This window comes from Thalassophryne amazonica, chromosome 16 (genome assembly GCF_902500255.1).
Source record: "Thalassophryne amazonica chromosome 16, fThaAma1.1, whole genome shotgun sequence".
In the NCBI taxonomy this organism is placed as follows: Eukaryota; Metazoa; Chordata; class Actinopteri; order Batrachoidiformes; family Batrachoididae; genus Thalassophryne; species Thalassophryne amazonica.
Window position 1 is genome coordinate 59,727,564 of NC_047118.1, and position 68,177 is coordinate 59,795,740.

Here is a 68,177-nt window from a genome sequence, read left to right on the forward strand (position 1 = left end):
GCCGAGATATCCTGTTGTGAAAGTGTAGTGACACGGACCCACAACAGGGGGCGCAAATGAACGGTCAATGGATGATCCAAAAAGTAACAATTTAATGTTGTGAAATGTGCACAACGAAATACAGACAATCTCAGAATATAATTACAGTCAAATCACAAAGGTGACGTGTGGGCAGGCTCGAGGATAGAAGACGTCTGTCCTGAGAAGAGCCGGAACCACACGATTTCCGCCACCACCGAACCTGGTGAATACTGGAGCCGCCAAGTCCCGAATTCCCAGGTGATCACCGTCCCCGACTGTCGGATCTGGTACTGCTGGCGAGAACAAAGACAGTCAAGTGTAGGTGTGTGCACACCCAGTAACAATAACGGTGGGAATGCCACCTCCACCTCTCACTCTATAACTTGCAGAGTACTGTAGATTCCTCAGGGGAAAAGAGTGCCTTCTAGCGCTCTCTCAGCTTCCACTGACAACGGTACCGGTACTCCTGCAAATACTCACAATATACAAACAATGTTGTAACACAAAAACGGCTGAGGATATTACCTCCAATGAAGTATGATATCTCGGCGATGAGGTGGAGATGACGTCTGGGTTTTATGGAGTGAGATGATGAAGAATGAGTGACAGCTGTCAAGAAGTAATGAGTAACAGCTGTCACTCCCGGCTGTGTCCGTGGCGGCAGCGCCCTCTCGTGCCTGAAGCCCGCACTTCAGGCAGGGCGCCCTTTGGTGGTGGGCCAGCAGTACCTCCTCTTCTGGCGGCCCACACAACATAAAACCCTGTTAACTCAACCAATAATTTGCATCAATATTTTCCAAAATTAGAGCAACTTTAACTTTTGACCCCCGTACAAACTGAAATTGACCTTTGTCACCATTCTTGCTGTTTTTACCCCATAACTCTATAACATTCAGTCATAGATGGTCCAAACTATACCTTTTTGAAATCTCTGTGATCACACAAATAATGTGGTATAGTTTTCAATATGATTGGGGCATCATTTAATTTTGACCCCTGTCTAATTCCCCAATTCTGGCTGCCTGTTGAAACTTAATGTCTAAGGTTATTTTGAACATTTGAAAGATTTTTTTAAGTTATGCGCTGCACTAATCAGGAGGTTTGATGGCAGAGACCTTGATATGGCTGGGAACTAGTGGCAATAGAAAACAATGCATGTACTACATGTGGGTGCACATCCACCATACTACAGTACTGCCTTGGGTCCTGATTAGCAACCACCCAGGCAGACCACCGGTCCATCCCCACCTCCTGAAAGTAGTTCTCAATCTGCTGCTGCCAGGAGAAACATTGGCATCCCTTTGGCCTTTTCCAGCCGGTGCAGGGATTGTCAGCACTGACACGGAGGCACTTTTTGCATTGGCTCATGCATAGAGAAGCGCGCCACTTGGCTGTTGTATTGCAGATGCTGTATAAGAAAAAATGTGTTCTCAGCTGCACTCTAAATTCGAGAGTCTGTGCAGGATTAGTGTTTTGGTGATGTGCAGAATTCATCAATGCTTTTGTGTGAATTGGCTAATAATGATCTAATATTTTTCTCTGAGTAGCCAGGACTTTGTTCACACTGTCTGAAAATGTTTTTCAGTCCCATTTTCCATGCCATGAGCTGTTTGCACAGCTGGGAGAGTCACCTCTTTTGAGACCGTGCTTTGCTCTGGTGTGTTTCTCTGCCCATATTGTGTCCATATGCACTTTTTCAGTCGGCCCCTGCATGTGTTCTTTCGCTCTCTCCAGCCACACACCTTGCCCATCATTTCACTTTCTTTCCTGCTCGTGCACATGACTCGCAAGAAATCCCACCTCCTGATTTTAAACCTTTGTGCCAGCTCATGCAGGAGCCAAGGGAGCCGGCTGAATGGAAGAAGCCTGTCATACAGTGTGTGGAAAGAATAGCTTCAGCTGTGACAGCAACCAGTCAGAGGTCAGCAATGGGAGTGACAGCTTTACATTCATGCAGCCACTCAAAGTACTGCATCACTTCTGCCATCGTCAGATTTCCTCCTCAAAAACTGAACACAAAGGTGAGGGAGAGAGGAAAAAAAAACAACAAAAAACACAGCATTTTCAAAGCTGTACCTGGTCACTTGAAAGCAAGCAGTAAAATCTTCTTCTGTCTGGTATCAGGACTGTGGCTCAATCCAAATCATGCTTGAAGAAGCCCAGATCCAAAATATACAGTTTGTAAACCATATTTGAAGAGAACCGCCCCCCCCCAAAAAAGACTGGTCTCTCTCTTCCGTGCTTCAATCACCTCCTCACCCCGTCATTTAATACATTTTTGTCCGTGTGATGAAAGTATCCTGGTGAAATGTTAATCACACATCCCAGTCACTGGTCATTTTCCTTTCCCTGCACTGGCAGAACAAAAGTTTGAGTCTTTAGGGTGCCGGTGGGTTCTCTCTTAGTGTACTATTTCACTGGGCAGCGACTGTCTTAGAGTAGTGGGAGACAAGAATTAGCGACCATACATGCAAATGAGCTACATATTCGCAGTTGGTATCTCAGTGAAGTGGTACAAATGACACGTCAGCGCATGTCGTCTGAAAGTCAGCCGTATTTTGCCATGAAGATGTCCACATACACATCACATGAGTGCCTTGCAAATGTCTAACACAGTCTTCGCAGATGCAAGGATCTGCTGATTTACGTGTGAATGCCATGCTGTACTTTCATAGATGCCACTCGAGGCTGAAATGATGACATGTTTGCACAAAAAGTGTTCAGCTGGTATTATCCTGCTAGTATGTAAATAGAGTCTATGGAAATTCCCCTGACTGTACCCAGTAAGGAACAGCTTTGTAAATAAGAATAAAATCTATTCTGATAAAATTAATACAGAAGTAATAATAAATAAGGTAAGTAAGTCCTTTCAGCTGCTCCCTTGTTTTTTTACTTGGGATCACCACTGTAAATCCAAAGTGGATCTGCATGTTGATTTGGCACAAGATTTACACTGGATGCCCTTCCTGACGCAATGCCACATTACATGGAGAAACCAAACCAGTGAGTTAAGGCGAAGAATGGATGTGTTTGGTATGAGGTTTCTTAGGAGCATATTTGGGTATGACTGGAACGTTTCCATCCCTGCTAATTAATAATAATAAATAAGAAGAACGAAGTCTAGCACAGCTACACAGAGAAGAAAAAAAATACTAAAAACTGTGAACAAGGCACTCACCCACTTAGAATGATTTCCCGCAGGATGAAATATGTAATGACCAGCAGTCCACGCCATCCTAGAGCTCTTGGCTGGAACGTCACACACAATCGCCAGTCGCAGGATGAAATATGTAATGTCCAGTGGGTAAGAGCTTCTGGCTGGCACCATCATGCACAGATCGGGCTCAACATCCTCTTGTGAACAGATGTCCTCCTCAGGTCTCCAGAATGACCAGTATTCATCCACTGCTGTGCTGAAGCTGACCTCTGTGCATGTGGCACATACACGCATGTGACCATGCGTGTATGTGCTCATGGCCACCACCATGATGCTTATTGCCCTTGCGGTCCTGATTTAGAAGGAAAAAATTAAATAGTCCTAGCTGCCACAGACAGGTGTGCCCATCCCGCTGATCATGCATCTCACATTGTATGAGTTGTGGGGACTACATTCAGAGGGCTTTCCGATGACTGCGACGTCTCTGGGAGTGTGTGGAACTGTGTAAATGTCACATAAATACATGCTGTCCATATTCTTGAGCTGCTTGGGAGGGTAGGGAGAGTTTCCATGGGATAAAAAGCTTTTCAACCTACCATCCCTGGTTCTCAAGACCAGGCACCTAAGTGGCTCTACTCTCTCTCTCTTTTTTTTTTAAAGATATTTAGCTGTACCTTAGTAAACACTAGTAGAGTTCCACCTTAGATTTGGAATGTATAATAGAAGATACACCTTACTGAATTTTCATATCAGTGTGATATACAATATGACTATGATTTGACAAAGTGCAGCAACAGTGATTACGTTTACATGCAGCCAATAACCCTTTCATAACCGGAATATTAGCAATAACCCGGTTGCGCACGGCCATGTAAACGCCCGCAAAAACCCGAATATGCTCATACTCCGGTTTTTAAAAACCCGAATAAGACCCCTGGGTTACTCCTTTTCTAACCCGAATATCAGGTCATATAAACGCGCATCGGGATATCCCCATAGAAAGGAACATTATTTTGTGTTCTGCACATGTCCTATCCACATGGAATCTTGGTCTTTTGAGTACGGCAACTACAGAAGCAGAGATAAACAGCGCATTGTGTTCTGCGTCCTTATCAGGCGGGCTGGTCTCGGCACCGGTTGGCATCACCGCGATTTCTCTGCCTATGATGTGCTTACTGAGTCTGCGGGCTCGGTAAACGCCGCAGCGGGCCACTCACACCGCCCCCCTCTTTGCTGTGTGGAGCTGCGCCAACTGTGGCAACAGGTCCAGAGACTACGCTCGCTGTTTTGATGCGGAGGCAACCCGCAGGAGAGAAAAGTGAGAAAAATGTTAATGCCTGTTTGAGAAAAGTGTGTAGTGAGGGGTTTTTACACGAAGCAGGATTACATGAAGTAGGATTTGCATGAACGCCAGACCAAATCAAGCACCGGTGGAAGACGTGCACCCCTGTTTAGATGGGGATATTCCAAATGATACCAATGACCATGTATACAGGAGTAACTGTCTGCTTATGCATGTAAACGGGTTATTCCTAATGATTCAGAAACCGGAATATTGACCTTAACCCGAATATTAAAGGCATGTAAACGTAGTCCGTGAAAATTAAACATTCTTAAACAAAACAGTAATAACACCACACTCCTTTTGCACTCATCATAAGGTTAGGATACTGTGCCCTCCAAAAATATTGGAACACTTGGAATTTCACACATTTTAAATACAAGAAATACAAAAAATAAAGAATAAAAATTTCTAAAATTATCTTCCTCAAACTCAAACTGAAAGCAAATCTCTAAAACTTGATAAAAACCTGTAAATAATCAGTTTTATTGCCAGTTTTCTTTAGATAAGTCAGGGGATGAAAACATGAACATTTCCAAGTCACTGAATATGTCTTGGACTTTATTTACATCAATTATGAAGAAATACAAAAGTTTCTTTCACCAAAACATCAAATCTAGGTTTTCATCTCAAATGTACTTTCTGTCAAATTGTAGCTGAACTTTCAGGTCTTCTTTTAAGAAAATCCTCCTCTACACCACTTCATCAGGAAGCTGTATTTTATATTTTTAATTAATTCATATCACGTTGTAGAGATTTGCTTTCAGTTTGAGTTAAGGAAGATAATTTTAGAAAAAAAATGTATTTGAAATGGAATAAACAAATTAAAATGTGTGAAATACCAAGTGTTCCAATACTTTTGAGGGCAACTGAGAAACACTGAGGAGCAGCATCTTACATCTCATATATACTGCAGCAGATAAGAGAATATTTAGAGTGGAATTCTGCAAATAGTGATACAAGCATCACATTCGGCACAATCCATAGACGGGGTCATTGTATGTCAATTCAATTCAGACTATTCAGAACAACAAATCATCAAATTTGTTGTTCTGAATAGTCTGGGAATATCTGATTAAAATTTAAAGAAAATCTGAGACAAACTGCATGAGGCCCCTCAAATATTCATTGAATTGACATGGAATGACCCAGACATGAACTCTTTAAAAAAAAAAACACTGATTGGCTACTTGAATTTTCAATAGGCAGCCAGGTAGGGGTCAATTGAAGAATTACACAGGGGTCAAAATTAAAAGATGCTCCAATCATATAGAAAACTACACCACATTATTTGCCTGATCATAAAGATTCCAAAACATGTATAGTTTGGACTATCTGTGACTGAATATTATGGAGTTATGAGGTAAAAGTAGCAAGAATGGTGGCAAAGGTCAGTTTCAGTTTGTACAGGGGTCAAAAGTTAAAGTTGCTCCATTAATTTTGCTCCAGCTGTATTTATGCTGAATTTGATGCTTGTATCACCATTTGAACAATTGTTTCCGTTATCTGCTGCACTAATAAGCCACATGAACCAGCTGCTGTCTGTTAGCTTAAATGTATATAAGGCAACCCGAATTAAAGGAGAAATGCTGCTTTTAACAACCTGGACCTCATTTCTGGCATAAAATAGCGTCCTTTACTCACCAATATAAGTTTGGTGTCATTAGAAGTCCATCGTTCAAACGACGTGTTCAGTTCAAATCTGGAGCAAACCTTTTTCTTTTTCTAAGGTGGATTAGAACTTTTTGTGGTACACAGCACAACCTACTGGACAGGAGGAAACTAGCAGTCAATGTGACTCAGTGTTTCCCCACATCTCAACACAATATGTCATGTATGGAGTTATCAAGGAGTGATATAAAGTGAGTAACCCTTTTTGTGAAGGTATGTCTTTAGTTTTATACAAAATGGGGATGGATTTTGACATTTTCGATTTGATGTCAATGACATGTCAATCATCTGTGTCCAATCAGATTTCAGGGGAGTCCAGTGAAACCCCGGACTCCACTCTAGCTCCACCCATGCCAGGAAGTGTTCAACATTTCCTGTTTCACTGACTGAGAATTTGGCACTTCTTGTTTGAGTGTGAGCTTGCCACTGAGTTCCCGTGAGATTCCATGGGATCTCGTCTGTCAATCCGGGAAGTGTTTGACATTTGAACATTTCCTGTTTTACTGTGGATTTGAATTTTGGCACTTCCTGTTTAGGACGCCCTGTACCATGAGTGAGCTTCGCGCCACTGTGCGATGCGTCGCTCATATTAGCTAACATGTTTCAAGCATCTTTGAATTCTAGTTTTACAGCCTATGGCTCCAAAACCTAGAAAATGTGTATCTCATTGTCATTAAAATAAATTAATAAATAATTTTTAAAAATGATATTCCCAAGCAATAACAAAGCGGCTAAATTAACAACCTGCTGTGATTTGAAGTGCATATGTTTTTCAGTTAAATTTGACCGATTAAATTCTAGCAGGCCTTAAGCCTTCATGCTTAATGGATTAAATGAGACCAAGGGTAAAATATCAATATGCACGCTCATGTTCTCTCGACAAACTAATTACATCTGAATGCAATCAAAAGCTTTTCCTTGACATTTTCCACAAGCCAAACATTACAAACCAAATAGCTTAAAGTGTTAAAGTTGCAACACTGTGTCAGCAAATGTAAGTGATTTTCATGAAATTTAATGAAAGAGTTCAGTCTGGTCTGGAATGTAGAACCTGGGTATTTGAAGAGTTTCCTTCTGGTTGAATTAGATTCTAAGCAGGTGCTGTTCTCATGACACTAAATGGTTCATTAATAAATGCTCACACTGGGTGACAAAGGTATTATGACTAGATAAGCAATCAAAGCTAGGTGGGAAGTCAGCACTCAGTGGAGACCGTAGGACTGACTTGAAATTTCTTTGCTTGAATGAAAAGTTCTGAGCCTTTACTGACACGGACGCTGGTCTCAGTGCATTTGTCACAATTGAGATAGAAAATAGGTCAAAATGAAGCGATATGAACGAAATGCATCTCGTTCCCTTATCATACAGCAGTGAACCAGCTTCAGTGTGCAAGCCCGTAGAATACAAATCAGAAATCCAACAAAGAATGAGTCACATGACTGAATCCTTTTAGTGTAGCCAAAAGAAACAGCTCTATAAAATCGAGGCAGCTTGCATTGCTAATGTAGAAAATGACATAATAAAATGCATTAATCATACAATACAGATGTTACAAGGTGTTTTCCATCCATCCATTTTCTATTCCTGCATATGCCAAGTAAGGGTCATGGGGGGTGCGTGGGCTGGAGAAACTCATACTGGAAATAAATCAAAATTTCATCTAAAAAGAATCAGCCCAGTCTCACTGTTATTTTTCATGTTTCTGTCACAAGATGAGTCACATTTTCGTGATGCGGATTTTTATTTTGCAATTTCCAACCCTACCCCTTCCCCTAACCCTAATCATAACCCCCACCCGACATCACCTCGCATTTGATGATATTGTCACAAAATGAATTTGGCTTCCTGTCACTAAAAGCAACACATTTTGTTACACTATCACAACCTAATAGATTCATTCAATAGATTTTGGTGATGCCATCACGAAATGGCATGAGATTGGGTTGAAAAGAAAACAAATATAAAATGCTAATATTACCATAATATTAACATATTATTACCATGCTGTAATGTAAAGTGCTACCAATAAGGGATATATCTGGAATATTGTTTGCAAGAAAAAAATCTATAAAAAAAAATGTAAAGGTTTTTGTGCATTAAACAGGAGTATTAAAGGATTATTTGCCAAGCATATATTGAGTGAAACAATTTTATTTTTCAGACGTTTTTCATTTGTGATGGGAGAAAATATGGAAATAACATATTACAAAAAACAATCAAATGTATTTTTTCAGGTATATGGTTTTCAAACAAAGTGTTTGCTGGACAAAGAATGACAAATAATTACTTACTCATGGACTTGAAATGTGGTTTCCTCTTGTATAGAATCATGATTTTTGGAGCTCTGTCACTGTTCAGTTCCAGAGCAGCAAAACACACATAAAATTACATACAACTTTAAAAAGCTGGAGGACAAACACTGCCATCAGAGTCCAGTCTGTTCTTGTTCTTATAATAGTAATTATTACTATGATTATTGTTACTGAAAAGGTCAATGTATTTTAAAAGCCTCCTTTGAGAATTCCAACTAACATTGTTTAAAAGACAGAAAAATGTCAACATATTATTGAAAAAGGCTGCAATTTAATAAAAAGTGCGTTTTGGCTTACCTGTTCAATATATTAGCTACAGTAACAAAACTCTATGACAGTATTGCAAATAAAAAATATTTACAGAGTTGTCACAACTGCCTTTCACGTCAATATTGTTTGAATGTAGGAGAAATGTTCTAGTGATTATTATAAACTTCATGTAAAAGCATATGTCATCACCTGTAACAAAATTTTCAAAGCTTTTCTAAATGTTTATGCATTTTTTTCTGTTATTCTTCAGCAATTTAATAAAAACAAATCACAAAAGCAGGTTATCTTTGCTAATACTTAAAGGACATCCTCATATTATGCATGAAATTATGGATTGGTACTCCTGGACTCCCGCGGATCTCAAACATTGACCTGAAATCGATAGCTGATGTCAACGGGGGAAGCACCAGGCAAATGGTCTCTGAAGACGATCAATGGCACAGGCTGATTTGTGAGTCCTAAGAGAAGAAAAGACAAGTTACTATTCTATGTTGAGCAAAGCTTTATACCCCCATCACACATCAATCAATCAATTTCAATCAATCAATTTTTTTATATAGCGCCAAATCACAACAAACAGTTGCCCCAAGGCGCTTTATATTGTAAGGCAAGGCCATACAATAATTATGTAAAACCCCAACGGTCAAAACGACCCCCTGTGAGCAAGCACTTGGCTACAGTGGGAAGGAAAAACTCCCTTTTAACAGGAAGAAACCTCCAGCAGAACCAGGCTCAGGGAGGGGCAGTCTTCTGCTGGGACTGGTTGGGGCTGAGGGAGAGAACCATGAGAAAGACATGCTGTGGAGGGGAGCAGAGATCGATCACTAATGATTAAATGCAGAGTGGTGCATACAGAGCAAAAAGAGAAAGAAACAGTGCATCATGGGAACCCCCCAGCAGTCTACGTCTATAGCAGCATAACTAAGGGATGGTTCAGGGTCACCTGATCCAGCCCTAACTATAAGCTTTAGCAAAAAGGAAAGTTTTAAGCCTAATCTTAAAAGTAGAGAGGGTGTCTGTCTCCCTGATCTGAATTGGGAGCTGGTTCCACAGGAGAGGAGCCTGAAAGCTGAAGGCTCTGCCTCCCATTCTACTCTTACAAACCCTAGGAACTACAAGTAAGCCTGCAGTCTGAGAGCGAAGCGCTCTATTGGGGTGATATGGTACTACGAGGTCCCTAAGATAAGATGGGACCTGATTATTCAAAACCTTATAAGTAAGAAGAAGAATTTTAAATTCTATTCTAGAATTAACAGGAAGCCAATGAAGAGAGGCCAATATGGGTGAGATATGCTCTCTCCTTCTAGTCCCCGTCAGTACTCTAGCTGCAGCATTTTGAATTAACTGAAGGCTTTTTAGGGAACTTTTAGGACAACCTGATAATAATGAATTACAATAGTCCAGCCTAGAGGAAATAAATGCATGAATTAGTTTTTCAGCATCACTCTGAGACAAGACCTTTCTGATTTTAGAGATATTGCGTAAATGCAAAAAAGCAGTCCTACATATTTGTTTAATATGCGCTTTGAATGACATATCCTGATCAAAAATGACTCCAAGATTTCTCACAGTATTACTAGAGGTCAGGGTAATGCCATCCAGAGTAAGGATCTGGTTAGACACCATGTTTCTAAGATTTGTGGGGCCAAGTACAATAACTTCAGTTTTATCTGAGTTTAAAAGCAGGAAATTAGAGGTCATCCATGTCTTTATGTCTGTAAGACAATCCTGCAGTTTAGCTAATTGGTGTGTGTCCTCTGGCTTCATGGATAGATAAAGCTGGGTATCATCTGCGTAACAATGAAAATTTAAGCAATACCGTCTAATAATACTGCCTAAGGGAAGCATGTATAAAGTGAATAAAATTGGTCCTAGCACAGAACCTTGTGGAACTCCATAATTAACTTTAGTCTGTGAAGAAGATTCCCCATTTACATGAACAAATTGTAATCTATTAGACAAATATGATTCAAACCACCGCAGCGCAGTGCCTTTAATACCTATGGCATGCTCTAATCTCTGTAATAAAATTTTATGGTCAACAGTATCAAAAGCAGCACTGAGGTCTAACAGAACAAGCACAGAGATGAGTCCACTGTCCGAGGCCATAAGAAGATCATTTGTAACCTTCACTAATGCTGTTTCTGTACTATGATGAATTCTAAAACCTGACTGAAACTCTTCAAATAGACCATTCCTCTGCAGATGATCAGTTAGCTGTTTTACAACTACCCTTTCAAGAATTTTTGAGAGAAAAGGAAGGTTGGAGATTGGCCTATAATTAGCTAAGATAGCTGGGTCAAGTGATGGCTTTTTAAGTAATGGTTTAATTACTGCCACCTTAAAAGCCTGTGGTACATAGCCAACTAACAAAGATAGATTGATCATATTTAAGATCGAAGCATTAAATAATGGTAGGGCTTCCTTGAGCAGCCTGGTAGGAATGGGGTCTAATAAACATGTTGATGGTTTGGATGAAGTAACTAATGAAAATAACTCAGAACAATCGGAGAGAAAGAGTCTAACCAAATACCGGCATCACTGAAAGCAGCCAAAGATAACGATACGTCTTTGGGATGGTTATGAGTAATTTTTTCTCTAATAGTTAAAATTTTGTTAGCAAAGAAAGTCATGAAGTCATTACTAGTTAAAGTTAATGGAATACTCAGCTCAATAGAGCTCTGACTCTTTGTCAGCCTGGCTACAGTGCTGAAAAGAAACCTGGGGTTGTTCTTATTTCCTTCAATTAGTGATGAGTAGAAAGATGTCCTAGCTTTACGGAGGGCTTTTTTATAGAGCAACAGACTCTTTTTCCAGGCTAAGTGAAGATCTTCTAAATTAGTGAGACGCCATTTCCTCTCCAACTTACGGGTTATCTGCTTTAAGCTACGAGTTTGTGAGTTATACCACGGAGTCAGACACTTCTGATTTAAAGCTCTCTTTTTCAGAGGAGCTACAGCATCCAAAGTTGTCTTCAATGAGGATGTAAAACTATTGACGAGATACTCTATCTCCCTTACAGAGTTTAGGTAGCTACTCTGCACTGTGTTGGTATATGGCATTAGAGAACATAAAGAAGGAATCATATCCTTAAACCTAGTTACAGCGCTTTCTGAAAGACTTCTAGTGTAATGAAACTTATTCCCCACTGCTGGGTAGTCCATCAGAGTAAATGTAAATGTTATTAAGAAATGATCAGACAGAAGGGAGTTTTCAGGGAATACTGTTAAGTCTTCTATTTCCATACCATAAGTCAGAACAAGATCTAAGATATGATTAAAGTGGTGGGTGGACTCATTTACTTTTTGAGCAAAGCCAGTAGAGTCTAATAATAGATTAAATGCAGTGTTGAGGCTGTCATTCTCAGCATCTGTGTGGATGTTAAAATCGCCCACTATAATTATCTTATCTGAGCTAAGCACTAAGTCAGACAAAAGGTCTGAAAATTCACAGAGAAACTCACAGTAACGACCAGGTGGACGATAGATAATAACAAATAAAACTGGTTTTTGGGACTTCCAGTTTGGATGGACAAGACTAAGAGACAAGCTTTCAAATGAATTAAAGCTCTGTCTGGGTTTTTGATTAATTAATAAGCTGGAATGGAAGATTGCTGCTAATCCTCCGCCAAGGCCCGTGCTACGAGCATTCTGACAGTTAGTGTGACTCGGGGGTGTTGACTCATTTAAACTAACATATTCATCCTGCTGTAACCAGGTTTCTGTAAGGCAGAATAAATCAATATGTTGATCAATTATTATATCATTTACTAACAGGGACTTAGAAGAGAGAGACCTAATGTTTAACAGACCACATTTAACTGTTTTAGTCTGTGGTGCAGTTGAAGGTGCTATATTATTTTTTCTTTTTGAATTTTTATGCTTAAATAGATTTTTGCTGGTTATTGGTAGTCTGGGAGCAGGCACCGTCTCTACGGGGATGGGGTAATGAGGGGATGGCAGGGGGAGAGAAGCTGCAGAGAGGTGTGTAAGCCAGAATAGCCAGAATCACGCAGATTTGTTGATAACGCGTTGCGGATCAACTGTTTTTAGTGAGGACACACAGCAGCAGAGAGTTTTAAATAAGGGATGTAACTGTTTTTCAACTTGAAGCTGCTGCACAGCGGATATGGCTCTGTGCTCGCAGCTCGTTAAAAATGGCTGAAGTGGGCAGTTCAACTGAACCCCAATCTCTCCCTGCCCACAGGCTGGTTTTAATGTTGCGATCGACCCACAATACAAAAATAATAGTAACACAATGATTTGGAGGAGTAACTTTAATCTGATTACTGATTTGGAAAGATTAACGTGTTAGATTACTTGTTACTGAAAAAAGCCTTCAGATTAGAGTAACACGTTACGGGCATCACTGATTACCTGTGACTACTCTAATGTGTCGGGCTCGGCATCCATGCAAGTCTCCCAGGGGTTGCGTGGCATGTGGGGCATGGAGATGAGGAGCAGGGCGACTCCACTCAAGATAAGTAGGGTGAAGGAGGCGCAGGCACACGTGAAGGACCAGGAGTAGTAATATTCAATCCAGATGGTTTCGTCGCTGTCAATCATACGCTTGACAGACTGACGCATTACCTCGACAGAGATGATGATGCAAAGGCCTGAGGGCCAGAACAAGAAGAACAGTTTGTAATGGGCTGAAAAAATTTGTGCCTTTTAATCAGTGATATGTACAATACCATGTTATGATGCCAACATTATAAGTTTTTATCCCTCATGACTGTCACATGAGCAAGATATGACCTCTTTCAAATCTGCAGTGCAAACCTGAGTTAGAAGAATTGGTGGTGTAAAGGTTAGAGAAGCGGACTTGTGACCAGAAGATCATAGGTTCAATTCTGCAAGGTCAGCTCAGGTTTGATATCATGCCCTGCATTACGGTATCCACATCATCCATGTAGTCACCGCACTATGGAGAGTAACCACCGATCTGCCACAGCCAGGTGAGATGTAAACATGTTCCTAGTCTTCTACATTTGGAGAACATCTGGAGTGCTCAGTACCGAGAGTCCTGGATGCTGTCATTTCCTCGCCAGACAAGTAATATTCCTCATCTGAATCTCACTAGGTATCTGTTCATTTGACATAAAGTCATTCCAGCGATACCCAAGGGTCCTCGAAGACACCTAGCACTAGAGATCTCATGACTTCATAAGCTCTTCTTGATCTCAAAGGCAGATGACCCAAAAACATGAATGTCACCACTGAGATAAGTGAATATCTCAACAGGTTCAAATTTTTTTGCCACATACAGATGGACTTGTCATGGCTTAGACCAGGAGGTCATTAAAAGCCTGATCCAGGGCAGTTGCAAACCCAGACACTCAGATTATTCCTCATTCAGGAAGACCTGAGTGAGGAATATTCACAAGACTCACAATACTCACAAGACCTGCAATCAGGATGTCTGTGGATTCCACAAAAATCACAGCATTGTCAGCAAAGTCAAGATCAGAAAATGTTTCCTTGCCAACAAGAGTACCAAAGCTGCTGGTTTCCACAACCCTTCCCAACACTCTAACACCCATTCAGTGTTTTCAATTCCTGTCTAGAGAAGAAAATCACCAAGGCGCCCTTTAGCAAGATACTTAATTCCTGATATACCTGATGAACATCCCCTTTTCTACTTTTTTTTTTTTTTACTAATAGCCCAATTTCATAGCCTTAAGATTGTGCATATCATGAATGCTTGGTCTTGTTGGATTTGTGAGAACTACTGAATCTACTGGTACCTTGTTTCCCATGTAACAATAAGAGATATACTCAAAACCTGGATTAATCTTTTTAGTCACATAGCACTACTATTATTCTGAACACTACTGTACCTTGTGTGGGAGTTTCTTTGTAAAGCACTTTGAGTGTCTGCATCAGACTGAAAAATGTAATAGAAATACCATCCATTTACCCAGACTTGCTACCTTGTCTGTCCTTGGGCAAAACACTTCATCTACATTGTATCAGTCCAACCAGCTGTAAAAGGGCACCAGCCTTGGCCGGGGAACTAACCTGCAATGGATTGACATTTTGTCCAGGGAGAGACTCACATCTGCTCCACATTCTGCAATCTGGGGACCTGCACCAGCAGCATTGGTGCCTATCTTGACATTATTATTATACTGGATGAATACAAACACCTGAGAGTGAAGGACTGTTCTGGCTGGCATTGTTCAAAGGGCGAGATAAAGATATTACCAAAGATGTGAACCGGTTCTTGCTTTGAGTCTTAACTGACCTGCAAAGGCAAAGAACATTCCAGCAGGACGGAGCAGATAGTCTCTTCCCTTCCCGAAGGAGAAGATGACACAGAGTGTGCCCAGGATCATGAAGAATAAGCTGAAGATGGCGATGGCTGCTGCTGAGATGTTGTATTCTGTGGATAGAGAAGTGAATAAAGGATGAGAGAAGGACATAGCAACAATGACAATAATCAATGATGAGAATAATCAGAAGAAACGGTAAGAAACCAGAGAAAGAGTGAATAAAGAAGAGAGATGGTATGGGTGAGAACAGAAGGAAACATTACACTAGTATCATTTACATAAAGACTGTTTCGTTATTGCACTCAGGCAAGTTATGATACCAATAATTAGCCTTTAAATTTGTCTCACTTATAAAACAACAGTCATTCATCCAAAGTGAGGATAATACCATTTGCATGCCTGATAAGATGCTGCGGGCTCATAACAAGAAGATTAGAACATGTCTGTGTTCCAGCCAGAATCCCCTCCTGCCTGTATGTGGGATAAAGATAATCTCATCATTCTTCCTCGCTAACTCTCCAGCTGTGATAGAAATGATCCTTGGAGTATCTTTTACCATTCCAGCAGCCCAACAGTGGAAAAACAACACATGCAAAATAACGTCACAACGTGTAATTTAGATGATGCCTGAGCGTGCCTGTGCTGCTCAGCCCTGAGCACTCTGGTCCTGTATCACAGCAACTCAACACATTTCTAGGTTCTTTAAATTCAATAAATAAATATTTTTTATTACGATTTCTTACCTTGTAGTCATTAAAGTTTCTCCTCATGTGTTTCCACATGTTTTTCCTATGTTTCCACATGTGATTTGTGTGTTTCCTGTATCCCTCATGTGTTTTGTTGTGTGTTTCCTGTGTATTTTCTCATGCATTTCCTGTATGCCTCCTGTGTGTTTCCTTTGTGTTTCTGTGTATTTTCTCATGCATTTTCTGCATGTCTCCTTATGTGTTTCTTGGCTATTTTCTGTATGTTTCCCCTGTTTCCTCTGTGTTACCTATATGATTTGAATGTACCTTCTCCTGTTTGTGTGTTTCCTGTGTATTTTCTCATGCATTTCCTGAAAGTCTCCTGTGTTTCATTTGTGTTTCCTGGATATTTTCTGTATGTTTCCACTCTGTTTCCTGTGTATTTCCTCGTGTGTTCCCTGTATGATTTGTATGTGCTTTCTCCTGTTTATTTGTGTGCTTCCCTTCTGTTTCCTGTGCATTTCCTTGTATATTTCCTGCATGTTTGCTTGTATATTTTCTCTATGCTTCTCCTGTTTCCTGTGTTTTTCCTTGTTTCCTGTGCCTGTCCCCTGTATCTTGTGTGTTCCCTTGTATATTTCCTGTGTATTTCCTTGTATATTTCCTGTGTAGTTCCCCTCCATTTCTTGTGTATTTCCTTGTATATTTTCTGTTTCCTGTGTAAGTCCTTATTTGTTTCTGCATGTGTTTCAACTTGAGTTTCCTTTATTTCATGCATGTATTCAGAAGATGTATGTCTTTCAGTGAGAACATCACATACTGAAGAAGATGAAAGAGTGAAAATAAAGACATTCTTCAAGATTTTCTGTTTGAATATAAATTTGTGATTAAATGATTATTAACCGACCGACTCCGTGTACCGACTGCTAATGCTCAGTCCATACTGACAACACGTTGGCCTAATATATGGCTATTACATATACGGGATCTATTAGAAAAGTATCCGACCTTATTTTTTTTTTTTAAAAAACCATATGGATTTGAATCACGTGCGATTACATCAGCCAAGCTTGAACCCTCGTGGGCATGCGAGAGTTTTTTCACGCCTGTCGGTGACGTCATTCGCCTGTGAGTACGCCTTGTGGGAGGAGTGGTCCAGCCCCCTTGTCGGAATTCCTTTGTCTGAGAAGTTGCTGAGAGACTGGCGCTGTGCTTCATCAAAATTTTTTCAAAAACTGTGAGGCACATCCGAGTGGACACCATTCGAGAAATTCAGCTGGTTTTCGGTGAAAATTTTAACGGCTGATGAGAGATTTTGGATTGTTTCTATCGCTGTAAGGACTTCCCACGGAGTGGGACGTCGCGCAGCGCTCCGAGGCGACGTCGTCATCCTGTTTCAAGCTGAAAACCTCCAAATTTAAGCCTTTGTTGACCCAGGACGTCGCGAGGGAACAGAGAACTTTCAGAAGAGGTCGGAATCAGCAGTTTATCCGGACAGTCCACTGTTAAAGGAGATTTTTTAAATGAAAGACGTGCGGACGGATTGGCGCGCCCGCCACAGGAAAAACACCTCCGTGTTGATAACCATTTGTAAAATCCAGGCGGCTTTTGGTGGCTTTCAGTTGAGTGAGTAACTGAGAAATTGTTTAACAGCAGGGCATGTTCCAACTTGTCCTTAAGGCTTCCAACAGAGGTGTTTTTCCTGTGGCGGGCGCGCCGCGCCGGCTGCGAGCCGACGCGCGGACCAGTCCGCACATCTTTCATTAAAAAAATCTCCTTTAACAGTGGAATGTCCAGATAAACTGCTGATTCTGACCTCTTCTGAAAGTTCTCTGTTCTCTCACGACGTCCTGGGTCAACAGAGGCTTAGATTTGGAGGTTTTCAGCTTGAAACAGGATGACGACGTCGCCTCGGAGCACTGAGCGATGTCCCGCTCCATGGGAAGTCCTTACAGCGATAGAAACAATCCAAAATCTCTCATCAGCTGTTAAAATTTTCACCGAAAACCAGCTGAATTTCTCGAATGGTGTCCACTCAGATGTGCCTCACAGTTTTTGAAAAAATTTTGATGAAGCACAGCGCCAGTCTCTCAGCAACTTCTCAGACAATGAAAATCCGACTCCTCCCACAAGGCGTGCTCACAAGCGAATGACGTCACCGACAGGCGTGGAAAAACTCACGCATGCGCACGAAGGTTCAAGCTTGGCTGACATAAAAACATATGAATCAAATCCATATAGTTTTTTAAAAAAATAAAACGGTCGGTTTCTTTTCTAATAGACCTCGTATATATATATATATATAAACACGCAAACGTACGGTATTGCTCAAATATGAAAGCTGCTGATGGCTCGTAGTCGGACGTCTTCACATCACGTCCATGAAGAACTTGCTAACAGATGGTCTAGTTGTTAGCTGGTAAGCTTTCAATCTGTGTATTTTTTCAGATGCTGTTTAGATATTTATGGAGTATGTTTATGTCCGACTTGGATTTTCTAATCGTAATTTTTTGCTTTCTGGTTAGTAAAGAAAATACACGTTGTGGACCCATTGTCATGGAAACCGGTCCGGATATGGGAAAATATCTGACCGGTAGTCAGCCAATCAGCGCGCGCATAGCGTTGCAGCCACAGAACACTTCTATCAGTTTGAAACTTTTTTACAATCCTCTATATTGTCTTTCTGTCTGGAGCTTTTCTAACTGCAAAATGGCATTGATATTGTCGTTGGACTTGCACGATTGACTTGGTCTCAAAGTAGAATTCCACCAGGTTCCCTTTTTGCTCCATTGTAAGTGGCATCCTCATTGGATTAGTCTGAAACTACATCAGAAGAAATTCCCTACATATATATTGATGTCTGAAAAAAAAAGAAAGAATTCAGATAAGCCGCTGCAGAACTACAGTCAAATGATTTTGTGGCACTTTTTGAGGACACCCTGTATAACACACAGCTGGGCAAAACAGTTTAGGCACTTGCGTATAGAGTAAGAACAATTTCAAATATACATTGTATATTTCTAACATTTACAATGTGACAAAAATGACATAAAAACCCAGTTGAAACAGTTCTACAAACATACATGCACAGTTGACAGTGCATGTCAAAGTACAAACCAAGTATTCATGCTTGGTTTGTACTCTGACATGCACTGTCAATGGAATTGTCTGTAGACCTCTGAGACAGGGTTGTCTCGAGGCACAAATCTGAGGAAGGGTACAGAAACATTTCTGTTGCTTTGAAGGTCTCAATGAGCACAGTGGCCTCCATCATCCGTAAATGTAAGAAGTTCAGATCCACCAGGACTCTTCCTGGAGCTTGCCACCTGTCTAAACTGAGCAGTCGGGGGAGAAGGGCCTTAGTCAGGGAGGAGACCAAGAACCCAGTGGTCACTCAGTCAGAGCTCCAACATTCCTCTGTGGAGAGAGGAGAACCTCCCAGAAAGGCAACCATCTCTGCAGCAAACCACCAATCAGGTCTGTATGGTAGAGTGGCCAGACGGAAGCCACTCGCAAAAGGCACATGGCAGCCCACCTGGAGTTTGCCAAAAGGCACCTGAAGGACTCTCAGGCCACGAGAAACAAAATTCTCTGATCTGATGAGACAAAGATTGAACTCTTTGGTGTGAACATCAGGCTTGCACCAGCTTGTGGCATCATATTAAGGAAGACTTGAGGCTGTAATTGCTGCCAAAGATGCATCAACAAAGTATTAAGCAAAGGGTGTGAATACTTTTATACACAAACTTCTTAGTTTTTATTTTTAATAAATTTGCAAAAAAAACAAAAAAAAACTTTTTTCATGTTGTCATTATGGGGTGTTGTGAATAGAATTTTCAGGAAAAAAATAATTTATCCATTTTGGAATAAGCCTGTAACATAACAAAATGTGGAAAAAGTGGAGCACTGTGAACACTTTCCAGATGTGCTGTACTGAACTGAGTTTCATTAAACAACAGTGTGATCTCTTTTACAGCAAACACCTGAGTGGATAAGGAAAGGGCCTGCTAGTATGTACAGCTGGTATGAATCCTGCTGATGTCTGTTTGATGCCAGTCTGTGTCCTTGGACAAAACAATCTGCCCACAGTCCAGACTATACCCTAATGGTTTATGACCTAGGCTAGATTATACCCTGGGTATTTTATGGCCTAGGCCAATTCATAACCTGTGGCCAGGGAAGTAACCTGCATCAGATTGGTGTCTGTCCACCTGAAGTCACTCTCATCTGCTTCACACTAAGGACTCTGGAGACTCAAGTCCTATAAAGGACTTACTTTTGAAAGGAAAAGTCAAATATTGATTCCCCCCCCCCACACACACACCTTTGAGCATCAGTATATATCCATTTGTATCTGTCATGCTGTTAGTTTTGTGAATCAGTGGGTTGAAGGTTTTCCTTTTTTTTTTTTTTTTTTTACATTTTCTGCCTGCAGGGTGCGAATTGTGACTTATTTTATATCCTTGCCAAATTGCTCAAAAATTAATAAGTAAAGTTTCATGAAACTTGGTGGGAATGTTGTTTCTTATGAGACAAAGCACCTAATAAAAAGTGTTTAACGATCCCAATCTGGATCCAGCAATTATTTTTCTCATTTTATCATTAACTCTGTAATTACAGCACATATTTCATTCACTTCGGGCAACATGTGGCATAACCGATTGTTTGCACATGCCAGCTGATCTGGAGCCTGAGCTCCACATGTGAACAGACCTGAGCACTCTATTGGAGCTGCTCTAGTTTCTTTTAATTTCCCTGATCTACTGAAGAATGTTTCAGCAGCACAAACCTTTCTGGGTCTTGACTTCAAATACTTCTGCCTCTTCCCCCGACGTAAAGTGTTTGAAGTAGGAACAGTTTTTTGCTGCAGAGTAGCACAGAGAGGGAAGAAAGATCAGAGAGGGAAATTAAAACAGACTGCAGAAGAAACAGGTGGCACAGTTTATATGTGTGCACGTACATCTGCATTATTAATGACTGTGCAAGTCAAACGTCTGTATGGTTCTCATTCGGAAGCCAAGAAGAATGAACCACAAACAACACGGAGAGCTGCAACACAAGTCTGGGAAATAACCTACTTTACAACATCCAAAAAATATCTTACAACATGAAAGGTGCTTTGAAAATATCACAATCTACCCCAAAACAAGAACAGCGACGAACCACGTAGTTTAATTCTCTGTTATTCAGTGATAGTGTAACTTATGATTCTGTGTGACTTTGACATTGACTCAACTCTGTCCACAGCTGAACCACTTTATCCTTCACAAACACACAACCTTTCCACTATGTTTAGCTCTTATTGGCTCCAAACAGTTTGATGAAATGGTTTGGTTTCAAGATCACCCAAGGTTAAAGGTCATGTGACTAATATACAGATGATATATGATTAGTGTTTAACAGTAACCATACAGATGTTACCCAGCTTTACCCAACTCAGACAACTGCAGTCATTCTATTATTAAATAATCTGACCTTAGCCTGGCTGTGATCTTGACTTTTAACAGATTTTTCTCAAAATCAAATCACTTTATCCAAATATGGTCCAAATCAGATTAGAACTCTTTGGGTTATTTTGTCCAGACACTAACAGACACACAGGGCTGAAAACAATACTCCTGCACACTTTACCTCAATTAATAGAATCTATTCCAAAATAAGCCCAGGTTGTTTATCAAATATCAGAAACGCTAGCTGTTTTAATATGAATTATTGTGAAATTTTTTAAAAAGTGATTTTCTATTCCAGTTTAAAGTATCCAGCACATTTTGAAAAAGCATGTCATCGTTCATGGGGAGGCTGGGCACAGCAGGACGTATAGCACTATACAGACTCACAAGCAGGTGATTTGACAAAAAAAGGCTTTATCGTTGATCAGGCATGGGTTCAGTACACAGAAAGGCAGTCAACATGGCAAAAGTACAGACTGAAGGTAAGAAGAGGCATCGTCAAAAACAGCCTGGGTTCAGGAGCACGGCAAACAGTAATACAGAGGCTGAGACAAAAGGCAAGGTCAAGGAAAAACAAGCACAATCGGCAGCAAGGAACAATGGCAAGATAACAAGGAACTAAAGCAAGAGATTTGGAATGGAGATAGCAACATCAACAAACTAGCAACAGCAAAAAGAACTCACAAGGCTGAAATACATGGCGGATAATTAGGCAGTAATGGGAAACAGGTGTGGTGAGCTGGCAGGCGGAGGATGTGGACAAACAAAGATGAGAGACAAGGCAAGAGAGTGAAGTGACAAGTGGGCGAGGAGAATACAAACAAAATGGGGTGCAGCCAACAGGAATTAGGAAGTACTGGTGAGGGGCAATGGAGTGTAGTGATCAGAGGGTGTGACAGTGATACAAATGAAACTGGGCGTGAAACATGAGAACAAAGATTAGGAGGGACAGACAAGGGAGTGCAGTGACAGCAGAGACATAACCAGAAACCAGAAACTAACAATACTAAAATATCCAGGCCGAGAAGAACAAAAAACTCAAAGCAGAATGGAATCTAAACATGAAAAGTTTAATACTAGACAATAAATAGAAAAGACAGAAAAGAAAGCAACAAGAAAATCAAAGGCTGAAACTAGAATGAAACTGATATGTGTCAAGGCTGTAAAACACAAAAAATTCAACCAAAGGCTGCAGTGATAAACGTGCCAAATAAAACCTGTGACAAAAAGCAATCATGAAACAAAAATAAAAGACAGTGGATCAAAGACTAAGCTAAACAAGAATGGCACTAAACATGTGGCTGTGTGAAGAACAGAAACAACAAGCTGTGACAAAAGTAAAATAAACAGATGATCAAAAAAGCAGACAAAAGAAAGGGGCAAATCCTGACAAAGTAGTTAAGACTCAGGAGACTAGAAATGGTGAAATGTTTAATCCTTAGAGATATGAACAAAATGCTAGGACAGCCTTTGCGGCAGATCCTTGTCTCAGTTGTTAAGAGATGAGTTAATTTTGAATCCTGCGCTGGAAGAAGGCAGGGGCAGAGCCTACTCCAGCCAACTGACCAACTGTCAATGGTGTGGTGAAGGACACAGAGTCTTGAAAAAACAATGTCAGTTCAGCATGCTTGAGGTGGAGTCGAGCTGCCACCTGTGGACATGTGCTGATGCTCTGTGGTGGTTCCTGTGCTTCTAGACTCCTCCACGTGTACAGTTGAGGATCAGGAAAGAATCTCAGATTTCCTGCCCAATATACACCCTTGGTAGGTGACCTGGGTGACTCAGGAGTACCTGAGAACATCCTGTTTGCTGCTTGGGGTCTTTGAATACTTCTTGGACTAATATATGGACTGTGGTCCTTGAGCATACAATCTCTGGGTATACCTGGAACTTTGTGGTTTCTCCTTGGCTGAGGGGCTCCTTCTAGGAAGTGGGGCCTCTCGTCTCCTTTGGAGACACGGTGGCACCATCCTGACAAATTGGTTTTCGCCTCTGTTGTGGTGACCCAGTGGTGGTTGGATTAAAAACCCCTCCACCCCAGTTTCTCTTAAGATATTTTTCTTTCTTTTGTAGGTTGGCATCATTTTCTGTCTGTATATTTGTTTTGTGTCCCTATGTGTGTCCCTTGTGCTGATCTTACTCTTATCTGACACTGTAAACCAGAACTCCAAAAGGGGGATCCCAACACAAAATTATGCACACACGCAAGCATGCATGCACACACCCTTCCAAAAAGAAAGAAAGAAAAAAAAGCTACTTGTCTGTTGCAACATGAAAAATGTGCACATAATGGTAGTAACAACAGTAATGATAATAAACAGTTCACATAATTTTATAATTTTCTAGTGACACTTGTCTGTGCCCTCTGGAATGACACACATTATTGTATTTAGCTTGCTTTTCTTCTTGTCCTTTTCAATTTTCAATACAGCAAAACAAGTGTTCAGTGCTTTTTCACATATCGCTCAGTCTCTGGGGGTGGCTGAGCGGGCGGGATGGCGTGGAGAGGATGTTAAGGCCAAGTGAAGGCCCCCTTCGTCCGTCTCACCGAGATTAAACCCATAAAGCAGACAGGTGCTCGCTCTGTCCACACAGAGATGAGCAGCGTTTGATTGTCGATGCGTGTGCACGTGTGCCAGGCAACACAGGAGCTGTTTGTTACACGGGATGAGAAAGAAATAAGTAACCTAGCAACAGGCTGCTGCAGGGCCTGAATAGTCTGATCTATTTACCCATGTAAAGGCATATCGTGTGTGTGCAGATACATGCATGTGCGGGGAGGCTGGTGGCAAAAAGAAATGGAGGCGGGGGTCACAGTGCAGCTTGGATGTGCAAATATGTTATTTTCATTAGTCTGCTCTCATTAGGTGTCTTCACCTCTGAGGGTAACGTAATCTAAAATCTCCTCCAGTGTCTATGTAGAGCAGAGACAAACACAAAAAGCACGAGGAAACTAACATTACTTTGCTTAATTCTGTTTAGTATGTAACAATATATATAGTGGAGCAGAATACAAGATACGATGGAATTTATATGATTCATGATGCAAGGCTCATCCAGGTGCCTCTTCTATATCCACTAATCCTTATGTAGATATTGATATGTCTTTGGTGCCGTATCTTTGTGATTGTAGACGATGGGTAGATTCTTCAAGAGTATATCTGAGCAGTTTTTAAATTGTTTATACTACGTGTGAATATAACCAAGGGGATACAATCAAGTATGTTTTTCCAAGTGTCTGTTGTCCTGACTGAAAACAGTATGGGAAATGTGTCCATTTAATTTAATAAAATCAGACACTTCACAATTTTCTAGAAAGGAATTTTGTACATTTCAATCATATCGACAAGGAGTTTCAGAATTCCACAGTAGGAAGTTTTAATTTAATGCTAATGAATTATACCTTAGGTGTAGTTTTTCCGTGTGACTGATTCTGCTCTTTTTCTCTCTGTCCAAGGCATGGATAGTGCTTTGGACAGCAGAACTAGCATAGAAGTAAAGAGATGGAATGCCAACTCAAGCTCTCGTTCCACTGAGTTCTGTTTGTGAGCTTGCGACCCCGAGATTTCAGCCACTCAGCTGTGAGAGTTGGGGTAATTCACTTCCAGTCGTCTGCCAGCAATAACACCAGATGTGCTTGTAAAGGACAGTGTCTGCGTGCATCATAGTAAAACTCATAAATACAACCATATAAAACTCATAAATAACACAGTAAAAGTTATCAAACACCATAATAAAATCATCAATCAATAAAAATCAAACACTGAAAAAATAATCACAGTATTCCTTTGAAGTAATAACACTTGGAGCATTTACCACATGATGAGGGAGGCTGTTCCACAAAGTTACCACTAAATATAAAATATTTTCTTGAGTCATATCTGCATTTGCACCTCAAGTATGCGAGAGTGACCTCTCAAACATAAATAAACTCAATTTTGGGGGAAAAAAATTTACGCCCTGAAATTTTTTTTAATATAAATATAACCTAGAAATATTAATATTATATATATATATATATATATATATATATATATATATATATATATATATATATATATATATATATATATATATATATATATATATACACACGAGGTCTGTCAATAAAGTATAGGTCCTTTTTATTTTTTTCAAAAACTATATGGATTTCATTCATATGTTTTTACGTCAGACATGCTTGAACCCTCGTGCGCATGCGTGAGTTTTTCCACGCCTGTTGGTGATGTCATTCGCCTGTGAGCACTCCTTGTGGGAGGAGTCGTCCAACCCTCGTCGGAATTCCTTTGTCTGAGAAGTTGCTGAGAGACTGGCGCTTTGTTTGATCAAACTTTTTTCTAAACCTGTGAGACACATCGAAGTGGACACGGTTCAAAAAATTAAGCTGGTTTTCAGTGAAAATTTTAACGGCTGATGAGAGATTTTGAGGTGATACTGTCGCTTTAAGGACTTCCCACGGTGCGAGACGTCGTGCAGCGCTCTCAGGCGCCGTCGTCAGCCTGTTTCAAGCTGAAAACCTCCACATTTCAGGCTCTATTGATCCAGGACGTCGTGAGAGAACAGAGAAGTTTCAGAAGTCGGTTTCAGCATTTTATCCGGATATTCCACTGTTAAAGGAGATTTTTTAAATGAAAGACGTGTGGACAGATTGCAGCGTCGGCTCGCAGCCGCTGCGACGCTCCGCCACAGGAAAAACACCTCTGCTGGAAGCCTTAAGGACAAGTTGGAACATGTCCAGCTGTTAAACAATTTCTCATATACTCACTCCACTGAAAGCCATCAAAGGTCGCCTGGATTTTACAAATGGTTATCAACACGGAGGTGTTTTTCCTCTGCCGCCGCACCGCGCCGGCTGCGTCCCGATGTGCGGACCCGTCCACACGTCTTTCATTAAAAAAATCTCCTTTAACAGTGGAATATCCAGATAAAATGCTGAAACCGACTTCTTCTGAAACTTCTCTGTTCTCTCACGACGTTCTGGATCAATAGAGCCTGAAATGTGGAGGTTTTCAGCTTGAAACAGGCTGATGACGGCGCCTGAGAGCGCTGCACGACGTCTCGCACCGTGGGAAGTCCTTAAAGCGACAGTATCACCTCAAAATCTCTCATCAGCCATTAAAATTTTCACTGAAAACCAGCTTAATATTTCGAACCGTGTCCACTTCGATGTGTCTCACAGGTTTAGAAAAAATTTTGATCAAACAAAGCGCCAGTCTCTCAGCAACTTCTCAGACAAAGGAATTCTGACGAGGGGCTGGACGACTCCTCCCACAAGGAGTGCTCACAGGCGAATGACGTCACCAACAGGCGTGGAAAAACTCACGCATGTGCACGAGGGTTCAAGCATGTCTGACGTAAAAACATATGAATGAAATCCATATAGTTTTTGAAAAAAATAAAAAGGACCTATACTTTATTGACAGCCCTCGTATATATACATATGCGTTTGTTTTATTGTGTCATTTGTGTATCATTGATATGTTCATCTTTCTGTGTTTATATTGTTTCTGTGTTTATATTGATTTTACAAAATTATATATATATATATATATATATATATATATATATATATATATATATATATATATATATATATATATATATATATATTTGGGGGTGGGGGGGGGTGAGGTCAGGATTTTAGTCAGTCCAATGACAACATGCAGAGACGTGTGCAATATCCGAAGGTTGCTGGCCTCACTGCAGCGATTTCTATTTTCCCCCAGGATTTCAAAGAAATATTGGCTGCCATCAGTCTTGGAGATCCTGATATTGTTCCAGAACAACCATGTTCTTTTGTTGAACAACAAAACTCATTAAGAACTATTCACATTTTATTTTCAGTCATAAATTATTTCAATATCACTGAGGTATCATACAGTCAATATGATGAAATATGCATAATTTATTTCAGTCCACACAAATCAAAGAAAATATGAGAGGCCTCATGAAGGACCTAACACCTGCCTTAATTTTCTATCAAGCTGCCAAAGCTGTGGAAAAATCACCAGCAAGCCCAGCGGGTTTGTATGATATTACATGATTTACATGAAAGTTTTGTAGTTTCAGAACTGTGCACATTGCTAGAGAAGCATCTGAGTTCTTGCATCATGAAGACGTCCAGGATATCTGGCATCAACCGCAAGGCCTCACAGGTGGAATTCTACCATACGCCGCTGACAGGATGACGCAGGTGACAGGAGACCACCAGCAGACTCTTGGATGCTGAGTAGAGCCGTTCTCAGTCTGGCAATGTGGACAGCCTTGTTTCCCTCATATAAAATAGTATTTAGAGTAAAACAAAAAACATCAGTATTTACAGAATTGATTGAGTTAATTTAGTAAAATCAATATAAACACAGAAAGGTGAATACGAGGTCTGTTAGAAAACAATCCGACCTTTTTATTTTTTGCAAAAACTGTATGGATTTGAATCATGTGCGCTTGCATCAGCCAAGCTTGAACCTCCGTGCGCATGCATGTTTTTTCACGCCTGTCAGTTGCGTCATTCGCCTGTGAGCACGCTTTGAGTGAGCAGTGGTCCAGCCCCCTCATTGGATTTTTATTGAGAGGAAAATGTCTGAACAATTTGAAGCTTTGCTGCATCAAATTTTTCCAGAAACTGTGAGAGACAGCCAGGTGGGAACCATTCGGAAGATTCAGACGGCTTTCAGGGACGATTCTATGGGGATCACACAGATTAAGGAGTGTTACAACCGGTTTAAAGATGGCGCACAATGGCGGAGGGCACGCCGTGCTCCGAGCGGCGATCAACAGGCTGAAACGACCAGATCATTTCCAAACTGACTGCTTGGAGTCTTTTATGGTAGTTGTGGATGAGGCTCTGTATTTTCTCTGATGGTAAAGCTGCCCATTCTTCTTGGCAAAAGGTTTCCAGTTCCTGTGAATTCCTGGGCTGTCTTGCAAGAACTGCACATTTGAGATTTCCCCAGAGTGGCTCAATGATACTCAGGTCAGGAGATTGAGATGGCCACTCCAGAAACTTCACTTTATTCTGCTGTAGCCAATGACAGGTCGAATTGGCCTTGTGTTTTGGATCGAGTGCAATTTTTCCTCCAGTTGACGAGGTTTCCTGTCCCTCTGTAGCTCACACATCCCCAAATCATCAGCAATCCACCTCCATGCTTCACAGTAGGAAAGGTGTACCTTTCATCATAGGACTTGTGGACTCCTCTCCAAATGTAATGTTTATGGTTGTGGCCAAATAGTTCACTTTTGGTCAAATGACTTTGTTTTCTGTGTTGTTTGCCATGTTGTAAGTGGGTACTTTGTGGCATTTGCATGGCAATGGCTTTCTTCTGACGACTCGACCATGCAGTCCATTTTTTTTCAAGTGCCTCCTTATTGTGGATCCTGAAACAGCCACATCACTTTTTTTCAGAGATTCTTGTATTTCAGGTGAAGTTATTTGTGGGTTTTTCTTTGCATCCCAAACAGTTTTCCTGGCAGCTGTTGCTGAAATTTTTGTTGGTCTCCCTGACCGTGGTTTGGTTCCAAAAGAATCCCTCATTTTCCACTTCTTAAATGGAGCTTGAACACTGCTGATTGGCATTCTCAGTCCCTTGGATATTTTTTTATATCCCTTTCCTGTTTTATACAGTTCGATTACCTTTTCCCACAGATTCTTTGACAATTCTTTTGCTTTTCCTATGACTCAAGAACCAGAAACGTCAGTGCAGCACTGGATGAAAGATGCAAGGGTCTGTCGGGAGCCCAGAAGACAGGGTGCCAGACTGGCCATGAGATGCCACACCTGAAGCTGGTGCCACACAGTGCAGTCTGCATTTGGAATAGACATTGCCACGGGAACAGGCCCACTGACGGCATGAGGACTGCTGGATGACCACTGCCTGTGGCATAACTGCCTACGTGGACTTCTCATAAAATACAATTCTTTTGTTATGCCATGTTTTTATTTCCTGTTTTCTCTTTCTTCTGTTTTATAAAGGTTTGTAAAAACCTTGTAACTGTTAGAATGGTCTAAGGAGATGGTCACCCCTCTGAGTCTGGTCTGCTTGAGGTTTCCTCCTCAATATCATCAGAGGGAGTTTTTCCTTACCACTGTCTCCTGTGTGCTTGCTTTAGAGGTTGATAAGGTTAGACCTTGCTTGTGTGAAGCACCTTGATTAAATAAATAATTGAAAATTGTCATTGATTCATAGATTGAACAGTTTATTTTTGTACATAAAATATTTCTGTAATTGATTTAATAAGAGTGAAATTTTTTCATTGTTTGTATGTCCCCAAGTACCTCATTTTTACACTGTATGTGCCTTGTAATTGGAGGAATGTTATTTAAGAAAAAAATACACATGAATTAAATGCAATGAATTTAGATGCATTAATCACAACAATTGTAATTAATTAGATTATTATTTTTTAATCACCTGACAGCACAAATATATATTATTATAATACACACTCACTCATCTGTCACGTTATGACTCTTTTTTGGACCATTCTCTATAAGTAATTTAACAGGTGTACCTATTAAAGTGGTTGGTGAGTGTACCTACGGTGCATCCAGAAAGTATTCACAGTGCTTCACTTTTTCTACATTTTGTCATGTTACATCTTTATTCCAAAATGGATGAAATTCAATTTTTGTCCTCAAAATTCTTCACACATTATGACAATGTGAAAAAGTTTTTTTTATTTTGAGATTTTGAAAATTTATTAAAAATAAAAAACTAAGAAATCACATCTACATAAGTATTCACAGCCTTTGACATGAAGCTCAAAACTGAGCTCAGGGGCATCATGTTTCCATGGATCATCCTTGAGATTTTGAGCTCCATCATTCCTCTGTGGAGAGAGGAGACCGTCCAGCATCATATTGTGGGGATGTTTTTCAGGGGCAGGAACTGGGAGACTAGATATCCTGGATGAAAACCTGCTCCAGAGCGCTCTTGACCTCAGACTGGGGCGAGGGTTCATCTTTTAGCAGTAAAATGGCCCTCAGCATACAACCAAAATGTCAAAAGGAGTGGCTTCAGGACATCTCTGTGAATATCCTTGAGTGGCCCAGCCAGAGCTCACACCTGAATCCAATTGAACATCTCTGGAGATGTTCAGTCCCAGTTTGTCCCAGTTTGCCCCACATTGAGATGGTTTCTGGCTTTGTTATTGACAGTCAGGCTTCAGTTTTAAAATGCATGTTTTAATTACATATTTTTAAAACACTGGGACATCTGGTCACCCTATTGGCCAGGGAGTGTCAGTGCACACCCATTTTCAGATCTCTCCAGACCTGTTCATCCTGATGGAGCTTGAGAGGTACTGCAAAGAGGAATGGGCAAAACTGCCTAAAGATAGGTGCACTGAGCTTCTGGATTCACATTCCAGAAGACTTGAGGCTGTATGTAGAAACGTATGGAGAAAAGGGTGTGAACATGTGATTTCTTAGTTTTATATTTTTAATAAATTTACAAACATTTCAAAAAGACTTTTTCATATGGTCATTATGGGGTGTTGGGAGTAGAATTTTGAGGGATAAAATTAATTTACTCCATTTTGGAATAAGACTGTAACATAACATGTGGAAAAAGTGAAGCACTGTGAATACTTTCCGGATGCACCGTGTGTGTGTGTGTGTGTGTGTGTGTGTGTGTGTGTGTGTGTGTGTGTGTGTGTGTGTGTGTGTGTGTGTGTATACATATATATATATATATATATATATATATATATATATATATATATATATATATATATATATATATATATACAATACTGCTTTAAAGTTTGTGAACCCCTTGAGCTTTTACACAAATTTAATTTTATAGGACATCAAAAAAAAAAAAAAAAAAAAATCAAAAACAAAACAAATATTCAGACTATTTATACAAAAAAATTGAAAATGATACCTTTTAAACAGTGAAAAGTAATATTTACATCATGAATTAAAAGAAATAAAAATCTAAAATCCAAAATGATTGCGTGAGTAAGTAAGTGCACCCTTTAGTGTAACACATGCATACCATCACTTTTACATCCAGTTTTCTTCGGAGAAGTCAGGTGATGGGTACATGAATATTTCCAAGTCACTGAATATGTCTTGGACTTTATTTCCATCAGTTATGAAGAAATACAAACAGTATGGCACTCTATCGTAAATCTGTGTCAAACAGACAGTTCTCAAGAAATAAGAGACTGTGCAAGAAGGAAACAAGTGAGGAAAGCCACCAAGACACCCAGACAACCCTGAAGAAGCTATAGATTTCTGTGGCTGCGATTGGAGAAAATGTGCATAGTGCAAGCATCATCACTCAGAGCTCCATAGTGGAGTAAAGCAGAGAATAATTCTGTTTCACCAAATCAGATCAAATCTAGGCTTGCATCTACGATGTACCTTCTGGCAAATTGTAGCGGAACTTTCAAGTTTTCTTTTTTAAAATCCTTCTCTATACCACTTCGTCATGAAGCTGTATAGCTAGTGATGCATTATTCAAAACTTGCACCGTGCACAATTCTCCAGTCGTAGCTGCAGAAGCCTCTATCTTCTGGAAGAGGAGATGCAGGCCGCATTTGAAAGAAAAATTGAAAAGTATGCGAAACTGTCAACCACATGCTTACAAGCCGAGTGGAGAGCATTCACCTTTCCTGTGGAGACCAAATGCGGTGGCTTCACTGGATCACAGCGGTTCCTCAAGTCTTTCAGAGTCACAGAGCAAGGGAGCTTCTGGCTCTGGCTCCAAAGGAAGGATAAGGCATGGAGGAAAAGGGCAGGCTGGGAGATGTCCCTATCACTGTCCCACCACACAAAAATGTTTTGGGATTAAAGGAGTCAGACATTACTGAGGAGCTTCTGGACAGCTGATGATCCTGCAGCCAACAGCCAGCCAGCACCATCGATGAAGCAACAGGCAGAAATAGCCAGCAGGTGGAATGACCTGTGCTTAGTCATTCTAGTCATAGATAAGGGCACAACAATATACTATGGATAAGGGCGCAACAACTACGGATAAGGGCGCTTTTTTCCCCCTTCATGCTTAACAGATGGTCTGCTCGTTAGCTGGTAAGCTTTCAATCTGTGTGTGTTTTTTCTGATGCTGTTTAGATATTTATGGAATATGTTCATGTCCGACTTGGTTTTTCGAATCTTGTTTTTAGCTTTCTGGTTTGTAATGAATCTGATACAAGATCCGGACCAATTCTCATGGTAACGGTCTGATAAGGGAAAATATCAGACCGGAAATCAGCCAATCAGAGCGTGAGTGGCGTCATAGCCATATAATAAAAAGAGGGAATATATCCCTTCATTTTACCTTCATACTACTACTTCATACTACTAGGCACTTGACTTGTTTGCACTTTGTGGGACAGTTGGAATCACAACAAGGATGGTTAGGCTAAGGTAAGGTTTACTGAATTATTGTTTTAAAAATATATAGAAGTTTTAAAAAGTTAATCTATATTCAGTGACGTACATGCATTAATGTTTCATTTTTTGTTTGAAAATAAGAAGTTTATGCTTGAGTTCAACATTAAGAGGTTAGGAAGGTTCCCAATTCGAACTCCACCACTGCTACATTTCTCCATGTAATGTGGAGTTGCGTCAGGAAGGGCATCCGGCATAAAGCTTGTGCCAAATCAACATGCAGCCCCATCTTGGATCTGCTGTGGCAACCCCGAGTGAAAACAAGGGAGCAGCTGAAGGGACTAATGTATGCTTGAGATTAACATTAATTAGCCCATAAGCTTCTGCTTGCTAATGCAGTGTTTGCATGATAAATAAATAATGAGCCCATTAAATTCATTTTGTTTCTTGTTGCATGATGCAGTAGCACCATATTTCGAACATAAATCCCACAAATACACCGATGAGACATATAGTGTATGTGTTTTGCTTGTAATGATGCATTTTTGGAGAGATGCAAAGCATATTCCAGTATAGTATACATAGTCTGAATTAATAACTCTCCAGATAATGAGTGCTGAATTGCGTGGGCAATCCAAACCTTTGTGGGTGGGGACAATTTTGTGGGTGAAGAGTAAATGAGCAATTGATAGTGGGCAGTAACGTGACATAGACAGAAGTATGTAAATGAGGATTTTGTCCATGTTCATGGCCTTCAGCTCAAAATGAAATTACATTTCAGCAACTGAAGCTGTGTACTGGCAATTTTAAAAAGCAATCTCTATTTCAGACATTTAATTCTTCTTCCATCCATGATATTTTTGCCAACTGGTGAATAATTATAGTGGGTTCTGCCAGTAGAATGCCAGGGATGTAATAAAATCACTGGTGTTTATTTATTTGTCTGTCTGTCTGTCTGTCTTTTAGCAGGATTACGTCAAAACTACTGCACGGATTTTGACAACCTTTTCACCACCGATAGATATTAGGCCATGGAAGACTCCATTAAATTTTGGAGGTGATCTGGATCTGGATTCTGAATCAAGCAGCACTTTATATAGGCTTTGAAAGATTACATCAAAACTACTTCACGAATTCTCACCAAATTTTCACCAGGGATACATATTAGGCCATGGAAGACTCCATTAAATTTTGGAGGTGATCTGGATCTGAATCCAGATTCTGGATCAAGATTTCCCTTTATATGCAGTTTTAAGGATTATATCAAAACTACTTCACAGGTTCTCACCAAATTTACACCACAGATAGATATTAGGGCATGGAAGACTCCACTGAATTTTGTAGGTGATCCAAATCCGGATCCAGATACTTGATCAAGATTCACTCTACATAGGCTTTGATTGAAGGATTATGTCAAAACTACCTCACGTATTCTCACCAGATTTTCATCACAAATAGATATTAAGCCATGAAAGACTCCATTAAATTTTGAAGGTGAGCTGGATCTGGATTCTGGATCTAGATTTCCCTTTATATAGGCTTTGAAGGATTTCTTTAACACTACTTCACGGATTCTCACCAAATTTGCACCACAGATCAATATTAGGGGATGGAAGACTCAACTGAATTTTGGAGGTGATCTGGACCTGGATTGGTGGATGTCAGAAATCTCTGATTGCTCTTGTTTCATACCAAGTTGAGCTAAAGTGCACAAACACAACACAGTAAATATATAAATACAATATTCATAAATAAACACAATATTCTTCTAATGTTTTGTTTAAATAAATTATATGTTGTAAATTAATGGACTGAGCCAACTGTCACACACTAGAGCAAAATATCTACAAAATAAGGGGGAAAAATAATGTGCTGTGGCATTAGATACATTACAACACACCTATTTTAAGTTGACAGTGCACATCTGTTTGAATATATAATGATTGCAATTAAAGTAAAACTACAGTACCAACAAGGTGTTTTTTGTATCTAAATTGTGAAACATACATTAGACAGCAAATGTGCTTTGAGGAGACGAAGATCTGGGTGCGCATCATTGACCTTGTAGGCTGACTAATGGGGCGCTTTAGTTCCACATGGAGAATGATTAGAACGAGGTATCGCCTGTCATTTTAGTTTGCCTCTTTCCATTAAACTCAACTGCCTCCTTCTTTCCTGTCTTTTAATAACCTTTATTAAATAGCTAACTCTGTCATTTTATCACATCAATATACTACACATATTTTTTATGTTTTTTTTCACTCTGACTCCTACATTCTTGATTTCATTTACTTATGTGTTTATTTATACAAGCTTCCATTCCATTCCATCCTGTTGAAATTTCATAAGCAACAAAGAATCTTTTAAACATAGAGCGTTTTGATTATATTTATTTGTTCTTGATGACCAAAATCCCTCAGTTTTCATTTGTGGTCAAAATCTTTCAGTGTGATGGGGAGGGCTGTTCTTTTTTTGGCCACACAGAAGCAAGAAGAGTAATTCTGGGTCAATGTGAACAGGACATTAGGTGATGGTGGATGTGAATGGCTGATCCACAAGGGGCCTTGATAACTAGGACAGAACAGCACAGGAGAATCCTCGTCATCCGGGACATCCATAAACGTGATAAAAATAAATAAATAATAAATAGAAAAATTCTGCGTACTAAAAGATATAAGGGTCATTTCCGTCACGACACGCTGCACTTTATCGTTAAGTGGGACAAAAATTGGCTTCTCACATCAGTCATTGACATTTTCTATTTATGTAATGAGCCGTGAATCATTCAGATTGTACGTCTCCAGATTCTTTTGAAATCTCTACACCTCCACAGTTTTTGCTGTGCACCATAATAAAGCAAAGACAGAAAAAAGAACTGCTGCCAGGTGATATCATTGCTTTTGAAGTATGAATTGAGGGTACCGATCACAAATTCTGTCCCTAAAATTAAAAAAAGTAAATAAAAAGCAAACCTTGAATGAAAATGCTTTATTTGAAAATGCACTCGAGGGTGAGACGTTTCTACACTGTGGTCTTTGACATTGGAGCAAAATAGGATGCTCGCTCACTTGGAAACAGCTCTCATAATAACCTAATAACCTCAGCCTCCCCTGCCTCTTTGTACACGTATGTGTATGAACTCACACAGACACACAAAAGCGCCATTTGCACTGTTTATTTCCCAGCCGAGTGGCGTGATGCAGTCCAGAAAAGGTTTGGTGGATTTTTACAGCACTCAAGCTGTCATGTATCATTTGTGGGAAGCTAATTTCAAAAGCCATTTGGGTTCACTGCTTTGCTGCTGTTGATATACAGCCCCCCGTCACAAAAGCTGGGCAATTTTGCCTGTGTGAGACACTGTTTCTTGATGCGCCTCTTGGTGACGAAATTGTCCCACCATTTAGCAAAACGCAAATCATGAAATCCAATCATGGCTGCTCCCATATGTGTCGCCTACATTGACTTGTGGGGTTTCATCTGTCTCATGTTTGGTTTTTGTGCTCAACACGACATACAAAGTACTTTACAGCCCGGGTCATGAGTACTTGGACACATGGCATAAGGTTTGCAATTTTGCCTTTGGGCATTGCCACAATGGAGATGAAATAAACATCAATATGTGCTCATAGTATAGACTTTCAGCTTTAATTCAAGTCAAGTCTGGGAGCATGCACTGGTGCGGCACTTTGCCACATCCACAACACAACTGAACCACCTTGGGTCTGGGATGGCAACCTCCGAGGCTTTCCACATCTCTAAAATAACCATCTGTCTGCTGCAGCCAGGTGAAACTTGAACATTACCTTGGCCTTCTCCACCTACTGGGGTCCCCAACACTCAGGCCTGCTGGATCATATACAGAGATGCTCCCTCACAATGCAAGTGATACTCCTCATCTTAGACTCTCTTAGTAACCGCTCGTTTGGTACAAAGTCAATTCAGTGGTACCCAAGGATCTTTTCTGAAGGGACATTGAACCAAAGACCTCCAGTCATCCCCTTAGGTCACTGGTCAGCGTCCAAGTCTGGCAGCCAGTTTTCTTGAGAAGAGTCAGGGGATGGATACATGAACATTTCCAAGTCACTGAATATATCTTGGACTTCATTTACACAAATCATTAAGAAACACAAACAGTATGGGACTGTATGGTAAATCTGTCTGGTGTAAGCAGTTCTGAAAAATGGGTGGGGCAACCATGGAAGGAGGAGACTAGTGAGGGAAGCCACCAAGAAGCACAACGACACTGATGAAACTGTAGGCTTCTGTGGATGTGACTGGAGACACTGAGCATTGTGCAGATTTGGTTTGTTGTGTCACAGCTTCATGATGGAGAGGCGATGAGGATAACTTTCATACAAGGAAACATAGAGCTCAGCTTGAGTTGCCCATGCTCCTTCAGACAAACTGCAGTTGAACTTTCAAGTCTTTTCTCCTCTTCAAATCCTTCTCTGTTCCACTCCACTCCACCATGATGTTATTTAACTGGTGATGCAAAACTTGTATGGTTTGCAGTTTCTCCAGTTTCAGCCAGAGAAGAATTAAATTACATAGTAATCACGGGTGTCTTGGGGGCTTCCCTCACTTGTCTCCGTCTTGCACAATCACCCAGTTGTAGAGAACTGCATACTACAGACAGATTAACAACACAGTGCCATCTTGTTTGTATTTGTTACTGACTGATGTAAATAAAGTCCATGACATATGCAGTGGCTTGGAAATCTTCATGTATCCATCCCTAACTTGTCTAAAGAAAACTGTCTGTAAACTGTTGTGTGGGCCGCTGAAGAGGAGGTACTGCTGGCCCACCACCACCAGAGGGCGCCCTGTCTGGAGTGCGGGCTCCAGGCACCAGAGGGCGCTGCCGCCTCACAGGAGCAGCCAGGGTGACAGCTGTCACCCATCACCTGAGACGAGACAGCTGATATCAATCAACAGGGAGGTATATCAGCAGGACGGCATCTCCACCTCATTGCCGAGATATCGCTCTACCAAGGAGGTAACGTATCCAGCCAAACGGATCATCTTTTGACCATTAAATACTTTTTGCCTTTACACAGAAAGAGAAAAGACAGCAGGAGACTGTATTTTGGATAAGTACTCACATTCCTGCACTCACCTGTATTTTCCTGACAAGAGGTGGAGGTGGTGTTTCCACCCTGTGTGTTGCTGGGTGCAGCCGCACCCACACCTGACTGTATCTGTTCCTTGCCAGCAGTACCGGATCCGACGAGCGGAGGCAGTGGCCACCTTGGGGTTCGGGACTTGGCGGCTCCAGTATCCCCGGGGTTCGGTGGCAGAGGAAATCGGGTGGTTCCGGTTTGACTCGGACAGACGTCTCCTATCGTCGAGCCTGCCCACACGACACCTTTGGAATTCGGTTACTGCTGTATTTGTAAATCTGTTGTGTTTGTTGTGTGAGTTCACAACAGTAAAACTTTGTGATTTGACTTTCTCCATTGTCCGTTCATTTGCAACCGATACCCGTTGCCCCTGTTGGATTCAGTGTTCACACCCCTGCATGGAGCCCAGATTTTCACCAAGCTCGATCTTAGAAATGCGTACCACCTGGTTCGGATCCGGAAGGGAGACGAGTGGAAGACGGCATTTAACACCCCCTTAGGTCACTTTGAGTACCTGGTCATGCCGTTCGGTCTCACAAACGCTCCCGCGACTTTCCAAGCGTTGGTTAACGATGTCTTGCGGGATTTCCTGCACCGGTTCGTCTTCGTATATCTAGACGATATACTCATCTTTTCTCCGGACCCTGAGACCCATGTCCAGCATGTACGTCAGGTCCTGCAGCGGTTGTTGGAGAACCGGCTGTTTGTGAAGGGCGAGAAGTGTGAGTTCCACCGCACGTCTTTGTCCTTCTTGGGGTTCATTATCTCCTCCAACTCCGTCGCTCCTGATCCGGCCAAGGTTGCGGCGGTGAGAGACTGGCCCCAACCCACAAGCCGTAGGAAGTTGCAACAGTTCCTAGGCTTTGCTAATTTCTACAGGAGGTTCATCAAGGGCTACAGTCAGGTAGTTAGCCCCCTGACAGCCCTGACCTCACCAAAAGTCCCCTTCACCTGGTCGGATCGTTGCGAAGCCGCGTTCAAGGAGTTGAAACGGCGCTTCTCGTCTGCACCTGTTCTGGTGCAGCCCGATCCTAGTCGCCAGTTAGTGGTTGAAGTGGACGCCTCGGACTCAGGGATAGGAGCCGTGCTATCCCAGAGCGGGAAGACCGATAAGGTCCTTCACCCGTGTGCCTATTTTTCCCGCAGGTTGACCCCAGCCGAACGGAACTATGACGTCGGCAATTGAGAGCTCCTTGCGGTGAAAGAGGCTCTTGAGGAGTGGAGACATCTGTTGGAGGGAACGTCCATGCCATTCACGGTTTTCACTGACCACCGGAACCTGGAGTATATCAGGACCGCCAAGCGGCTGAATCCCAGGCAAGCCCGCTGGTCACTGTTCTTCGGCCGTTTTGACTTCCGGATCACCTACCGTCCCGGGACCAAAAATCAAAGATCGGATGCCTTGTCCCGGGTACATGAAGATGAGGTCAAAACAGAGTCGTCGGATCCCCCGGATCCCATCATCCCGGAGTCCGCTATCGTGGCCGCCCTCAACTGGGACGTGGAGAAGACCGTCCGGGAGGCCCTGACACGAGACCCGGACCCCGGAACCGGACCGAAGAACAAACTCTACGTCCCACCAGAAGCCAGGGCTGCAGTTCTGGACTTCTGTCACGGTTCTAAGCTCTCCTGTCATCCTGGGGTGCGAAGAACCGTGGCAGTCGTCCGGCAGCGCTTCTGGTGGGCGTCCCTGGAGGCCGACGTCCGGGGTTACATCCAGGCCTGTACCACCTGCGCCAGGGGCAAGGCCGACCACCGCAAGACATCGGGATTGCTACAGCCGCTGCCCGTGCCTCATCGCCCCTGGTCTCACATCGGCCTGGATTTTGTCACGGGCCTCCCGCCGTCCCAGGGAAACACCGTCATCCTCACGATAGTGGACCGATTCTCCAAGGCGGCCCACTTCGTGGCCCTCCCGAAGCTACCAACGGCCCAGGAGACAGCGGACCTCCTGGTCCACCACGTCGTCCGTCTGCATGGGATACCATCAGACATCGTCTCCGATCGCGGTCCCCAGTTCTCCTCGCACGTCTGGAGGAGCTTCTGCCGGGAACTGGGGGCCACGGTCAGTCTCTCGTCCGGGTATCACCCCCAGACCAACGGGCAAGCAGAACAGGCCAACCAAGAGATGGAGCAGACCCTACGTTGCGTGACAGCCGCGCACCCGACGGCCTGGAGTACCCACCTGGCCTGGATCGAGTACGCCCACAACAGTCAAGTATCATCAGCCACCGGCCTCTCCCCTTTTGAGGTGTGTTTGGGGTATCAGCCCCCGTTGTTTCCGGTGGTCGAGGGAGAGGTCGGTGTGCCCTCGGTCCAGGCCCACCTACGGAAGTGCCGTCGGGTGTGGCGTGCCGCCCGTTCTGCTTTGTTGAAGGCCCGGACGAGGGTGAAGAACCATGCAGACCGGCGGCGGACCCCGGCTCCTACGTATCGTCCTGGGCAGGAAGTGTGGTTGTCCACCAAGGACATTCCCCTACAAGTGGACTCCCCAAAACTACAGGAACGATACATTGGTCCGTTCAAAATTCTCAAGGTCATCAATCCCGCCGCAGTGAGGCTTCAGCTTCCGGCCTCACTGCGGATTCATCCAGTGTTCCATGTTTCCAGAATCAAACCTCATCACACCTCACCCCTCTGCACTCCGGGTCCGGCACCACCTCCTGCCCGGATCATCGACGGCGAGCCGGCTTGGACTGTACGCCGGCTCCTGGACGTCCGACGGATGGGCCGGGGTTTGCAGTATCTGGTGGACTGGGAAGGGTACGGCCCCGAAGAGCGCTCCTGGGTGAAGAGGAGCTTCATCCTGGACCCGGCCCTCCTGGCCGACTTCTACCGTCGTCACCCGGACAAGCCTGGTCGTGCGCCAGGAGGCGCCCGTTGAGGGGGTGGTCCTGTTGTGTGGGCCGCTGAAGAGGAGGTACTGCTGGCCCACCACCACCAGAGGGCGCCCTGTCTGGAGTGCGGGCTCCAGGCACCAGAGGGCGCTGCCGCCTCACAGGAGCAGCCAGGGTGACAGCTGTCACCCATCACCTGAGACGAGACAGCTGATATCAATCAACAGGGAGGTATATCAGCAGGACGGCATCTCCACCTCATTGCCGAGATATCGCTCTACCAAGGAGGTAACGTATCCAGCCAAACGGATCATCTTTTGACCATTAAATACTTTTTGCCTTTACACAGAAAGAGAAAAGACAGCAGGAGACTGTATTTTGGATAAGTACTCACATTCCTGCACTCACCTGTATTTTCCTGACAAGAGGTGGAGGTGGTGTTTCCACCCTGTGTGTTGCTGGGTGCAGCCGCACCCACACCTGACTGTATCTGTTCCTTGCCAGCAGTACCGGATCCGACGAGCGGAGGCAGTGGCCACCTTGGGGTTCGGGACTTGGCGGCTCCAGTATCCCCGGGGTTCGGTGGCAGAGGAAATCGGGTGGTTCCGGTTCGACTCGGACAGACGTCTCCTATTGTCGAGCCTGCCCACACGACACCTTTGGAATTCGGTTACTGCTGTATTTGTAAATCTGTTGTGTTTGTTGTGTGAGTTCACAACAGTAAAACTTTGTGATTTGACTTTCTCCATTGTCCGTTCATTTGCGCCCCCTGTTGTGGGTCCGTGTTCCTACACTTTCCCAACAGTAAACATGATTTACTTGCATTATGCTAAAGGGTGACATTTGTTGTGCAACCCATCATTTTGACTTTGATAGTTTATTATTATTATTATTATTATTATTATTTATATCAAGTTGTAGAGATTTGTTTTCAGTGTGAGTTTAAAGAGGATAATTTTATAAATTTTAACACAGAAAAGCCTGAATCACTTTTTTTCAAAATGGCGCAAAGAAATTACAATGTTTAAAAGCTCAAGTTTTTTTGTACAAGTGGAGTGTACTGGCATCATGAACCCACTTATGTCAGGCTTATCTAAATATGTTCATGACACACCAAGAAGAGAAATCGAGGTCATGTCTGGGAGCACACGATGGCGCCACATGTTGCCTCATCCACCACATGACTGTAATTGTCCTGGGTCCAAGTTGACAGTCACTCCATCCATTCCATCCCCAACTCCTGCAACCACATCTGCCGCATTCAAGTGATACATGAGCCGCCCCTTGGTCATCTCCAGTTACTGGGATTCTCAGCACTGAGGCGCCCGCACACTGGATCATCCTCAGGAAACCAGGCTACATGGCTGTTGTTTTGTAACTATTATCTCACAATGCAAGTGTTACACTTCATCCAAGCCTCATATAGCTAACACTGTGATCACATTAGCCCAGGCCCGGCGCCAGAAAAAAAATATTAAGGGGGCGATGAGTTTATCACAGGGGGCGGGGTCGCCCCCGCCCCCCCCCCCCAAAAAAAACGTGCGTACCGGAGGGTACGTGCCTCTGAGCGTGCGTAATGAATTGGGTGTGCTCCTAGAAAGCTTGTGTATTTAGGCTACACCGTTGTAAGAGACTGAGTAAGAGTAAAGAGTGATGACAGTATTTTTTTATTATTATTTGAACGTATAGACCCTCGGTCAAGTGATCTCCTGCATACCACAAAACCAAACCAACAACTGATCTGAGAAACGACACGAGACAGTAGATTAACCCCACATACAGCCCTCCATCACAAGCGCAAACACAGCGCAATTGGGCATGACAGTCACACAACAGGTCAAAGATAAACCTTTCATGTAGATATACAGTGGTCCCTCGTTTATCGCGGGAGTTACGTTCTAAAAATAGCCCGCAATAAGCGAAATCCGCAAAGTAGACAGCGTTATTTTTTACAATTATTATGGACGTTTTAAGGCTGTAAAACCCCTCACTATACACTTTATACACTTTTTTCAAACAGGCATTAACATTTTCTCACTTTTCTCTCGTGTGTAAACACTCTCAAAGTTCAAACCTTAGTAGAAAAATAAGACCAACCTGTTTTCAGGCCCAAACATTTGCGTTTTCAATCTGAGTGGGCATTCTGCAGCCCACTGGGCCAGCAGCATGGTGCCCAAACAAAATGATCCAAGATGGCGGAAAACACTCAAAAATGGCTGCATATCTGTATAAATCTAATATGTTTGGCTTTTCCCCCCATATATTTTGTAAAAGTTAAAGTGGGAAAAAAAAGCACTTCTAAATGTACAAACACTGTTTATGTATTCAGATAATACCTCTGAAGTGATTTACAGCACAACTTACAAAGATGTTAGCATGCTAACTAGCATTACAAGAATGTCACTGTGAAAATCAAGATAACTTTGGTTCCTTTAATGAGTCAAGCATGGAGGAAAAACTCATAGTCATGGTGTCGGGTTTCCTCATCCTTTATAATCTGTCATTAAACACAGAGCACAGTCATGGCAAATAACCACGAGCTGGCGACGCCCTGGAAACGCACATAAAGTGACTAAAGCCCTGGTCAGACCAAATAATAAAGCCATGAATAATGAGCTCCATATGGATTTGTCAGAAATTTCAGTGATTATTCAAAAAATTAGCAATGTATATGATGTTCTTCTGAAGGAATTGCAGGAATTTCTCAGAGTGGAATCTGCTCTCTTGCACATAGCCTGTCCTGTCCTTGTAGCCGCCAGGTACTCGGATAATGAGCTTCTAACAGCCTTGTACTCACCACTAACATGCTTCTAACATCCTCGTTTGTCTTCGTAGTACCTCATACACACCCACATTACCCTGCGCTATTTTTGATAAATTTTGAACTTCACGAAATTAGCACCACGCTCAGAGATGAGCCTCGTTAGCTGCATAATCTGCCTCTAAGAGCCAGTATTCTCCCACGTTTCTTGAATAACTTGACTCGCACAAAAAAAATTTATGCTACATGGCATTATTCATCGTTCATTATTCTGTCTGATCAGAGCTTAATGCCAACTGCTTGTCACCCTCATTTGTAGTGAATGTGAATGTAGGATAACCGTTTGTCTGAGACAAAGTCATTCCAGCAGTACCCATCCTGATGCCATGAGCCGCTGCATCCACCACCACACTGTGGAACTGCCTTGAGCACTGTATGGTAGACACCCAATAACCACTTCATCTCCAACATCTACTTACTGCAGCCAGGTGAAATGTGGGCATCTCCAGTCTTCTAGAGCTACTGAGGTCCTCAACACTAAGACAGCTGTGTGCTGGATCATGCACAGAGAAGCTCACCATGTGACCAAAATGTCGCAGCTGACATTCTCTCACAATGCAAGTGATAGTCCTCATCTGAGTCTCCCTAAGTACCCACTGCTTTGATATAAAATTATTCCAACAGTGTCCACCTTAGGTCATTGTCCAGTTTTCACAACCAAGCAGCAAGACAAGAAGCATTAAAGACTTGGACCTTCATTCTCCTGCAAAGGTATTTCCATTGTTAAACACCTTTGACCAAAATGTTCGTGACTCCATAAGCTCTACCCAGGTGTCCCTGGACCTCAAAGTCCAAGGAAGCCAAAAACATGAATGTCACTGCCGAGATAAGTGAATCTTTCAGTCAGAAAGAGTAGAATGTATTTTCAGTCACATTTTTATAATTGGCAGCTACATCTACACCTGTTTGTCTCGCCATCGTTAAGAACAAAGATGCAAATCATAAACCTATACTTTCTTATCTAAAATGTCCTTTTCCATATTATAAAAGTGATTCCACTTTTCCAAACAAAGGAGGCATTCCTTCCTCTGTCCACACACACACACAGATGCCTCCTTTTTCCCTCCCGTGAAGGAGATCTTCATCCCTCCTGAGAGTCCCAGGTGTACTGTCTCATGAACTGCAGCAGGAAGCCACACTTCATTAAGGCCTGCACCGATCCTCAGGTTCTGGAGCCGGGGGCGAAGTCAATGATGGATTCAGAGTGAAATCTTCCTGTTAGGCTGCACAGCACGCACATGCAGCCAGAGGATAGAGCCGCTGTTTACCTCAGGGCTGGCTCTCTGCAAACACAGCTGGTCACGAACAAACTTTTAAGTACACAGGGATAAATATGTCTTTCCATCATTTACTGTAAGGAGCATTATGCAAGGGAATAATTTCCCAAGTAGACTTGTTTACCTTGACAATCAACTGACATTTTTGTGATGCAGCAGAATGCACCATGTGACATCTCACACTGTTTTTTTCTTCTTCTTTTTTTTTTTTTTTTTTTTTTTGTTAAGCTTCTAGCTCATTTTACAATCTGGGTACAAATTGATGGAGATGCACTTCAATGCTGAGCAAACCAAGAGTTCATCTGGGACTTCAGATAAGAACGCTCCAAATAACTGTAAAAGAGAGCGTAAGTCTCCGTAAGGCCCTGTGGCCTATCGGGCCGGTGTTTATCCCAAGAGGCCACAGTGTGAAGCAGATGAAAGGCCACGACTCCCCATGGATGGGATGCCAGTCTCTCACAAGAACTTACTACATTCCTTAAAAACTGCTTTTTCGACATTACCTTTTTGGAATTGGTCGACAGATTGTCCGTGATATTTAAGGTGCATAAAGAAATCTTAACAGTACGCTTCCATGCTGTTTTAAGTCATGTAAAAGTAAGCTACAAATGTCTATGTCTTTTTTTAAAGAAAAATTACAACCCCAAAATCAGAAAAAAAGTTGGTATGGTATGGGAAATGCAACAAATAAAAACAAACAAACAAACAAACAAACAAAAAACAAAAACAAAAAAGCCCCAGTAATTGTAACATTGACTTCTATTTCATTGAAATTCATTGGGCTATATGTTCATAGTGTTATTGTGTGGGTTGCATATAGGGATAGTATTTCCATTGGTTGGGTGTTTCATCGTATAGGAATTACGATGACTAGATAAAAAGGTGTAGGCACAAATAAGTGAAAATGTCTTCAGATTCCTTTTCAAACAAGTAACATAAACTGTTAACTTTGCTATTTTTTATGTATTTTGTATTATTTTCTCATAAAAATTGTATTTTTTCTTTTCTTTTTATGTGTTTGAAATAAAGAAGAAGAAGAAAGTATGAACCCATGATATTTTGTGTTTGTAATGTAATTAGCAGTGAGGTTAACAAATAAGTAAATAATATTATTTCAAAGAGATGATGTCAACAGGTGATTGTATTAATGTTTTTTTTTTCTTTTTTTTACAAAAGCAGTATCCACAAAAGCCTGAGTCTTTGAGGAGCAAAGATGGGCAGAGGATGTCCAGTTTGTCTGCGAATGCAATCTTTCTTTGAGGAACATTGTTCTTAAACATTTCATGAGAAAATGATTGGAATGTTTAAAAACAATGTTCTTCATAAATAAAGTTGTAATAATGTTGTTGGCAGCTGTAATTACTGCCAAAAGTGCATCAACAAAGTATTGAGCAAAGGGTGTAAATACTTAGGTACGTGTGATTTCTTAGTTTTTTATTTTTAATAAATTTGCAAAAGCTTAAAAAAAAACTTTTTCATTTTGTCATTATGGGGTATTGTGTGTAGAATTTACTCCATTTTGGAAAAAGTGAAGCACTGTGAATACTTTTTTGATGCAGCGTATTTATTTATTTAATGTTGTGGTAGACATTCAACACATAATGGACATTATGACATAATTCACCATACCAAGTGTCATCACCTGTGGTTAGAGTGTGTTCCCTGTTTTGCATGTGATAATACACAGAGATGTGCGAAGCGCATATCACAGTGTCTCGACCCCTTTGATGTTCTCCATCAGGACCCCTGCGTGGGTAATGGCCGATGTTTGTTCCTGTTATGCATATGACAAAATTTTGACATGTGTGAAGCGCATACCAAAGTGTCCCGGCCCCGTCGATGTTTTCCTGTCAGGACCACTGTGTGGTTAATAGGCGGGGCCAAGCTGCTATATAAATTCTGTGTGTTGTGTGAACCAAAAGAGAAATAAATGACATGCCGTTGCATTGTCGACATGGGAAATTGGCATTCCTTTTTTCATCTATTGCAATTTCCACAATGTGTTGTAAGCTTTAAATGCAAGAATAGATGTATGCTAAAAAAAAAAATTAGTAGTTGACAACACAAAACATGAAATATCTTGGGTGCGGGGTTTATTAAATTTGCATTTTCCATATCGTTCCACCTTTTTTGATTTAGGGTTGCAATTTATTGTACAAGGCTTGAATGCAGATTTTGTGCTGTCTAGTTAAAAATACAGAAGCTATGACTATGCAATCATGCCTCAAGCCCCGCCCACTACCCTGAATGTCTGATTCTGCAGCCTCAAGGACATTTGCATACTGGACTGTGATTGGCCTATTCCCATTTGTCATGCAATAGTTTAAGGTTATTCATGCTCATTTAAATTACTACAGTGAAAAACCGAATATAAACGTTATTTTGTAACTCACAAAATTAAAGGGGAATATAATGATGATAAACTGGTAACACCCTGGTCATTTTTGATGCCTCAAATCAGTTCAAAATGGAGATTTGTTCTGCTTAAGTAATACACAGTCAGCTTGTCTGCTGGACATATCTGGGCATCTTATCATGATGTGCATGATGAAAATTATGTGCATGTGTGTAGTTACATGTAGCTTGAAATTAGATTGACTCTCAATTTATTTCATTTCTAAATCCTGTGTTTGGTGGTCATCCAGGACACTGCTGCTGGTATCACAATGTATGGAAAACCTACCATCACTGGCGATGCAAGAAAATGTTTTTTTTTTTTTGTTTTGCTGTTAAATTTAGACTGTATTTAAAATGAATTGTATTTTCTTTGATCTCACATTCCTTCTGTATATATTGCAATGTGCAAAAAGACTACTTTATTCCAACCTCTTGTCTGATTCCCCACCACCACCACACACACACACACACATACACACACACACACACACACACACACACACACACACACACACACACACACACACACACACACACACACACACACACACACACACACACACACCACACACACGCACACACAAAATTTCTTCTTTGAATGGAAGCTACTGACATTGATGCATGTGTATGGGGGGAATTGCAGGTCATGTTCCCAAATGCATAGAGCCAAACAAAATAGCAGAAAAAGTCTAATGCTGCTACTGGAGATCAACTTTTGGTTGTTTCCATAAACACACCAAACAGATGATCTACTGGTTCTTGATCCATTCTGTCAGTCACAATGTGTGCTCTTACTGTTTTTGTAGATTTTGCAATGAGAGGAGGCCTGCATGAAAAATTATGGCAAGTTATTGCATATTTAAAAAAAAAAAAAAAAAAAAATCAGATAGCAACCCCAGAGTTCATTCACTAAAATTCTAAATAAATAAATGTGTCACCCATTCATTTCACATCTGAAGGCTGTAAGCACAAAGCAACAAGCTGATGCACTGTACCTCCAGGTAAGCTGATGGGGCCGCAGCCTTTGCCCTGCGGGTCCTCCTTCATGATGAAGATGGTCTTCTTGCAGAGCCTCCAGAGGCCAAAGTGGGCTGCCTCACAGGTGGCGTTCAGCTTCTCCACCCTGGGGCTCAGCACTGCCCAGTGATCAGTCGCTACCGCCGCCAGCATCGACGACATCCCCACCACAATCACCACAGACGTGATCTTGACCTTTGTCGCCTGCTCTCCAAACATCTCGCTGCCCGCTGTGTGTGCACGGAGAGAGAAGTGTTTTTCTGCTCGTGTCTGTGTAAAATGTTAACGTGAATCTCTTTAGGGTGCGTCGGACAGTCGGGGTTGGTTTGAGGTCGTCGGACGCCAGCTCCTGAGCTTCCACCGTTTTCTCTCCAGCTTCACCGTGCTTCAGATGTCCTTTCGTCTGTCTTCTCTTTCTTTCTCGTTCTCTGCGTTGTGCCTGGTGGCTGTTGAAAAAGGGGCCACATAACAGTGCCCTAGTTTCTACCTCTCCTCCTCCCTCCCTCATCACCTCAGTGAGCAGAGGCCAGTCAGACAGTGATCAAGGTATAGATGGGTCGACATGGTTACTGACTGATCTGTTAGCAACTGGGGTCAGGTCAAGATCAAACATTTTAAATTTACACTCAGACAGAATCTGTTGATCCTGAGTGTTCCAGTTACATGTAAACGACTCTAAAATGAAAGACAAAAGATGTGAGATGTTTCATATTTCTGTGCAATTAAAAATGACATGAAATTTAAAAAAATATCTGGCCATAATTGAACCAAATCATTCTGTTTTTTTTCTCATATTTGGTACAGTTTCCAGCTCATTTGTCTCAAGCACTGAGTACCAGGGGACTCACAAAGGGAGATGTCCTTTATTAGTTGCCAAAGGCACAGCAACTAATAAAGGAATAAAGGAATAAACTAAAGGACACCTGTGTGAATGTATGAAGTTGGTATGTTTGAGCCGTATGTGTGGGGGGGTCCTTCCAAGTGTTCCGGCTCTCTCCCACTTCCAAAGACATGCAGGATGCAGGTCAGTGAATTGGAAACTCTAAATTGACCGTAGGTGGGCATTTGAATGTTTTGTCTATTTGTGGCCCTGTGATGGACTGGCATCCAGTCCAGGGTTCACCCTGCATCTCAACCTATGACTGCTGGGATAGACTCCAGCTTCCTTGCTACAGGGGTCGGGAATGAGAATGAGAGGAACAGTAGGAGCCAGTAAACCAGTATTGATCGGTATGTCTGGTATTTATATTGTGTATTTGTAGTTTTATTTATATTTCCAAACTGTTTTTGTTTTTTGGCTTTTGATACTCTGTGTGCTTCTTACCCTGTGTGCTATTATACAATGCTGCAGAAACCTCAATTTCCCTGAGGGAGTCTCCCCAAGGGGTCAAAAAAGTCCTATCTAATCTACCCTCAAATGGAATAAACAGGCATAGAAAATGAATGAATGAACTAATGAACATGCATAAGTAGCTAACACTAAATGTTCTTTTACATTTCTATAAATAGAAACATTTGGAGCTGGCTGGCATGCACATACTATGGAAACAGCAGAGAATAGCAATGCAGACTTTATCTAATCATGATGGCTTCTCAAAGAGAACCCCTGAGGGCTCTGTCCTGTTTTCAGAAAGACTACTTGTCAACAGGCCCGGAGTTGAGGATTAGGTTTTGAGTTAGGGTTAGATTGAGGGTTTGGGAACCTGGTCTCACGGCATGCTGTGATTCAGCAGCACGAAATATACATTAATCTATTGGTTCATGATATTGTCATGAAAAGCGCCTCAATTTCGTCACGGCAGCACAAATTCATTCTAATACATTGTGTGATGGCTGTGCGAAATTAAAAGTGAAGGGGTGGGGGAGGTCGGGTGTTTATGGTTAGGGTTGGGAGAAGGAGTAGGGTTAGGTTATGGTCAAGGTTAGGGTTGGGGGTAGGAGTAGGTTTAGTAATAGTGAGTTAAAAAAAAACCTGTCATGAAAATTTGACGTTTGAATTTCATGACGGGATCACGAAAAAAAAAAAACGTGAGACTGGGCTGGGTTTGGTTTATGGTTAACCCAAATTGAGTTGGTTGTGTGGTGGCGCCCACACAACCAACTCTGTTTTCATAATGTTTGATAAGTCTGTGACAGAACGTCACAGAAAATTCATTCAACCACTTCCTGAAACCACAGTGTCACCTCTAGTTTCAGTCTCTATTCTAGACTATCTTTGTCTTACAACCAGTTTTAGAGCCTGGTGACAAGGGTCTCTGTCTCTTTTTTTTTTTTTTTTTTCCTGTTGTGCTCCACCCCATGTCCCTGACTGTCTGGTGTCCTGTTGGTTGAATGTTTGAACATGTTATACTTTGGTTGTGTTTTGCGTAATCCTTTAGTTTACACTTGTTTTCTGTAGTAGTTATTTAAGGTTTGTTGTAATTCATTCACCCAGGTTTCACTGTGGGTTCTTACATACTTTTGCCAGTTTTGTAGTTCCCCTTTAGTTTTTACTTCACAGTTTTACATTGTAGTTACTGTTTGTCTTGAGACATTCACTGTGGTTTTGTGCACTTTGTCAGTCTTTGTAGGTGTGTCCTTATCACCTGTGCTCCCTCACAGATGTTTCACATTCCAATCACACCACCTGCCGCTCAGCTCCTTGTCTGTATCTGTAAGATGTTCACCCCTCTTCGGGGATTGCCGAGATATTTCGTCACCACACCCTGTATCATGATAAATTTTGTTTAAAAATAACAAAACAAAACAAACAACAACAAAAAAAATATTTTTCAATGAAAGTGACTTCAAAATAACTGCATGTATTTCAATCTGTAAAGGTTACATTTAATATATTCATTTCACAGACACATTTATCTATTAAATTATGATGTCATAGGAAGAAAAGCTAAAAGCCTGTCATCTCAAGCACCATCTACAGTCTCCTGCTGAAGTGCTTGAGTACACGGCATGTGTTGTGTGTTGGGGGTTTGGCTAGACATTTTGGTGCTGTTTTCTTTTCTTTGCTCTCCAGGTGGTATGCAAACTGTTTTTTTCTGTGGAGAAGGTGCTGGCGGAAGAGTCCTTCACCCTCATCAGAACTATTGGCTGCACCTGTGGATGATGCTCACGTGCAGACTTAAAGACTTTCAGCTGAAGCAGATAATGAGATGGCATTCTGCATTTAAGCCATGAGTGATTTGAGCAGAATTGCCGGGAACTCGACCTTGTGACGTTCGGTTGTGAGACACTGAGAACCGTGCCAGGGTTTGACACATCGTGCCTGTGAAGGAGGACGGGTGAGGGACACATGCTGTCAGCACACATCAGAGGTGATTATTGTCTGAATAATCGTTAATAGTAATTTGGCATTTTGTTACGCAGTATATTTGAACATTGATGAGAATTGTGCAGTTTGCTTCTCACTGCCGTGGCGTACGGATTGATGATCCTCCACCTGTTGTGAGAAGCTGCTCATTTACATAAAGCTTAAATTCAGACCTGAATGTGTTGCTGATATTGTGTGCCTCTGAAGGACATTTGTTGTAGCTCTGTTGACTTACCTCACCTTTTCCATCCTTCACAGAGTCAGTTTGTCATATCCACCTGGGGGGTGTTCGGCGGTGAATCTGAGTCCAGAAGTGCTGGGCTTTGATCCATTTGGGCGCTGGAGAGCGCGCCATCCTTCACCTTGCCAGACAGCTGAATATTTCTGTTGTACACGAATTATTGCACATGAGGGGGAATAAATTTGTTTCTTGGAACCGCTTTCTGGTTATTTAGCGCTGGGCCATTGTCAGATGCTGGTTCGGTTCTCTGACCCACGTCAGCACATAACAGCATGCTTTTTATAAAATGCTGTGGCCCACTTCAGACAGGCCTCTGGCCCATTTTCCCATCACACTAAATGCTGAAACATTTAAAGAGCAATTTGTAGGTTAAAAAAACAATCCTGAATTCATACTTTAGGTCTACGAAAATGATGCAGTGAAAACAAAGTTTGACAACTATAATCCCAATTCCAATGAAGTTGGGACGTTGCGTAAAATGTAAATAAAAACAGAATACAATGATTTGCCAATCCTTTTCAACCTATATTCAATTGAATACAGCACAAAGACAAGATATTTAATGTTCAAATTGATAAACTTTATTATTTTTGTGCAAATATTTGCTCATTTTGAAATGGATGCCTGCAACACGTTTCAAAAAAGCTGGAACAGTGGTATGTTTACCACTGTGTTACATCACCTTTCCTTCTAACAACACTCAATAAACATTTGGGAACTGAGAACACTAATTGTGATTGTCATGATTGGGTAAAAAAGGAGCATCCCCAAAAGGCTCAGCCATTCATAAGCAAAGATGGGGTGAGGATCACTACTTTGTGAACAACTGCATGAAAAAATTGTCCAGCAGTTTAAGAACAAAGTTTCTCAATGTTCAGTTGCAAGGAATTTAGGGATTCTATCATCTACAGTCATAATATATAATCAGAAGATTCAGAGAATCTGGAGAACTTTCTACAAGTAAGCGGCAAGGCTGAAAACCAACATTGAATGCCCGTGACCTTTGATCCCTCAGGCGTCACTGCATTAAAAACTAACATCATTATGTAAAGGATCTTATCACGTGGGCTCAGGAACACTTCAGGAAACAGTTGTCAGTTAACACAGTTCGTCGCTACATCTACAAGTGCAAGTTAAAATTCTACCATGCAAAGCGAAAGCCATACATCAACAACATCCAGAAACGCTGCCGCCTTCTCTGGGCCCGAGCTCATTTGAAATGGACTGACGCAAAGTGGAAAAGTGTGCTGTGGTCTGATGAGTCCACATTTCAAATTGTTTTTGGAAATCATGGACGTTGTGTCCTCCGGACAAAAGAGGAAAAAGAGCATCCAGATTGTTACCAGCGCAAAGTTCAAAAGCCAGCATCTGTGATGGCACCATCAATGCTGAAAGGTACATCCAGGTTTTGGAGCAACACATGCTGCCATCCAAGCAACGTCTTTTTCAGGGACGTCCCTGCTTATTTCAGCAAGACAATGCCAAGCGACTCAGAGTTGATAGACTCAGTGTTGGCAGTGTAGAAGTTCACATCATTGTTTTTGGCAGGATGAACTTCCTTAGCTGCCGCAGAAAGTACATCATCTGTTGTGCTCTCTAGGTGAGAGAGCTGATGGAAACTGAAGTGCCCTGAGGAAACCCATGCATGAAAGTGAAAGAACATGCAAACTCCACACAGAAGGGGTGGAAAGTAATCCCACAACCTTCTTGTTGTGAGGCATCGCTGTTAACCACTAAGCCACCATACCACTGCGAATGGGATACAAAGGGATATATACGAGGGCTGTCAATAAAGTAACGGTCCTTTTTATTTTTTTCAAAAACTATATGGATTTCATTCATATGTTTTTACATCAGACATGCTTGAACCCTTGTGCGCATGCGTGAGTTTTTCCACGCCTGTCGGTGACGTCATTCGCCTGTGAGCACTCCTTGTGGGAGGAGTCATCCAGCCCCTCGTCGGAATTCCTTTGTCTGAGAAGTTGCTGAGAGACTGGCGCGTTGTTTGATCAAAATTTTTTCTAAACCTGTGAGACACATTGAAGTGGACACGGTTCGAAAAATTAAGCTGGTTTTCAGTGAAAATTTTAACGGCTGATGAGAGATTTTGAGGTGATACTGTCGCTTTAAGGACTTTTCACGGTGCGAGACGTCGCGCAGTGCTCTCAGGCAGCGTCATCAGCCTGTTCAAGCTGAAAACCTCCACATTTCAGGCTCTATTGATCCAGGACATCGTGAGAGAACAGAGAAGTTTCAGAAGAAGTCGGTTTCAGCATTTTATCCGGATATTCCACTGTTAAAGGAGATTTTTTTAATGAAAGACGTGCGGACGGATCCGCGCGTCGGGACGCAGCCGACGCGGTGCGGCGGCACAGGAAAAACACCTCCGTGTTGATAACCATTTGTAAAATCCAGGCGGCTTTTGATGGCTTTCAGTGGAGTGAGTATATGAGAAATTGTTTAACAGGCAGGACATGTTCCAACTTGTCCTTAAGGCTTTCAACAGAGGTGTTTTTCCTGTGGCGGAGCGTCGCGGCGGCTGCGTCCCGATGCGCGGATCCGTCCGCATGTCTTTCATTAAAAAAATCTCCTTTAACAGTGGAATATCCGGATAAAATGCTGAAACCGACTTCTTCTGAAACTTCTCTGTTCTCTCACGACGTCCTGGATCAATAGAGCCTGAAATGTGGAGGTTTTCAGCTTGAACAGGCTGATGACGCCGCCTGAGAGCGCTGCGCCACGTCTCGCACCGTGAAAAGTCCTTAAAGCGACAGTCTCACCTCAAAATCTCTCATCAGACGTTAAAATTTTCACTGAAAACCAGCTTAATTTTTCGAACCGTGTCCACTTCGATGTGTCTCACAGGTTTAGAAAAAATTTTGATCAAACAACGCGCCAGTCTCTCAGCAACTTCTCAGACAAAGGAATTCCGACGAGGGGCTGGACGACTCCTCCCACAAGGAGTGCTCACAGGCGAATGACGTCACCGACAGGCGTGAAAAAACTCACGCATGCGCACGAGGGTTCAAGCATGTCTGACGTAAAAACATATGAATGAAATCCATATAGTTTTTGAAAAAAATAAAAAGGACCGCTACTTTATTGACAGCCCTCGTATGTGTTGAGGAACTACCCCCCCCCCCCCCAAAAAAAGGTTGTTTTTTTGTGGGAAGGAGGTGGGGTTTCAAGTTCTATTAGGTGGAGGGGGTGTCAGACCCTGTGAGTACCCGGGGTTGGATTCAGATTTTGAATTTGGAGACTATGAGGCGATGATCTGTAGTCGATTACATGCCAATGCTTGGAGCCAGGGTGGATCCATGATGTCCGATTTTGGGTAGGGAGATAGAACACTGTGTTGGTGATCATGAGTTCGTGTTCAGCACAGATCTGGAGTAGTAGCAGTCCTTTGCTGTTTCACTCTGGGGAGATCTCAAACATGCAGTTCATGCAAGACAGCCCAGGAATTTACAGGAACTGGAGGCTTTTTGCCAAGAAGAAGAAATCAGGGAAAATAAAGAGCCTCGTCCAAAACTACCACAAAAGACTCCAATGAGTCATCAGTGTTAAAGGGGGGCAATACACAGTATTAACTGGGGTATGTAAACTTTTGATCAAGGCCTTTGGATAGTTTCTGTTGTCATTATTTAAAAACAGTCAACACAATTGTTTGACGATAAACAGCTTCACACAGCCACTAACCATGACTGAAAAAAAGTTTTTGCGTTACCATTCATATTCTCTGAAAAATGGCAATAAATAAATAAAAGAAAAGAAAATCTAAAATTCTGCCAGGGTATGTAAACCTATGAGCACAACTGTATGATCCTTCATTTTACAAAAATGAGGGTTCTCACACTTGTTCGCCTGCTTGAACAACGAGCAGACCACCAGATTCCTCTTCTTGTGTCTTCAGTCTTCTGGTCACTCAGCTTTTCCCAGGAATCAAAATAAAAGAATAAACGCCAGTAATAAAAATGCACATATACAATGCACAAAACTCACGAATTAAAGAGGTGATTAAAAAAATTAAATGTCCTCACATTTTTATTGTAATGTTTCCAATGCTATGGGCCAACAATCTCTGTTCATCTGGGTCAAATAACATCCAATATGTCAACACACATTCACTTATCCATCTGATTTATGCATTTAAAATATCCTTGTTGTGCACACCACAGGATGAGATCTTCCTTCATAAATCCAATATTCACTTCTCCACCTGTGCCCATCTGACAATACCTTTTGTCCAGACTATGTCAAATAAAATCCAATAAGTTATCCAATGTATGTTTATTTGTCCACCATGCATATTTTTTTAATTTAAAAATCCCTATGCTAAATAACAGTACAGGCTGTGATGTGCACATGTAACAATGAGTTCCTGTCCATTGTCAAACTTACCCTCTGGGATATGTTGTGTTAAAAAGTGAGTTCCACATACAGAAAAAAAGGTCAGACTTATACTCTCAAAAATGTGGTATGTTCCCATAGAAACATAGTGGTCTCCATGGGGGGTCTGCTCCCATGAGGACACAAATGGCTCATTCTAACCTTATGAAAGCACATCCATTTCTTCTTGGAGGTAATTACACACTAATGAACAGATGTATATGAAAGTTATATTGGATTTCTGCTAATAAACACCCTTAAATAATACACACTGCTGCTTTAATTAATCATGAACCGGTTTCCAGCTCTTAATAGAAATGACATGACAATTTGATTGGTTTAAATCATGCTACATTCCAAAAGAACTCCCGAGATTAATTAAGAGACTAAATACAACTCCTCTGTGCCCTGCGCTTCACTTTGTGTTCAGACTATTTACCATGTAAATGACAAAGGGGATTTTGACATGCCCCAAATGCACTTATGCTACGCACTTAAGACGCCGTAGCTCATCAAGACAGGACCATATATACCAGCTGTAACATTTTAAAACAAGAAAAATAAAGTTTTAAAGGAAAATACTTCAATAAATGTAGCTACACCATTGGAAACATAAAGATTAGATTGTATATTTACAAATCATGGCACCATCATTTCTTTTTATCACTAGATAACCTGAAAGAAATTCATCATCCAAAATAAATCCTGGCTGGCAGTCTTAAAAAAAGAAAGCCCTCAGTAGACACCAGAGATATCGTGTTCATTATCACGTTCCACCTGGATGCGTTTGTGGCAAAGCTGCTTCTTCTCCCAGAGGAGAACCACTTGCTGAGGCGGTGAGAGCGGCGGCTTGTCTCTAAGTGTGTAATAAAAGCGTCTTTTGGCTCAGCCTCTCTTGCTGAGTGACCCTCTGACTGCTTCATTTGCTGGTGATCCCTCGGAGACACCAAGCCACTGCAGCAGAGTCTCTAAGCAACAGGCGGCAGTGTGGACGGCTGTGGAACCACATCACCGGCAGGCTGATGGTGCCATACTGGAGGGGGAATCACTTCACATCAACAAAGAAACACTGAAAATAGATGAGACCCATTGTCAGGGTGTCAGTCACAGATCAGATTTCCATAAAAATTCTATATGAGAGAACCATTGGTTCAGTAGGTCATCTGGCAAGTGGCATTCAAGGATTCGAACTACTGTAAAAAGTCATTGTGTTTCTGTTAAAGGTGTTAACATTTGGAATAAGTTTCCTGATAACAATAAATTATTTGGTAACTTTGTTGGCTTTAAAAGGTTTTATAAAAATCATTTAATTACTTGTTATAGCAAGATGAATTAGGTGTATCGATTTTGTTTTGTTTTTGGGTTTGTGCATTCTGTACTGTTGTTTGCATGGTTGTGTTTTGAAATTTTAGTTCAGTGATTAATTTATACTTTATATACGAGGTCTATTAGAAAAGAAACCGACCTTTTTATTTTTTTCAAAAACTATATGGATTTGAATCATGTGCGATTACATCAGACAAGCTTGAACCCTTGTGCGCATGCGTGAGGTTTTTCACGCCTGTCGGTTGCGTCATTCGCCTGTGGGCAGGCTTCGAGTGAGCACTGGTCCACCCCACAGCAAAACACCTCCGTGTTGATAACCATTCGTAAGATTCAGGCGGTTTTCGATGGCTTTCAGTCGAGTGAGTATCCGAGAAATTGTTTAACAGCTGGGCATGTTCAAACTTGTCCTGTGAGACTTCCAATGGAGGTGTTTTGCTGTGGCGCTGCGCCATGAGCGGCTGGGTGCCGACGCGCGAATCCATCCGCACGTCTTTCATTACAAAATCTCCTTTAACAGTGGAATGTCCAGATAAACTGCTGATCCCGACCTCTTCTGAAACTTCTCTGGTCTCTCACGATGTCCTGGGTCAACAGAGGCTTAAATTTGGAAGTTTTCAGCTCGAAACAGGCTGACAACGGCGGCTCAGGGCGCGGCGCGCCGTCCGGCGCCGTGGGCTGTCCTTAAAGCGATAGTAACACTCCTTAATCTCTCATCAGCCATTAAAATTTTCACCGAAAACCATCTGAATTTCTCGAATGGTGTCCACTTGGATGTGCCTTACAGTTTCTGAAAAATTTTGATCAAGCAAAGTGCCAGTCTCTCAGGAAGTTCTCAGACAAAGGAATTCTGATGGGAGGGGTGGACCAGTGCTCACTCAAAGCCTGCCCACAGGCGAATGACGCAACCGACAGGCGTGAAAAAACTCACGCATGCGCACGAGGGTTCAAACTTGTCTGACGCAATCACACGTGATTCAAATCCATATAGTTTTTGAAAAAAATAATAAGGTCGGACACTTTTCTAATAGACCTCGTATGTTATCATGGGTATATGGATATTTATATATACAGCTTAGCCTACTAACTATATTTAATTTTACTACTAGTCTACATACTAAATTACCTATACTACAATCTTCTCCTGTGATGTCTTATCCTTCTTATGTCTTATTATTTATTATATTATATATACCTTTTTCTTGAGCAGCTTGGGTGGGTAGGGAGAGTTCCCGTGGGATAAAAAAGCTTTTCAACCTACCATCCCTGGTTTTCAAGACCAGGCACCTAGTAAGTGGCTCTACTCTACTCTTTTCTACTCTCCTATTTTACTCTTCCTTTTTAGATATTTAGATATACCTTTATATACTACCATAGTTCCACCTTAGAATTGAAAATAATATATAAGATATACGAGGTCTATTAGAAAAGTATCCGACCTTATTATTTTTTTCAAAAACCATATGGATTTGAATCATGTGTTTGTGCGTCAGACCATCTTGAACCCTCGTGCGCATGCGTGAGTTTTTCCATGCCTGTCGGTTGCGTCATCCGCCTGTGAGCAGGCTTTGAGTGAGGAGTGGTCCAGCCCCCTCGTCGGATTTTCATTGTCAGGAACAGTGTTACTGATTACTGATTACTCCTTGAAAAAGTAACTTAGTTACTTTACTGATTACTCAATTGTAAAAGTAACTAAGTTAGATTACTAGTTACTTTTTTAGTTACTTTCCCCAGCTGCCGACAACAACCCACGTCAACATGACAATGATACCTGTTTTGCTAAAACTCACTTTATAGTCACCTTTCTTGACTTCAATGAAAATAAATACTTGTTTTATAAAAAGTAAAATAAAGACCTCTTTCTTGACCTCATATTTAACTGTTGACAGCACTGTAACAGTAAAACTTGCAATTTCAAACCTACATTGTTTATAAATGTAACTATTAAATTCTAATATTTTTCTAACATTTAAATTCTCTCTAAACATTTTACTTGTCGAAATTATTATTATTTTAAGCAATATTAGTAGTTGTAGTAAAAACGGCTTCAAAACTTGACCTTTAATCTAGGGGTGTTGTGGGGGGGCACATCCTTGCCCCACGCCCCATTCCATCTGGATTCGCCCCTGCTTTGGCGTTTGAGCACAAAGAATGGATAACATTTATATATGCAGAAAACAGGACCAGATTTACAGGTAAGAAAGTTTTATTGCGTTTTCACATCATGTGGTCCTCAGAAAGAGAGTTTAGGTGCATTTGAGTGGAAAATAGTGTTAGTTGTTGACATGTCGCGGAGGATCAGCTGTTTTTAACGAGCAGATACAGAGCGGCTCAGCTCAGAATTCTAAATAAAGGAGGAAAAAAAGTATAAAAATGTCTTTGTAAAGCTCAGTGCAGGTGTGCTGATCACCACGCTTTAAGAGGTGAGGACGAGTCGAGCAGCTGCAAAAAACCACGGATGAAAAGCTCACAGCTCACTGAAAGTGGGCAGTTCAGTCGAACCCCGACCTCCTGCCCACAGACCAAGTTTAATGCTGCCATCGACCCACAATGAAAAATAATAGTAATGCACAGTGACATGGAGAAGTAACTTTAATCTGATTACTGATTTGGAAAGATTAACGCGTTAGATTACTCGTTACTAAAAAAAGTGGTCAGATTAGAGTAACGCGTTACTATCACTGGTCAGGAAATGGCGGAATGATTTGGGTTTTTTTTCCATCAGAATTTTTTCAGAAACTGTTAGAGACTGGCAGCTGGAAACCATTAGAAAAATTTATCTGGCTTTCGGTGAAAATGTTACGGGCTTGGTAGAGAATAAAGAGTGTTACTGTTGCTTTAAGGACGGCCCCCGCGGCGCCGCACTCTGAAGCCACCATCGACAGGCTGAACGACCATTTCATTTCTAAACGGATGGCTGTCTGGATCCGTGTGTTATATGGCTGGGGGGGCCTGGCTGCCGGTTTGTTTCTGTCTTTTGGTTTTCCTCCCAGGTGGCGTGCGTTTGGGACTGAGTGGCTGTGTTGCTGAGGCTGTCAGGACCTCACCCTGATCACCTGCGACTCGTCAGGACTCACAGCTGTGGTGCATCTGGATGGATTGGAACATGTTGGCATTTAAGACTGGAGTGCACAGTGTGTATTTGCCAGAGACTCGACCTTGTGACCAGACGGGTGAGATCGTCGTCTCGGGAGCCATCTCATCAGCAGCGGATGCTGAGAAACGTCCAGGTTTGATGCACAGTCTGTGAAAGAGGAGGGGGTGAGGTTTCACGCTCGTCAGCACACTTCCTGAGGTACGTTAGATTTTGTGACTAACAGTTATACAGTCAGTAAATGTGGTGTCCCTCACACCTTATTGTATTGAGCTGTTTGTTAGTCATGTATCAGCTTTCACTGCAGTGGAGTTTTGTGAACTGATTGTTCCATGCCTGCAGGTTGGGAAGCTGATCAGTAATCAAGCCAGGAAGTGTTTGCTGTTTGTACACCTTTAAGTGTTCTGTGTGTAGAGTGTGGACTCACATAATGGTTCCTTCTTTCACAGACTCGGTTGTTGCGGCCACCTGGGGGGTGTCGGCGGGGTCCTTGGGTCCGAAACAGCTTCTGGCTCTGGACCGTTAGCGCTGCTGGGAGCGCACCACGCCAGGCCGCACCTTTTGTTATTATATTATCACTGTTATGTATTAAATTCAGTTAGCCTTTGTACCGTGCTCTGCTTATTTCATACTGGGTCCTTCAAATGCTGGTCGGTTCTCCGAGCTGCGTCCGACACATAACACCGTGACCATCGTGTGCCATTTCTCTGGTTATCACAAGAGCTGGACATCAACCATTTTCCGGCAGATTTCACTTTTAACAAGAGATTTTGTCATGGAAAGCCGAGCGGAGGCTTTGCGCGTCATGATGGATTCGCTACTGGAGCGAGACAAAACCACCTCTGTTTTGGTCTCACAGGACGGCTTTGAGATGGTGTTCAAACAGCTGTCGGTGGTTTTTCCATCGAGTGATTATCCGAGAAATTGTGGATGTGCCTGGACATGCCAGAACATGTCCTGTGAGGCTTCATCACGGCGTTGCTTTGTGCCATGCTTTGTGAGTACAGAGATTGGAGGGCCCTGAGAAGGGAAACCCTCACTCCATACTCGCACAGCACTTCCCACAGTATTTCCCGGGGTACCCGATCATACGCCTTCTCCAAGTCCACAAAACACATGCAGACTGGATGGGCATACTCCCAGGCACCCTCCAGGATCCTTATGAGAGTGAAGAGCTGGTTGGTTGTTCCACGACCAGGATGGAACCCACATTGTTCCTCTTCAATCAGAGGTTCGACTATCGGCCAAACCCTCCTTTCCAGCACCCTGGAGTAGACTTTACCAGGGAGGCTGAGTAGTGTGATGCCCCTGTAATTGGCACACACTCTCTGCTCCCCTTTTTAAAATATGGGGACCACCACCCCAGTTTGCCACTCCTTAGTCACTGTCCCAAACATCAACGCGATGTTGAAGAGACATCTCATCCAAGACAGTCCCTCCACACCCAGAGCCTTCAGTATTTCTGGATGGATCTCATCAACCCCCGGGGCCTTGCCACTGCGGAGTTGTTTGACTACCTCAGTGACTTCCACTTGGGAAATTGTTGATAATCGTCCATCAGCTTCCAACTCTGTCCCTACTATATAGGGCACACCACTCTGATAGAGGAGTTCCTCAAAGTGTTCCTTCCTGGTACCATATACAATTATAAGCATCCTTATGTTCGAACATGGTGTTTGTTATGAACAGTCTATGACTAGCACAGAAGTCCAATAACAAACGACCATTCTGGTTTAGACTGGGGAGGCTTCTCCTCCCAATCACGCCTCTCCAGGTGTCTCTGCCATTGCCCACATGACCGTTGAAGTCCCCCAGCAGAACAATGGAGTCCCCCACCAGAGCCCCATACAGGACTCTATTCAGGGACTCCAAGAAGGCTGAATACTCCCAACTGCTGTTCAGTGCATATGCACAAACAACAGTCAGAGTCCTCCCCACCACCACCACCCGAAGGCACAGGGAGGTGACCCTCTCATCTACCGGGGTGAACTCCAATGTAACAGCGCTCAGCCGAGGACTCATGAGTATCCCCACACCCACCCGGCGCCTCACACCCTGGGCAACTCCAGAGAAGAAAAGGGTCCAACCCCTATCAAGGAGAGTGGTTCCAGAGCCAAGGCTGTGTGTGGAGACGACACCCACCAGATCTAACTGGTATCGTTCCACCTCCCGCACAAGCTCTGGCTCAAGACCCTTCAAGGAGCACAAGGCTCCAGATAACACAGCTCTCAGGTTCATAGCGGCACACAAACCTCGTTTGCTTGGTCTGTACATGCCTTCACCTCCTCAAGTTCTCTCATGATTGTGGCACGTTAAATAAAGTCCAGTATCAAATCTATCTGCATGTCCAAGCAAAAACAGTGTCATGGAGAAAAGCTTCTCCCCTCTGCGTGCAAGTTACACAGCCATTCCTGCGTACTAGATATACAGCACAATGCAACTCTACACAGGCCCGGTGTGAAAGGGGCTTAAGACATATCAGTGACTTGCAAATATTGACTTGGAAATACTGTCTCGCTACACGCCTGCCGACACCTTACAATCTGTAATTTCTGTTTGGTCTCATTCCTACAATGAATATAGTCCACCTGTGTGCACCATTCCTCTACCCTTATATGTCACCCTGTATTCCTCCTTCTTATGAATATAAATGTTCACAACAGCCATTTCCATCTGTTTTGCAAAATTTGCCACCAACTGCCCATCCACATTCCTCCACATGATATCATATTGACCCATTCCTCATCACCTCTGTTCCTTTCATCAACATGCAAATTGAAGTCTGCTCCAATCACCACTCTTTCATGGTTGGGTACACTCGCCACTCACCACGCCTCATCCAACTCACTCACTCCAGAAATCCCCTTGTCCTTCAACTCATAACCTACCTGTGGGGCATACGCACTGATGACATTCATCATCATCCCTTCAATTTCCAACTTCGCCCTTTCAGACACTCGCTTCACCTTCAACATACTCTTAATATACTCTTCCTTCAAAATGACACAGACACCATTTCAGCACCTCACCATGAAACAATAGTTTGAACGCACCTCTGATGTTCTTGGCAATAATTCTCTTCTACTTGGCCTCTTGCACATCTACCTATTGCCTCTGTATCATTTCAGCCAGCTCTCTCCCTTTACCAGTCATACTGCCAACATTAAAAGTCCCTACTCTCACTTCCATACGTCTTACTTTCTTTCTCTCTTACGGACTCTGGACACATACTCTGCCTTTTCTGCTTTGCCCATCAGTAGCCAGCACCATGTTGGATAACAGGGCTGGTGGTGGTCATTATTAACCTGAGCTTCAACCAATTTGCTATGGAAAGTTGATTTTTGATCTGCATGTTTGTCAAAATTTACACCGGATGCACTTCCTCATTAGAGCAGCAGATAAAATAATGTTTACAGAGGAATTCTGCAAATGGTGAGTACAAGCACCAAATTCGGTACAAACACTCCTTAGACATTACTCTTTGGGAAAAAAATGACTGGCCACTTGAATTTTTGAACTGAAAACTTACACAGGGTCAGAATTTAAAAATGGTAAATGGACTGCATTTATATAGCGCTGTTCCATCTGCATCAGATGCTCAGTGTGCTTTACAATTATGCCTCACATTCACCCATTCACACAGATACACTCACACACCGATGTCAGGCTCCAAAAATGCTCCAATCATATTGAAAGCTACACAACATTATTTGTCTCATCATAACGATTCCAAAAAGGTTCATTTCGGACTATCTATGACTGAAAGTAATGGAGGTACGGGGGAAAAACCGCAAGAATGTTGACAACGGTCAATTTCAGTTTGTACCGGGGACAAAAGTTAAAGTTGCTGCAATTTTGGTAAAAAGTAATGGAAATTATTAGTTGAGTTAATAGGGTTTTAAAAAAAGAATAGTTCGCACCATGGATGTTATGGGGTAACATACTGTATGTCACATGTCATTAAATCCAATCAACATAGACATTGTTTGGCCTTTACTTTGGAGACCAATTCAACACAGTGAAAACTATTGCATACATTAAACCTACAAGCTAAACCTTTGTGGAATCTTTATGATCAGACAAATATTATAGGATGGTTTTCAATATGATTGGAGCATTATAAATTTTGACCCCTGAGTAATTCTTCAACTGACCCCTACCTGGCTGCCTATTAATAATTCAAGTGGCTAGTCAGTTTATTCAAAAGAGTAATGTCTAAGGAGTATTTGTGCTGAATTTGGTGCTTCTATCACCATTTCAAAGATTGTTTCCGTTAGATGCAACCCAGCTCATTTACCTGGGTTTGAGACTGGCTCTCAGAATGCACTGGCTGTTTCCCCATTTCAAATTCATTTTCATATTTATGACTAATTCCATGTTTTAAGAAAGTGACTATTGTTGCTTGGTTCACGTTCTGTTGATTGGACAAGCAGCACTTATGTCACCATGTTGCTGTCATAGCAACATGGTGACATAAACTCAGCAGTGATTCACTTCCATTACCGTCATTATCTTCTATGCTAAAATTTTTACTCCAGGTTGAAAAACAACCTTAATTGGTGGCTAAATTTACCCCTAGCAGAATAGATTGCAGAGCCTTCAGAGGGACATGACTATATTCATTTTCTAATGACAGGCAACATTACTCAAGCTAAATTAGATTACCCGTGCCCCGAGGCCGTTTCTATGAGGGTCAGGTTAATATTCTTCTGTAAAGCAACACGGTCGGCTGCCGTACATGTATGCCTCCGCGGTGCCATCGTTACCCCTCCTGCAAAAGCTTTTGGGCATTAATCTGCATGAGACGGAGTTTATGTGATATGGGACAGTGAATAGTGAGCTAATGAACACAGACTGAAGAGAAATCAAATTAGCTAGAAATTACAAAGTCTGATTTCGCTGTTGTACAGCAGTGTCAGATATTAATGTCAAAAGATAATTTCCCCAGTTACATAAACATCTTTGATTCCTCCCTTGTAACAAAATGGAATCACACCAGTCTATCAGGAGAAAAAAATGTCTGGATTTATTTATTTATTTTACCTCAGAAAAAAAAAAAAAACAGATTTTCATTTGGCTGTTTATTGGTTTGTTAGAACATTAATCAAAAATAAATTAAACAATTTTCACAATTGTGATACATTTGGGTGTTGGGTGTGCTGTTTGAAAAAATTCAACCTCATATGGAATGAGTAATTTTACATTTTGAAGAGGATCAAACTGTTCCCACATAAAGAGATACAGTCATGTGTTTTACTTACTTATTTACTTTACACTGGAAAAATAGTACACAATCTATCTGCATGTCCAGGCAGCCTGTAAAAACAGTGTCATGGAGCAAAGCTTCTCCCCTCTGTGTGCAATTTACACAGCCATTCCTGCATACTAGATACAGAGCATAATGCAACTCTACGCAGCCCAAATGAGTGGAGCCCATTTTCTTAAAAAGCAATACATGTCAGAATTCGACTAGTAATATTATCTATTAAATTTTGGGGCAGATATGAAAAGAAAAAAGGCGGTGCAATGTGATTTTTTCACCTTTTTAAACATTGCAGTGTTGTGTTATTGGATGGATGCATCATTGTATAAACACATTCACACTCACCGAACAAAAGCAAAAGTCCCAAAGCTTTTCTATGGTTTTCCATGTAATGAACACAACCCAGTCTCACGGCAGTTCATGATGGCATTACGAACAGTCAATCTATGGGTTTGTGACTGATGTCGTCACAAATATGGGGTGCTTTTTGTGACAGGGGCTCAAATTCATTTCGTGATGAGGGCACAAAATGTGGGGTGATGGGGGAGGGTCTGGGAGGGTTAGGGTTAGGGGAAGGGAGACACGTTATGGTTATAGTTTGAGTTAGGAGAACGGGCTATTAGGTGTTGTGTGTTGGGGGGTTTGGCTGGATGTTTTTGTGTTGTTTTCTTTTCTTTGCTCTCCAGGTGGTATGCAAACTGGTTTTTGTCTGTGGAGAAGGTGCTGGCAGAAGAGTCCTTCACCCTCATCAGCATTATTAGCTGCACCTGTGGAGGATGTTTACGTGTAGGCCTACTGACTCGCAGCACCTGTGGATGATGCTCACGTGTAAACTTAAAGACTTTCAGCTGAAGCAGATAATGAGATGGCGTTCTGCATTTAAGCCATGAGTGGTTCAAGCAGAATTGCCGGGAACTCGACCTTGTGACATTCGTTTGTGAGACGCTGAGGACCGCGCCAGGGTTTGACACATCGTGCCTGTGAAGGAGGACGGGTGAGGGACACATGCTGTCAGCACACATCAGAGGTGATGATTGTCTGAATAAGTGTTAACAGTAATTTGGTATTTTGTTACGCAGTATATTTAAACATTGATGAGAATTGTGCAGCTCGCTTCTGACTGCCGTGGCGTACGGAATGATGATCCTCCACCTGTTGTGAGAGGCTGCTCATTTACGTAAAGCTTAAATTCAGACCTGAATGTGTTGCTGATAGTGTGTGTCTTTGAAGGATATTTGTTGTAGCTGTTGACTTACCTCACCTTTTCCATCCTTCACAGAGTCAGTTTGTCGTGTCCACCTGGGGGGTGTTCGGCGGTGAGTCTGGGTCCAGAAGCGTCGGGCTTCGATCCATTTGGGCGCTGGAGAGCGCGCTGTCCTTCACCTCGCCAGATAACCGCACATTTATGTTGCACACAGTTATTGCACAGAAGGAAAATAAATTTGTTTTGTTTTTGGAACCGCTTTCTGGTTATTTTAGCGCTGGGTTCAGTCAGACGCTGGTCGCGCTCCTCAACTCGCGTCTGCACATAACAATTAGGAATAGTAAAATAAAAAACAGTGTCACGAAAAGCGCCCCATTTTTGTGGCCGTGGCACAAAAAATGCATCGGACAAAATGTCCTGTCCCATCACAATACATTGTCATTAAAACAAATCCTCGCATATACCGGATAGAGCAGTCTGGACATGCCCAGTAACAGAGGTATTTATTTTTTCCAAACCATGCTCAGACTCGGCACCTAAACGAGGCAGACTGGAATTCAAGGCTGACAAAATGCTGCTTGCTGCCTGCACTATAATATGGTGTTAAGTTTCACACATACCCCTAGTTGTGACAAACAAGACTGCTTTAGATCAGAGCCCTCTATGTGGCTGCGACCCTGCACACATGCTAAATGATGGACACAAAAAGAATGACTCGACCAAATCTAATCTTTTTAATGCACATAATGCCCGGAACTTATATAAGGCAGGCATTTTTCTTTTTTCGGACGAAGTTTTGACCCAGCCATTAAATGAGGCAGGTCCCTATTCCAGGTCAGGTGCTTAATCACGGAAATAAATGGTGCTGGGGATTCCTGACTGTAACTAATCTGTTACATACAAAGACCAGATTTTGTCCGTTTTAGACATATAGCAGTCTGAGTGCCGTCTAACTGTAACTAGGATGGGTTAAATCCAGAGGACAAATTTCATTGTATGTATGTATATGTACAATGTCAATAAAGGCTCCATTCACTCATTCATTCATTTTATCTGTTTTATACATATAATGGATTTTGATTATAATGGACAAAATTCTTTGGGTAATTTGGTTAGTTTCTGTTGCCATTATGATTTACAAAGAGTAAAAACAGTTGTTTGACAATAAATGGCTTCACACAACCACTAGCCATGAGTGAAACAAATGTTTTGTGTTATCATTCACATTCTCTGAAAAATGGCCCAAAAAACAAAAATTCTGCCAGGGTATGTAAACTTTTAAGCACAACTGTATATGAAGGCAGAATGGTCAAGAGTTACTTTAAATCTGTTCCTTGGCTTCTGCAGAAGCACATACCCTGTAAAA

At 42.0% G+C, this 68,177-nt stretch overlaps 1 protein-coding gene and 1 long non-coding RNA gene across 2 annotated transcripts; one reads left to right on the plus strand and one right to left on the minus strand.

The window, feature by feature from the left end:
• The first annotated feature begins 6,321 nt into the window (after positions 1–6,321).
• LOC117527250 lies at positions 6,322–20,685 on the plus strand. The gene is made up of 3 exons (XR_004565478.1): positions 6,322–6,459; positions 13,253–13,256; positions 20,675–20,685. It is a non-coding gene; the product is annotated as an uncharacterized LOC117527250 (long non-coding RNA).
• Positions 8,386–48,618, minus strand: cacng1b (calcium channel, voltage-dependent, gamma subunit 1b). The gene is made up of 5 exons (XM_034189478.1): positions 47,969–48,618; positions 20,523–20,597; positions 15,020–15,157; positions 13,150–13,388; positions 8,386–9,231 (listed from the first exon to the last, which is right to left on the minus strand). The coding sequence occupies exons 1-4, from the start codon at positions 48,207–48,209 to the stop codon at positions 13,156–13,158; spliced, it is 687 nt and encodes a 228-aa protein (XP_034045369.1). The 5' UTR covers positions 48,210–48,618; the 3' UTR covers positions 8,386–9,231; positions 13,150–13,155.
• Positions 48,619–68,177: the final 19,559 nt, after the last annotated feature.

Bases quoted from the DNA above. Each gene is read 5' to 3' on its own strand.
- cacng1b (XM_034189478.1), bottom strand. From the start codon at position 48,209: ATGTTTGGAGAGCAGGCGACAAAGGTCAAGATCACGTCTGTGGTGATT. The intron at 20,598-47,968 runs GTACAGTGCATC...GCTACTCTGCAG, and splicing joins CCCCATCAGCTTACCTGGAG to CAAAAAACTGTTCCTACTTC. The intron at 13,389-15,019 runs GTCAGTTAAGAC...TCTGGCCCTCAG, and splicing joins AATGTTCTTTGCCTTTGCAG to GCCTTTGCATCATCATCTCT.